The sequence below is a fragment of the Anoplopoma fimbria genome, chromosome 16, assembly GCF_027596085.1.
Source record: "Anoplopoma fimbria isolate UVic2021 breed Golden Eagle Sablefish chromosome 16, Afim_UVic_2022, whole genome shotgun sequence".
Classification (NCBI taxonomy): Eukaryota; Metazoa; Chordata; class Actinopteri; order Perciformes; family Anoplopomatidae; genus Anoplopoma; species Anoplopoma fimbria.
Genome location: NC_072464.1, coordinates 16070651 through 16133807, shown reverse-complemented (window position 1 = coordinate 16133807; position 63157 = coordinate 16070651). Strand labels below are relative to the sequence as shown.

Sequence of the window (63157 nt, the reverse complement as noted above, 5' to 3'; positions counted from 1 at the left end):
TTAACTGGTCCTGGATCAGTGTTTTGAAGAAGCTACAGCCTTTTTTTTCTACATGAAATAAGAAGTAATGTGGCCAGCACACCATGCAGCACGCGTTGTTCTTGCTCAGTAAATGTGCATGGACGCCAAAACCCCCTAACCAACCAAGCATCCTTACTGCAAGTCATTCTTGTCATCCAATATATAATATATTTAACAAATATATAAAAAAAACATGTATAAAATCAAAGTTCTTTGCCATCTACATGTCCTAAAAACATTTTAAAAGGAAGTGACACTATGGCTATAAGATTACATGTAAAATTGCATTACTGCAAGAACTAGGTCATGTTATGACAAGCATGTATCGATTCTAATATCAAAAGAGGCTATTTTGTAATCGAAAAAAAATGATTTTAGTAAGTTATTTCCTCAATTATTGAATAAGGAATAAACACGTTCATGTTTTGTAGTTATTAGTTGTTTACAGTGTAATGCTTGGTGACAATGTCAGACAGCTGATTTGGTGTTGCTAAGGAATGCATCTCAGTCCTGTTGAAGAGCATCCTACACGTATACCTGCTCAGTAGTTCAATATAGACGCCTGTTTAAACATCAGAACAATATTAAACACCGGAGCTCATTCCACAAACCTACAGCTTAAAGTATCTTGTCTTTACAGCTGCAGATATTGAACTTGCGTCAATGAACAGTACAGATGCTCCTCTGCTAACACAGGCTGATGTTTCACCACAGTGGATGACGCTACCAATGCGACCTGACATTTAGCAGAAGATGCAGCTACTCTTAAATCTGTCTGTGTGTGCGTTTGGTGCAGATCCCATGCCGTTTTGCAACATATGCTACTGTACCTGGATGTTTTGTTGCAAATTGTGGGAGATGAGGGTGGAAAAAAAAGATACTTTGAAAAATCCATTAAAAAGACAATTCAAGAAGTAAAACAAAACGGACCGAGGGGAACTCGGATCCTGTTACATCTGTTAGGAAAAAAAGTGTTTGGGTGATCTAGTTTCTTTTTTCAGACACCATTTGTTGTATATCCTGCCTCCTGCCCAATAACTGCCCTCACCTGCGATTGTTTGTTTGCTTCTGTGTTTTTTCTGCAAACCCCATCTCCGTGTGCCCCCTTCCCACCTCCTGCTCCACCCCCAGCAACTGTAAATGTATTTAAAAGGTCAAGTAGATGTACGCAGTTTTTCTCTTGTTGATATGACACCAATTACAATACTTAATGACAATAAAAAGGACAAAAAGTGATACTGTCGTACTGTTTTCTATTGAGATAACAACACATTAATGATCAGATTTTTTTTATTTTTGTAAATAGCTTTATTTGCTTTCTTGTTGAGAGTCAGATGAGAAGATCGATACCACTCTCATGCCTGTACGGTAAATATGAAGCTACATGCAGCAGACAATTAGCTTAGCTTAGCATAAAGGCCGGAAATGGTGGTGCACATGCTAACCTGGCTCTGTCCTATAACAAAATCAGCCTACCAGCACCTATAAAGCTCTCTAATCAATACAGTTTAACATGCATATGCCTGAATAAATTATGAAAAGCATTTGCATAAAATGAATAGAGTCAGGAATTTGGAAATATAATGGGAGTTTGTGAAAAGTTTATTGTGGCAGAGGATACAATAAGTTAAGACCTAGGGATGGATTGGGGGAGGAGTAGATTCATATTGATGGCCAGTCCTGGGCCAGACTTGTCACTTCACTGGCAGCTAGAGAGCCAGACAGACTCCTAATGGCAGGAGGGGGTGGCCATCATTATCCCACCTTCCCCTCCATCACCGCTCAACTTTGAAAACCAGTGATGATAGAAATCCCCATTGAGACACGGTGACTTGTGTGAAGATGAGGAAAAAAACATCTCGCGGGAAATCAGGGCGGCTTGCCGAACAGCAGGAGGAGAAGGAGGAGGAGGAGGAGGAGGAGGAGGAGAGAAAAAAAGCACCAGTTGGACAAAAGGAAAAAAAAGGAGAAGGAAATGACATCTCATAGTTCTTTGTTCCCCTGCTTCCTCAGGTGGCACAGGGAACAGCGAGTGGATGTCTCGACACCATGGGGTCTGCACATACACAATGCCACAGTGGCAGGGTCCTTACACAGACATGATGTGCTTGACAAAGGCTGCAGGTGAAGACCAGGGAGGAACAGCACACAGAGAGGAAAGAAGAGAGGGAAAATGAATGAGTGAGGAGAAGTACATCATCCAATAAATTATAGGATTTGTTAGACTTGAAATGACCCGAGCTATAAATAACATAAAACAGACCACAGTCAGTTAAATGTGTTTTTTTTCTGGTTTATGCACCATTCAAAATACTGTATATTAACTTTATTAGAATATATGTGGAAAGTCAAAGTTTACACCTCAATTTCAGGTTGTGCATTTAAAGGGACACTCAAGGAACTTAGTAATGCAGTTCCATTAATACTGTGGACTCATAACTGAGAGATTAAGTTAAAGAGTGGAACATTTCCCATGTTACGGCATCTTTCCTTATCTTATGCTTCATTTTTTCTAACATTGTAAAGCTCTCTCGAGAGCCAAAGAAGATATTTTACAATTAACTGAATTTTAAGGTGTAAATGGTGGTCATAAAGTTGTACGTTGTGACTCACCCTCATAGTTGATACAGCCGTTCTCGTCCTCCTGTCCTGCCATGAGAGCGTCAATCTCAGTCTCATTCATCTTCTCTCCTGTAGGGGGAGGCAGAGCACATCCAATATTAATAACACACACAGTGACTCACACACACACACACACACGTATGTATACAGGGAGATGCAGCAGTGGCCTTGGCCTGACTCACCCAGTGTTGACAGAACAATACGCAGCTCAGCACCCATCACTGTGCCATTGCCCTCCTTGTCAAAGACGCGCAGACCCTCAACATAGTCCTCAAATCCGGCCTTGTTCGGGCTGTTCATGATGGTCTGGAACATGGGCAGGAAACCCTCAAAATCTACTCTCTTGCCAGCCATGTCTGCATGATGGGAGACATAAATTACAGTCAGTTACATCCAGAGGTGAACAAGACAGGCAGGTTAGAGACAACAAGCGTCACATAGATAAAATCGTTTGACAACATATTTTCAGCATCAATTATATATATATCTCCCCCTTTCTATTACAGGTGATAATTATTTACAGGTGTTTAGACATTTTGCACAGATTTTTCTTTATTTCTCATTTATAATCCTAATGCATATTTATGACTGTGCCACATTGCAGAGTAAGGTACAGCACTGGTTCTGTCAGCAATGATTGAACATCATGGTGCTATTTTGGTTTAGAGGTTACAGAGATTTACACCCATCTGTCTGCACAGATCATATCAAAGGCACACACATAAAGAACAATTCTCTACTACATGTGTGATTAAAAACTATATACAGTACAACACCAGACCAATTCCTCAATGGAAGAGAGGCTTTGTTGTACTGACCTTTTAGTGTTGAAAGATCAAATTTGTTGTATGTCTGACCTTACTAAATATACCGGTATAGGATATGGACAGGTGTGGACTTTTGCACATTTGACTACACCCAACTGCAATGTTGCATTGCATAGTGTATATCATAGTGTTATATGTTATATATAATATTATAGTTATTTCTTCTACTTCTGGTGTAAATCTGTCCCGGCACTATGGGTCTAGATGCACTTTACATATAAAATGTATTATTTTTATTAGTAGTAGTATTATAACTTCATATGGTGATACAGCGCATTCAGCAAGGTGACAATTTTAACCACTGGATAACAGCAAAAGGAGGATTTTCAGCCTGTGAGTATTTACTCTAAATAAATAAACTGTTTTTGGAAAGGTGAAGGTTTTGCACCTTCTGTATTTGCTTCATTTCTGAAGATTTTTTGTGGAAGATCTGGTCCATTTGTTTAATAAAAGCAGCTACTGATAATTTCTTACTCTTACTACATACCCACTTTAAAATTTCATGCTGTGGCACCACCATGAACACCAGAGAGGAATTAAAAAAACACAAACTGGTTAGTGCACAGACTCTAAACATCCCCTCAGACAAATCTACCTTTTGAGCTACTATACTATATACTACATACTATATACTGGTATAATGTTTATTTGAAAGTGCTGCCAGTAATGACTAATAAGCACACTGATGTCCATACAAAAAACGTTTTTATTTTCATGTCTAGTAGTCTGCAGTAGCCTTTAAGTCCCACAAAGAATTTATTATTTGGGATATTCATTTTTTTTTTATAAATTATTTTGCATGATATTATCAAATCACACCTTCCAAATATGACAATACATCCCAAGAGTATCTAAAAAACTTTTAATCCATAAAACCTTAACATAATGACAAAAATCTTCGACTAATTCAGTGATAAAACAAATGCTGTAAACATCTCTTACCTTCAGCGTTGGGCATTCCCAGCAGTTTGTTGACCTCCTTGTTGGTGGGGTTCTGTCCCAGAGCACGCATGATGTCAGCGATCTGGTTGTAAGCCACCTTGCTGTCACCGACCCTGTCGAACAGACCAAAGGCCTCCCTGTAGTCTGCAGAGTGGAGGAGAACAGGATATCAACACCTTAATGAATCCAGTATTCATTCACTGATTTCTGTTTGTAAGGTGTTCATCCTGCTGCACCGTGTGATGTCATCATTCTGTACAATATTATATTTTCATAATATTGCTTGTGGGACTTTTTTTTTTTAAAATGTTCTGTTTGTTTGTTTTGTTTGCTCCTTTGTGTTCTTTTTTGTTTTGTTTGTCTTCGCCCTATGTAAAGCGTCTTTGGGTATCTAGAAAAGCGCTATATAAAATTAAAGTATTATTATTATTATTATTATTATTATTATTATTATTATTATTATATTTAAGGCAGTGTTGGTAATCTGGAGAAACTAGCAAAGCGCGCTAGATTTAAAAAAGGTTAAGCAAACTGAAAAACCCAGCCCAGTGTTGCTAACTCCTTTTTTAATGATAGTAGCAGATGCTCCAAAAGTCTCTAAATCTAGCAAGAAAGTCACCAAGGTGGCAACATCGTTTCATCACTCCTCCCTCAAAAGCCATTCCCCCAAAATGATCATAATAATCATAATAATAATGGACAGAATACGTAGATAGGTAAACAGGCAGGTAGGTAGACAGCCCTTAATTCTATTCCGTAAACTTGACTTACACCTATTTTTTTGTTTTTATTTATATATATATACACACATTTTCCTGCAATGTCCTATCACGATGAAGTTTAGAGGGCCAGTGGTTAGGATTTGGCTGCATCTAGCAGTGAGGATGAAGTATTGCAACTGAGTGAAATGTCTCTCATGTACAAAGTGTGTAGTAGAACTACAGAGGCTGAGCTGAAAATTAAAATTCCCCAATCAGGAGCCAGTGTTTGGTCTGTCCATTCTGTGCTACTGCGGTGGTGCAACGCTGCAGACTCCGTGAAGAGGACCCGCTCCTTATGTAGATATTACCGACTCACTCTAAAGTAACGAAAACACAACTCTTATATTCAGGTGATTATACACTACAGAAAACATGCTTAATAATATCATATTCCATTTTGTCAATATATCCTCCTAAATGCTACACACTGGACCTTTCAATATAAACATAATTTAAGGTATAATACTCTTTGCAGCTCGAACTACAAAATGTAATTTGAATAAATGCATGTGTTCTGTTTTACATTAAATATAAATCTTAGCATGTTCTGTTGTCTGTGTTAAATGTGTTTTTTTCCCCCCACAATTGGAGACAGTGGTTGCATTGCAATTAGAATAGCTGTGGCAGTTGCACGACTGCCAGCAGGTGGAGGCAGCTCCTCTATAAACTGACAAAGGAAATATACAACAAGGGCAACGTATAACAAGGGCAAGATGTCTCTATAGATTGTGATATTATGGACCGACTCCTGCCCAACTCTGTCACCACTTACTATTTCTATCGCAGCTGTCTCCTCTCTCTCTCTCTCTCTCTCTCTCTCCCTCAGCAGTGCTATGGGCTCTTTTAAAAGACCACCTTGGAATTGATAAACTTAGCTGAGAATATGAGCCCCCTCCTTTTAAAGGCACGACCCTCTGTCGGTGAATGCTGACTGCAGTGTAACAAGCAGCCAGTCAGACGACAGGTCTGATCAGGTGGTTTCCTGTCCAGAGTCAGATGGGACCACTGGCACGTAGGTTTTTTTTTTTTTTTTTTTTTTTTTATCAAACATTAAATGTTACATAAGTGGTGTCCAGCAAGTGTGAATGTTTTTTTTTTTTTTTTTTTTACCTTGAAACCAGCTTATTTACTGTATTTGTTTTTTCCTCTCTTGATGGTGACAATAAGCACAATCAGCTTGTGTTTGTTTGGAATGAAAGCCTCCAGATGTTTAGCTCGAGATGCACAGTACATTACTTTTTATGCGCTATTTCTTTCAAAATGTTGCTTTGACAACAGCTGACAATCACTTGATTTTCACTTTGTTTTATGTAACTAGGCATTCAGCCAAGAAACTATGATTTTGCTTAAAGGACCACCATGTATGGGATGCTTTCTTTGTGATTCATCATTTGAGTTTTACTATGAAATGTAACTTGATTTAATTGTCCAAACTTGTCTAATTGTCCAAACAGCTGGCCAACAGATTTATAAGGGAAGGAAGTGTTGAGTATTATGGCCTGTATGTTGTGTCACATGGTAGTAGGGGTGAAATGAGGTGTACTTACCATCGATCTGGTCTGGGCTGAAATCGATCTAGAATCCAATACAAAGCAGCCATATTAGTACAACAAATACAAATGCAAGAGTTTTGACATGCCATCTAATCAAACAACACAACCACTGGTATTCAAAGCGGGCCAGCCTAACCGGGCATTCACACTTAATGTCGACTAATGAATGAGATCAACAGAGGGATTAAACTTGTCTCTTTGCCAAAATTAACTTCTCATGGTGGCATCCGATCTGTGGAGGTCCATCTTTAGCTACATTAACATGTCCACATTTGGTGTCACCCTGCATAGCCATCACACATTAGTCCCTATCCTGTTAGTCCAATCCAAAGAGCCAGGGGGGGCGTGGTCTAAACCCTGGAGCGCTATCCAAGGTTCCAGTCATCTCTACTCTTTCAAACCTGCTGCTACTCTCACTGACTAAATCGTGCATCTTCTCAAAGATATATAAATGCGATTTATTTTATGTAAAAAAAAAAATAATTTAGAGTTTAAACACAACCACCAATCCTTTATGAGGATATGATGATCAATTAGACTGCATTTTCATTTGTAAATACATTGACACCTTTGTTCAAAGTAGACATCTGTCATGTCCCTCTTTTCAAATGTAGGAAATATAAATCAAAAATATTATTTCCCTGTCTGGGCACCCCTGAAGAACCCAAACTGGGAACCACTGAAGTTGGTCTACTTTTGTCATGCAACTCTTGGAAAAGTTCGAATCCCAGCTCTTCCTGAGCAGCCGTCATTCTATCCCCATTAAAACCTTTGCAGAAAGAAGCAGCCTACATGCTGTGTGTGCATGTATGTGTGTTATCGTTGTCGTGATTACATTTTTGGTTTTCCTTCAGCCACCTAAATGACTTGCGGACAGGTCGACTGCGGACAGGTCGGCGCAGCAGCGGGTGCGGGTGCTGGCTCTGGTGCAGGTGCAGGTGCTGCAGGTTCGGCCTTCTTGACGGGTTCGGCCTTCTTGACGGGAGCCTTAACGTCCTTCTTGGGTGCCATTTCAGTTGATATTAGAGGCGATCCTGGTGCAGAGACAATTCCCGGTTTCGGATGACAACACAAAAGGAGTGCAGCGCAGAGTGGAGTGGACTCGGAGCAAGAGATCACCTCTGGGGCGTATATATATGAGGCTAGTTTTCCTCTTGACCCCCGCCGACGCTGGCCCTGTCTGAGGATTGGATGGCTGGATGGAAGGGGTGTGTGCCCTCTCTAAATATGGAATATGGCTGCGGATCATAAAGTGTTTATTCACGCCTCATACAGTACCAGTCAAAAGATTGGACACATCTTCTCATTCAATGTTTTTATTTTGTTTTTTTCTACATTGTAGATTAATATTGAAGACATCCAAACTATGAAGGAACATTACAGTCATTTAGCAGACGCTTTTATCCTAAGTGACTTACAATCAGTAGTATATTACATATCATTCACACACTGATGACAGGCTACCATGCAAGGTGCCACCATCAAACTCTAACTAACATTCATGCAACATCCAGTCTTGTCTTGCCCAAGGACACATCGACTGCCGAAGCCGGGTATCGAACCACCGACCCTCTGATTGGAGAACTACCTTGCTCTCCACTACGCCACAGCCGCCCCTAAACGCACGAACACATATGGAATTATGTGGTAAACAAACAAATGCTCAACAAACCAGAATATGTTTTATATTTTAGATTCTTCAAAGTAGTTGAATGAGAAGGTGTGTCCAAACTTTTGACTGGTACTGTATCTATAATCGAAAACACTGGGAAGGGGCGTGAAAGGTTACCTGGAGACATGCGATAAGTCAACGGATCCACTTTTACGACGTTAAAAGACGAATACAGTTGGGTTCATCTCAACTTCTATAATCCCATGAGATAAATAACACTAATCGGTAATAGCCCCCAACGAATCATTAAAGCCTAAATTGAGCACTGAGAGAGGGAGAGAGGGTCCAGATCAAATATGGAGTTGCACATCTTACTCATTCCGGTATACACCAGTCTCTGTCGTGTAGAGATTTATGTTTTTAATGAATGGACAGGACTGACATACTGGAAATAAGTCGAGGAGGGTTTCCAAAAAAAAGAGAAATGAGTTCCTTTTTCATAATTATTACCTTGGCTCTTAAGCCTATTAATCTATCAATGTATCAGTGTAGCTCTAACATGTATTGTAGTTTGGGGCAACTTCCCCTCAACTCTGTTTACTCACCTTATTTGATGATTTTATTCACTTTTATCCTTTAATCTGCAGGAGTCATGTCTCACTTTCACAGCTTTAACAGTTTCAAAACGTCAAAATGCCAATATATGATTTTTATGTTTTTTTCCCAATCTTGATTAGACTATTTTTTTTTTCCCGCATAATATTATTGATGTTATGGCATATAACTTATATCTGACTGTTACTCTGCTGAACTCATCATTGGCTCCATCTTTACCAACTGCTGTGTAGCCAAGCATTGCCCTGTACTTTATTTGAAACATAGCATAGATCCCAGGCTTTCCAAAAATGATGATATATATTGGCCTACATCAGGTTGAATTGGAGGTCAATTTGAATAAAATGTGTATACAATGATGCTCAACATATGTGCATTTGAAGTAATGGTGTAGCCATATAGAACATGACGTATGTGTTTGAAGATTTTACTCAGTATGAGCATCTTATATCTGGCTTCAGTGATGTGATGAAACACACACATTCAGATATACAAGTATTGCTGCCAAACAGTGTGCAAAACATAAGAAGAAATAAATGCAAGGGGAAGTTTGTGAAAAGAAAAACTATGAAAGAGCAACTGATAAAACTAGTTCAAATTTGTACTTGAGAAACTGTCCAAGGACCAGGCTTTAGGTGGACAGGTGTTGGAAGAGGTGTCTGTGGAATCTAATAATAAGCCATTGTTTATTTCTGTCGCTGACAATGTGAGTTGGGTAGAACAACACCTGTGTTCAATTTAGTTGCTTCTTTGGTGGGGTGAGCGGCCACCACCACTCCCAAGACGGATGTGACGTAGAAGCACAGGACGATGGAGATGTTGTGGAGCTTTCAGCTGCTGATGTCAGTAACCCAGACAAGGCTAAGGGTGCAAATTCTGTCTCCTTAATTCTTGTCTATATTTATCTCCCAGTGCCAGCGGTGAAGCCCTGCCCCCACCACCATGACGGGGCCTGGTGACGAAGGAACTGCATAAATTCCTCCACCCTACGGCGACCACCCCCCTGCTTTCAGCGACCCCATCTCCACGGGGGCAAGCCAGAGAAAGCCTCAGAACCTCAGCTGTCATCAGGGCTCACCCGAGGCACCCCACAGCACCTTCTCCGAAGTCTGACTTCCCCTTACCCCCTCCCCCTATAGAAACTCTGCCCCAGTCCTTGCACCTGTGCTGCAGTCCAATCTGAGCTCCACTATAGAGTCTCAATGGAGTTTGCTCCAGCAACCTTAAAAAATGGGCTTCTAAATATGTTTAAGTGTACTGCTACTGAGTCATTCTAAGTATCATATCAGCGAAGATAAACAATCTTCTTCTTCTGAATGTAATCTTTTACTTATTCATTTATCATCGCCTCTGGGAAAGTCAAGCTGGAGATGTGAGGTCAGATCTTTTAAAAGGAGGAAGGGGGCTTCAACTGCACAATTAAGGCCTCAACAGAGCCACATGCCATGACCAGATCACTTTCAACAACCATCCTTGGTGACCACCACTGCAACCCATGATGGCAGAATAATTTGGTAAAGCCTTTGCTAGTCTAGAAAACAACATTAAAGTCAGTCGAAAACGTGCAAATCAACATTGCTAATACGCTTTTAATACGTTTTTCAGACAAATTATTATTAAAAAGGGAGGTTTGTGCGATGCTTTGCGCAGATCAGTGTGAAGATCAGTGTGAGGATCAGTGTGAAGCCACTCTAACTGGGTTGGTGGCATTATATTATATAAAATCCTACATCTCTGGCCAAACAACTAAGATAGAGGCATGGGTAACAACACTCCATTTGTTGTGATTTTGTGAGAAACCAAAGCAGCATTTGAAAGCTGTCGTTCAGCAGTGGTCTGCTAAATGTTCATTTAAATACAGCAACACAAGCTCCAGATTTGGCTACTCTCATTACATGTGCAATTGAAGTTGAATGAATGGCACCTATGTGCAATACAATCACCAGTAAATGAGAGAAAAGTCTGATGTTTAGTTAGTAGGCTATAGTGTTTTCAAGGTAATTGTCATTAGTTTAGTGTGTCATGCTAACATTTTTATTATTAGCAAAAGTACGCTATGCTGCTAGCATGGTTAAAAAAAAGAAAGTACTGTACCTCCAATGTATGAACCTTATCATATGAGAGGGATTCATTGTTTGATTTTAAGGTATACTTGAGCAGACCCAAAAGACCCAGTTTTATCAAATTAGTGATATTAAAACTGAAGTTTGTTTATAAAAAGGGCCAAAGCGGTATAAAGCAAGAATTTGGCTTGCATCTTTATGAATATGTGTTATTACTAATCACAGAGTACAATGCACAAGTTAAGCAAATGTCTATCTTTTTCCAAGCTCAAACAATACTGGTCGATAAATATAATAGTTAAGGTCCAAGTCAATAAATGACAGCTATCAGACCTATTGATATTTATTTGACCTGTTTCCTTTTTCGGCAGTCTGGTCAAACAGTTGGCCAGCATGAGCTCTAAAAGTGTTGTTCTTCTGCCCTTTTTCTACAAACACTCATATTTTTTAATTTAGAGCTGAGACAGAAGTTTTTGTGCTGCAAGTCCACACTGCCTTTTAAAGGATTATGATATTAAAATTGAAATAATTTGTTCTGCACTCGCTAAGTAATGGCACCCAAATTGCCTTCCATACACAAAAGTTTAAAGTTAGTCAGCTTGTAGCTCCCCCTATGACTGTGTTTCAACCATTATCATGGATATATTTTTAGACCTGATGGGAATAAGATCAGATGAAACATCAGTGATCACTTTGGGGAAATTGGGATGTTAAAGCTTCAATAAACAGTAATGGGAAAAAACAAACAAAGTGTAGTATAGAAGGGAGCAAAACAAATGGGGTGCATTTAAAGAAAAAGCGATTATTAGCCAGCTACTGCCTTTTTTTTGGTTTTTAAATAATTCCACCTTATTTGCATGAGAGTTCTGGAGAGATTTTGCAGCTATAAAGAAAGGGATGCTGCAGTCTTAGATCTCACACGCTGGGATAAAAAATATGTTATTCAAATGAAGCAGAGAATGAGGTTAACAAGCTTGATTTTTTTATCAGCGAAGACAACAAATTCTTTTTTTGGATTGTGTCAGTCAAGATTAAAGAGTAGATACCTGTGAGAGGAAGGGCTTTTGGGGGATATTCTTTTGCAAACTACAATGCTTGGATCTAGCTTTTCTATCACCTGTCACCTCCTCACCCTCTAGCTTTGTCCTTTGGCAGGGGGTGGGTGGGGTTTTGCTTCAGGACAGGCCCTATATCTGTCTACTCTCAGGAATGACAGTGTGATCTGAAGCACTAATGCCCGCTTGCTGCAATGCGTTCATAGTGATCTCTCAAATTCACCCTCAGGTCACAGAATTGTCAGAACTATATGTAATTTATGTTACCAGTACCAGGACCAAAACATCAACCAATAATCTGTGAGCTGTACAATTAAATTCTGTGAAAGAGAAACGACAGAGGCACTGATTTTAAGACGCAGGGCCTGTCTTAACCTTTAGGACCTCCTATGTTAAGCCTGATTAATGACATGTGAAGAGAAAATATCATGCGATCAGTGCAGTGTGGTGTTAGATTCCAAAGGTGCTGCATGCTCCCAGGTTGCTGGCATTTTGCCCCCATGGGGAATTGGATCGTCGAGAGGGTTGCTTTAGAGAAGGAAACAGCAGGGAGCGCCGACGGGCTTCCTTTGCCACTAGAAAGGCAGCAGAGTTCAGCCATGTGTGATGACTAGAGAGTCGACTTTGGTCTCTGGTGCTGTCCACTCCCCAGCTTTTCAACCCTTTCAGAGTGCTTCCTTCCCTGCCCTCCAACCATACCAAAAGGAATGAGGCTGTAACTGAGCCCCGGGGCACAGATGGAGCCTATTTATAGTCTCCACAGAGAGGTGTGAAGTTTCTTGGGATTTCTAAGAGCGGGGGCCATGACTCCTTAAGGGGCCCGATGCATGCTCTCTTCCCCCCCCCTCTCTCTCTCATAAGCCCTCCGCTGGCCACACGGGAATTAAGTGAGGCCAGGCTAAACAAAGCTACTTAGTGCCCTTTTTACTGGGGACACTACCTCACTACAGAGGAAGGCCGACCTAAAGATCCAGTCTCCTCCTTCTGTCTCTCCAGCTGATCACCATGTCTTAACTTTTACAACCCTGGAGGCTGAAGTTGCCATCACCCAAAACAAGAATGGTGACGATATGTGGGGTCTTCTTCTTACTTGACAGCGCATACATGTGTTGACAGGATGAGCACAAAGTACAATCATAAAGATGGTGATAATAGTATACATGTTATTCCCATTACAATTACGAGGGCTTGAGTAAATCACTGTAGACCCTTTTGATGGTCAATTCATGCAAACCTTAATTGAATGGAATAACAAAATGTTACATTTAAAAGTATTTGAGAATGATTTTACATATGTATTTTAAAATGTATCAGTTGTTCACCATCTAGAACCGGACTTACTTCTGGTCCAGGAAAATGGCTGATGATACTACTACTACTACCAACTAGTACTGCTAACAATCATCTAAAGTCAAACTAAAGTGTGCTATAAGAGAATAAAATCAGGTTCAAACAACTATAAAGGTGTAGCATAAAAAAATCTAATATTATTTTTTTTATATCAAGCACTGAATGGTTAAGGGCCAAAATGCATTTCTCATCTGCTGATACGTTATGAACCACTGAGTCAAAAATAAGCATGAAGAAGCGTTGTGTCCAGTTTTTTGCATTTGTGACAGAAAACTTGAAGTCTTCCCAAACTGTACATTTCATTCTCTTGTTTAATCTGTTAATGTCTAATGTAAAGATAAGATAAAATAAGATAAGATAATCCTTTATTAGTCCCGCAGTGGGGAAATTTGCAGGCTTACAGCAGCATAGGGTAAAGTGCACACAAGAGACATAGTAAAAGAAAGACAAGATAAAAATAAAAATGAAATAAAAAAACAAGTATTATAAATAAGCAATAAAAAACAGCAGAAAATCAACAATAACTGAAATATTATATTTACAGACAGAAAAAACTATTAAAGCTATAATTGCACAGTGTATTGAATTGCACATGTGTCATGTGGTCTGCTGGGAGCAGAGCTGGTTGTGCAGCCTGACAGTAAAGCCCTTTGAATTACCTTGATGTCTAAAGATGATACACAAATACATTTTGGTTTGAATGATATATATAAGTGTCAATATCTTCGAACTGGTTTGTCAGTCTAATCCTGTACTGAACAAACACCATCATAGATCCTTGACAACCATTCATTCCTTCTGTCATCTCGGGGCCGAGACTGTACTTGGAAACCTGGCACAGAGAAAGGTGAGTGAGCCTGCCTTTCTATTCACGTCCTCTACTAAGCTTGGCCAACATCTGAAACTCACTCTTGAAACCGCAGACAATGTGAGGTCTCTCCGCTGAGGACAGACACTGGAGCTCATTATTCCTCCTCTCGCCAATAAGGGGAGGAATTTTAGAGGGCAACTAATCACAGCCCTCCCCATAATAAAGGGCCATAAAATACGTTGCACAGACTTCTCAGGTTCTCCCAATCACCCCCGAGCAATTTTCCACTGTATATGATTCATTTGTGACTGTAAGAAAGCCAATGCTGAGGGGGCATAACTTTTTGAGTCATAATCAACGTCAATAATGAGCTTCTAGATAGACAAATAATGATTCATCACAATTATTTGACCTTCTGTTTATTTCTTTGTTTAACATAAAATAGCCCACTGCTACAAATGTTGTAGTCTGTTGGACGCTGTGGACCAGCACTGATCAGGTCTTTCTTAAAGATAAGAGTAATTGTACTTTGTGGAGAATAAATACTTTGTAGTGTAAATAAAGATATAGAATTTACTTTAAAGCAGCACTTTCTGTGTGACATAAATATACACATGGGGGTTTTCAATGTATGTCAACTGTAAAGCAGTTGTAGCTTCTGCTATACATGCTGGCAGCTAAATGAAATAAAAAGCCCCTCAGTTCCTTACTGTAACTGTATATGTAGAGCTGCACTGTCACCTATGCATCAAGCCTGCCACTACAACCCTGTTAACTGACTAAAAATCCCTTTGGACATTGTTAGGATGCATTACCACTGGATGTCACCAGAGCTCCACAGATCTACTGAACTAGAGCGGACACTGAATTTAGAAAAGAGGAACGTGATCTGAAGTTAACAAAGGGGGGTTTAGAAAGTTGCAGAGGACCTACACAAAATAAAGTATACCAAAATGTGAAATTAAGTATACTAGTAGATAATTAACTCATATGTAAGTTAATTCAGTGACATACTGTAGGCCTACAGTCTATTTTTCCAAGTCCAGTTTCTGGAGTGTGGATGTATATCCTGATCCACACAAGTCCTATTACTCACACCCACTTTGTTCAGACTGCTGAACCCAGCATAGTGGCAGTCAGGCAGCCTTCTCCACAGAGGACCAGTCTTGCAGTGATCAGCAAATACACACACAACTCTAATCCCACCACCATGCAGCCTGTCCATGGTCAGTTTGCCTTTTCTTTTGCAGGCAACTGGCCTCAAATGAAAAAAAAAAAAAAAAAAAAAAAAACCCTGTAAAGAGTTTGTTGCACTGAAAGCACTCCACACAAGTGTACTGCAAGCAGGCGCATTCATACTCATTCGGCATGCACTTCCTTTTAGTTTCTTTTCAATGTCCTTCAATGTGAGTTGTAATCAATATTCCCTTTAGCATTTTTTTCCTATAGCATCAGTGTAAAAACAGAATGAAAGACAGCAGTTTAAAATCAAGAATGATGTGAACATTTTATTTAATAAAATCTACTTGAAGTTTCAAGTAAGCCTTAATGATGCTCCAACTAAATACAAAATATATATGGTGAACTTATACAACAAAACAATAACAATGACTATGGATAAACTATTTAAATTCAACACTATGGTCAACTCATTTGTCCAGATGAACACTTCATTGTTCTCACCTACCATCATGTGTGTTTTACAATGTAAACAGATGTGGATCCCGTTCATCCCTGTTTGACAGAGTAGGCAAAAAATTTTTTTTCCTGGACACCAATCTGGCCGCTGTGCGCTGGATGCGTTGAGGAAAACAACGCCACGGCGGCCAATGCAGATCCCTTTATTTACATCGCTCAGTTGAACGGGGACAACGCGAGGGGCAGCCCCCCCAAAACAAACTCTCTCAACTGTCCTCTACATTTACACGTAGCATTATTGTACCGTTTCTGAGACAGTGTAAATACTTCATTCTTTATATATCCGGAAACTTCTCATTCAAGTCTGTGCAACTTTACCCAAAGAGTCACTCAGGCGAACATGTCAAAAATCCTGTTCGCTTGCAGCGTTGTTAAATCTCTGAGACAAGGATGTGTGGTTGGCAGAAGAGTAGGAGACACTTCTGCATGGCTGAGACTTCAAACTGCAAAACTGTTCAGTGGGAAGGTAAGCAGGCGATGTGTGAATGAAATGTGTAGTTGTCGTTTGTAAAAGCACAAAACTTCCTAAAACTGTTAAAGCCACAGCAGTCTGTCTGCTGAGCTGCTCAGAAACAAATACAAATGCATGAATTGCCATTACACAAATACACAGTACCAGTCAAAAGTTTGGACACACCTTCTCATTCAATGGTTTTTCTTTATTTTTATTTTTATTTTTTTTTACATTATTTTTTACATATTTTTCTACATTGTAGATTAATATTGAAGACATCCAAACTATGAAGGAACACATATGGAATGATGTGGTAAACAAACAAATGCTCAACAAACCAGAATATGTTTTAGATTTTAGATTTAGAAGGTGTGTCCAAACTTTTGACTGGTACTGTACAAAGTGTCAAACAGCAAAAGCTACTTCGATATTTGGCATAGATCCAGAATAACATAAAGTTCTTATTTTAACGTAATTCAAAGTAGTGCGTTAGTTTATCGGTTAACGCTCATTCATTAGAAACAGCATGGTTACCTGCAGGTAGAGGCGCAAAGTAGTTAAAAAAAGTTGGAAAAAGTTATGTTTGGTGGGCTGTTATTACGCCGAATTGACAATGGGCTACATAAGATTTAATACAATTTAGTAAGTTACTTGTCTAGATTGTAAGCGTGCGTCATTAAGAAAGAATGCAGTAAATTGCCTAATTTTGAATGCAGTTTTGGTCGGTGAAAGACTTTATGCATATGAACCCACAAAAATAGTTTAACAAAAAAGAGGAGACAGTTTCACAATGTTAGGATATGAGATTTCTAGACTGCTGTCTCAGATAATGTTTACCATGCAGCGGATGTCATTCTGTGCATCATGTGTGGTAATTGCATGGAGAATTGTATTGTGTTTGAGGGGAAACATCTGACTTTCTATTCACCAACTGCAACACTTCAAAATGTACTTATTCATTTGTAAGCACTTGTTATATCTGCGATGTATTTGAGGATATGAGTCTTTATTACTAATTGGTAATGGCTCTTGTGATGGCCACTGGCTGGAGGTCAAACAGAAAGAGAGAGAGAGAGAAGAACAGATTAGTCTGTCTCAGCATTTACAGCACAATTCACATTGTGTCCCGTAGTTTTAGCATGAAGTCCTAGAGTCTCACTGGTCACTCCTAAACCCATCAATTTCAAACTTTTGCCTTTGGTCTGTCCAAACTTGCTTCATATAAAGGGAATACGTTATTCTTGGGGGAAATTGATCTTGTCATCTGCCTGATCTCTTTTAACTCCCAGGCCCAGACGGCCCACCTGGTCTTGGAGGATGGCACCAGGATGAAAGGGATTTCCTTTGGGCATGATGCCTCTGTAGCCGGGGAACTCGTCTTCAATACTGGCCTGGTGGGGTAAGAAGGAGATATACTTTATAAGTCGAACTACATTAGATTCAAGACAAAAATGTGCACTTGAACAAGTCAGAAACCAAGTACTAAAATAACATCCTTGCTTTTAGTTTGACAAGTCTATTCATTTAGTTTCAAATTTCAAAGACAAAGTTAAACTGGATTTTCTCACTTTATAGATGGCCATAAGTCAATGACATGACCATGTGCTTCTTCATCACTACATTACAAAATCCTGCTGATTCCCTGCTTTAGGTATCCTGAGGCCCTGACTGACCCCAGCTACAGAGGTCAGATTCTGACCCTGACCTACCCTATTGTGGGAAATTACGGGGTACCCAACAGCGAGGAGCTGGACGAGCTGGGCCTACGAAAACATTTGGAGTCAGAGCGCATCCAGGTAAGAAAATCAGCGGTGGTAAAGGGGTGTCAGGCTTTGTGGAGGCCTCGGTGCTGCAATGTATTTCTTTCAAATTCCTGCTTTGATCCTGTCTGTCTGTCAGTTAGTCAGTGTGCCACCTTGGTCCAGACTGAAATATTTAAGGATTTAGATGAATTGACACGACATTTTTACAAACATTCATGACCCCTGAGGATGAATTATATTCTCTTTGGTGCCTCCTGTCTCTTTTCATCAACAGTATCGGCATCATCAAGTCAAAAATTGTGTTTGCATAATACACTGGATTATTACTAAATACTAACTAGCTGTAATCTATTTTTTGTGTTGATTTGAAAATGTAACAGTAGCTGGCTAACACGTTAAACTGTCATAGGTTTACATTGTAAATAGCATTGTCAGTGTTAGCGTGTTATCATGCTGATGTTAAGATCAAAGCACTGCTAAGTACAGCCTCACAGAGCTGCCAGCATGGCTGTAGACTCTCGGTCTTGTTATGATGGACTCCTTTTTAAAATGGCAAAAATGCCGAAACTTTTTGGTTTTACCATTTTTTAAGGTTGTTGTTGTGCTTTGGTGTTGCTAGGTATCTGGTCTTCTTGTTCAAGACTACAGCCACGAGTACAGCCACTGGAACTCTGTCAAGTCTTTGGGACAATGGCTACAAGAAGAGAAGGTTTGGATTCAGATTAAAAAAGTATCTGTTGTTATTTTAGAGAGGCGTGTAGGACTGCTACATTTACAAAATTTACTTTCCTTTTTTAAAGGTTCCTGCACTGTTTGGAATAGACACCAGAATGCTGACCAAGATAATCAGAGATAAGGTACTGTGAACACAAAAGTGTACACTGCACCAATCTTTCACAACTGGATTGGTTGATCACTCACTTTCCTTTTGCTCGTGATTACTCCTCAGGGCACAGCTTTGGGGAAGATTGAATTTGATGGGCAGCCTGTTGAAATTTCTGACCCCAACCAGAAAAACCTGATTGAAGAGGTCTCAACCAAGGTAAAATCTGTTAATTATTATATTTAACATCACAAAACTGCTGTTGTTACCAAATGGTGTCTCTTTTCTGTATCTCTCGAACCCCTAGGAAATCAAGGTTTTTGGAAAAGGAAACCCAATAAAAGTGGTGGCTGTTGATTGCGGTATCAAGCACAACATTATTCGCCTGCTGGTTAAGGTGAGAAAAAATAAGAAACACATCCTTGTTATTGATTGTGCATCCTCATTAGTTTACACACACATTATGTTTCAGTGATGTAGCCCAAAATGACAGCTGCCCAAATATAGAAAAAAAACAAATTTACATGTGTGCAACTTGACCTAGAAAGTATGTGATGGTAATGGAAGATCTAAGAAACTACAAAAAAAAAAACAACATCCTTTAGTTTTTGTTTGTGTCATCTAGCTGTAAGAGATAGTGGGCTTATCTTAATTTTATGCTCCATTTAATGGTTTGTTGTTATTTATGGTGTTGATATTAGCTTGTAATTGCTTGTAATGGTAAGCCAGGAAAAGCAGCCTGCAGACTTCTAATGCAGTAGTCTGTTTTGTCTGTTTGTATTAAAGAAATCCTTCTCCTTATTTGCCTTTTATTAGTCTGTTGATGAGTATCTGGTTGCCTGGACATTCTCATAATAATACGTTAGGGTTATATTGCTTTTCTGCAGAGGTTGAAGATAGTTTGTTGGACAAAATGAGACAATTTGCTTGCTCTAATTGTATAATATTTATAGATACCAATATTAGAATTGTTGGAGAACTTTGGAATCTTGAGACCTTGGTAAACATTTGTTATTTTTTGTGAATGTATGGTGCTTTTAGCTAAACAGAGCATGGGTCACTTCTGTAACAATCAGCATTCATCATGACACGGGTTTATTTGGTGGCATTCATTACAACACATGTAACAGTTATGTTTACAACTAGAGAGATGGATTCTGAACTGATGTTAAATACGTTTAAAACTGTGTTATTTTAGCTTACTTCACATTAACATGACCATTATGCAATATCATAAGATTACAGAGTGTCTTTCCATGTTCTTTATGTGTCTATGTGCAGCGGGGTGCAGAGGTCCACCTCGTTCCATGGGATCAGGATTTGCAGAGTCTAGAATACGATGGCCTATTCATCTCCAACGGACCGGGAGATCCGTCTCTGGCCAAGACACTCATCCACAATGTCCGCAAGGTAGAAAATAATGCTGTTTAGAAATTTAGATTGTTTAGATTTAATCAGCGCATTTCTTTCATGAAAGGCTATATTTATATCATGATCTGCAGTGTAACCTTCATGAATATGATTTGTACGTTTTGTCCTGGGAAGGTGCTGGAGAGTGATCGTCCCCAGCCGGTGTTTGGGATCTGTATGGGCAACCAGATCACTGCTCTGGCTGCAGGAGCTAAGTCATATAAGCTACCTATGGGCAACAGGTGAACTCTTTTATAGCTAAGCATAATTAAGGCACAATATGCAAGCCCTTTAAGAATCCTCATGAAGATTTAAATGTGCCCTGGGGACTTTTCTTGTAAAACAAACAAAACATATGTTTACATTCATTGTTACTCACCAAAACACATTGTGTGTGTCCTTGCAGTCTAACAAATGTGTGAGTGCATTTCGTTTCTCACAAAACATCTGCAAATCTGGATTATTCTAAATCCAGCATTGTTTACAACATGTTTTCTAGCTTGCAGTCTTCTTAGCTTCTTTTTTTAATGAATTGCAGCTTTTTTTTGTGTTACTGCGACCTGTTGATCAGTGGAGTAGTTTGACACCAATCACATGTGTGTGCATCATACTAAAAATAGTGCTTTCTGCATGTTTGTGGTTCCCCAGAGGTCAGAACCAGCCGGTGCTGAATGTGATGACGGGCCAGGCCTTCATTACGGCGCAGAACCACGGCTACGGCATAGACAGCGAGTCCCTGCCCCCAGGGTGGAGCCCTCTTTTCACCAACGCCAATGATGGCACCAATGAGGTTAATTTCGCTCTATGTCAAAGTCTGCTTCTAAGACATTTGATATTTTTGTTCTATGGGGTTTGGGATAGAAAGCACATGTGTCTCACACAGTAGACAAGCAAATAAGATATGCCTTTGGTAGACTACACTGTCTACACATGTTAGTTTACAAAATAACAACATTTTTAAAATTAGACTCAGCTGTTTATGAAATGCAAACACATTAAATGCAGAATAGTGTTTGCTTGATTTTTGTTTTCTTATATCGAGTCTGCATTTTTTTCCCAGGGCATCATGCACAACACTAAGCCGGTTTTCACGGCCCAGTTCCACCCAGAGGCTAAAGGCGGTCCCACTGACACAGAGGTAATTAAAGACTTTTATAGTGCTGCATAAAGTATCTGAATGGTATACTAAAATGAAGTAAAGGTGTCTTTATAGGAAGCTTCTCAAGTAAAAGTTGAATTATTTAATTGAAACTGGACTTGTGTAAAAAAGTTCAAAATTACTTTCAAATTACTTTCCCCAGCACTGAGGTTGCTGGGGAAAGTAATTTGCTTATATGTGCTTTGTATGTTATGTAAACCAGACATAGTGGTAAAAAATAACAGAATGTTTAATCAGTTACTACATCACTTGCAATGAAAGGAGTTATCGTCTGTGGAGCCTGATGTTTGACTGCACCAGAGCCACAGGTGCCTATCCCTTTCCCTGCAATAAAGCGTTGATGATTCTGTGCTACAGTTCTTTTCTCCCACATGACAGGCGAGGACTGTAGTTCAAGTCACTGGTCAAAGTGTGTTGTAACCTCTGTCATATTAAGGCAGAATAATAAGACCTGTCCTCTCTACCATAACATGCAGTTGACAGCTCTGCTGGAGAGTTCTTGCATTCCTCCTGGATTTTTCTTTTGGGGGTATCACAAAAAAAGCACTGTGGCCATGACCAATATTATATACCCTTGACTGTCAGGAAAGAGAAATATTTTTTACACAAAAGGATTGACAATTTGCCTGTCTATCAACAAATAGTCACAGTTAGTGCATTACTACATTAGCACAGCTGACTGATTCCATCTTTTTCTGTAACTGTGTTGTAACAGATTTACCATTTAACTACTTACATTGTCAATTGGTGTCATATCTTTTGAGTCTGAAACAAAGCATTGACGAATCCATAATTGTTTGGCTGAGTAAATAAAGTAATAATAAACTGCTACATGTATGGCTATATATATTGTATTAAATAATAATAATAATTAAAAAAATATATATGTATAAATATTGGCTATATGAAGTAGTGGAAAACTTAATTTCGATACCAGTATGAAGGTAGTATGCTATTAGTATACTATTCAAATAATGGTTTTATTGTTTTTTTCTTTGTCTACAGTTCCTCTTTGATGTCTTCATGTCTCTGATCCAGAAAGGAAAAGGCGCCAATATAGTTTCAGTCATGCCTAAGAAACCACACATTCCTCCTAGAGCTAAGGTAAAGTACTGTATGTCACGCATGTTCTGCATGTTTACCTTTATGAACAGCATGTGATTTTAGGTGTGTAGGTGTAAAAGGTTAATGAAGGTTAAAAGGTTAATTTATCAAATAGGTCACTTTACAAGAAAATACCAGGATGTGGTATTGTTCAGTGCATTTTTAGTTAGTGCATAACATAATGATTTATAGTGAAAAATAATAAGAAATTGACATCAGGGTCAGGTTCTTAAGTTTCATTGCAAATGGAGTTTCATGAATTACAGTATGTATTGCTGTTCATTTGTGTAAATTCAGGTGTCAAAGGTGCTCATACTGGGTTCTGGTGGTCTGTCTATTGGTCAGGCTGGAGAGTTTGACTACTCTGGATCTCAGGCCATCAAGGCCATGAAGGTGAGAAATAACAAGTGTTGTGTAGTCTGCACGGCTGAAATCTTCCAAAAAAGTACTTTAATATTTACTCCTCTTTTGAGTAAGACGAAGAATCTTTGTGCTATGTGACAATGACGGATAAGTTTGTTTTGATGTGTCTGCCAAGCCAAGACCGAACTGATGGTTGGTTTTGTTTTTTTCATAGAATTTGTGGAGGGTTACAAAAATAAATTCTGCAACATACAGAGCTGTTTTTTTTTTTTAAAACCTTCAGAAGACATTTATTACATAAAAGTATTTGAAGTATATAGTGTGCATACTGTTTGCTACCCATTCTAGTTCACGTGTAATTAACTTTTGACATGTCGCAGTAAGAAAAGCACAGGGTAGACTGAATTCCATTTAGCTGCTTTGGTTTCAATTTCCCGAATGTTGGCTCACTGTCATAGCTTACTGGGACACTTGAATAGAACAAAGCCATCATAAAAGTTATTAATACCACCAACAAACAAAAAAAAATCTGGGCTAAAAAAGATGAACTTATCATCGAACTCTGTTTTTCTTTTAAACAAATAATAATTAACCTTGTGGACATGTTGTAGGAAGAAAACCTGAAGACAGTGCTCATGAACCCAAACATAGCCTCCGTTCAGACCAATGAAGTGGGCACCAAGCAGGCCGACTCAGTCTACTTCTTGCCTGTGACGCCACAATTTGTAACTGAAGTCATCAAGACTGAGCGTCCAGATGGCATCCTGCTCTCCATGGGTGGACAGACAGCACTCAACTGCGGTGAGATGTGTGCAACTGTTGAAAGGGTAGGAAATAACTTACACCAAAGATAGGTGAAACTCATGTTACTGTAGGGCTCTTAGGCTGGGAGGCACCGACAAGGCCGATTAAATCTAGCTTGAAATTGTGGAACAAAATAAAAGAGAAAGTTTTGAGAAAACTCCAATTTTCACTACATTGTGATCCAGTGATACCTTCAAACTTACGCTTGAGGAGTTTCAACTTTTGAAATTGCTGCCTTTTTGAGATGGATTGAGCAGAATAACCAAGTTCCGTAAAGAAAGTTAAGAGACAGTCTCCACTCAATTGAGTTTTATGACGCTGCTGCTGAATTTCTCTCAATATTACCTGTTCAGCAAGGGAACTGTCTTGGAGCTGAACAGGAAGATTGGACCAACAGACAGTCTCTGAACTCCATTTCATTTTGGTTTGAACTTGGATTTACATGACAGAGATTTGTTTTTAATTCTGCAGGAGAGCTCTGCTTAATTTAAAATCCTGGTTTACTCATTTTAAACCTAGTTTAGCTAAACTCTGATTTTAACTTATCTTTGAATGAATAAATCCTTGTTGGTGCAACCAAGCCTAAGGATAAAAACATTCAGTCAATGGCATAGGCAATGCTCAGTGAGACTGTTCCACTTTTCAACTAACTTGAGATTCTTGTTGAGTTTAAATTTATTAGATTTGGATTGGTGTCTTGTGCTGTGTTCAGGGGTTGAGTTGTTCCAGAGTGGTGTCCTGGAGCAGTACGGGGTGAAGGTCCTAGGAACCCCAGTGGAGTCCATCATGGCCACAGAGGACAGACAGCTTTTTGGTGACAAACTGAAGGAGATTAATGAGAAGATTGCACCCAGTTTTGCTGTGGAGTCAGTAAGGATCCATTAACAAATAAGTACATTTTGAAGGACAAATGTTGTATACATGTTGCATATACGGGGAGATGTAGTCTGTATTTATTTGTTTGTTAAAGCAACTGTTTTTTAAACTTAAGTAGCTATGACGTCCTTGGAGGAAAATTATGTCTGTGTCAAAAACTTTACTTCCCAATTGAGTTAAATATTTTAACCAACTTCAGTCCTAGAACCCATAACTACCCAATATTGATTAATTTTTTGAATTTTAACTTTTTAAATGCCAGTTTGTTTACATAATGCCATTGTTGTTATTATTATTATAAAAACATATATGTTTTTTAAATTAAAAATCCCCATATGGCTTTCGGGATGCACAAGGGTTAAGTGTTTATCAGGGGAAAAACTGTTTAATATTTGTGCGCATCTTTCAGGTATCCGATGCCTTGGAAGCGGCAGAGCAGATTGGCTACCCAGTGATGTTACGGTCGGCCTATGCCCTTGGAGGTCTAGGATCTGGTCTGTGTGCTAACAAAGAAAAGCTGGAGGAAACTGCCAACAAGGTCAGAACACATGGTGAAATGTAGAGAGTGGAGATATCAGGGTAAAATTATAATTCTTATTCTTTGTTATTTATTTTCTTGTCAGCAATTGTAGAATTTTACTAAGACTGTATTAGTTTTATACCCTTTTATACCCATGTTTACAGCATTAACCTGTACAAAGAGAAAAGCTTTGAAATTGTTTAGATATGTTTCTGCTCTGCCAAGAATTGAATAGTTTGCTGTTGCTTAGCAACAGTCTTTTGTGCTTGTCTCTTATCCAGCACTATTAAATACACTATAGTCTGAAAGATGAATTGCTTATAATCTGTGATTGCAGGCTGCAAAATGAACAGTCTGTACCAGACTGATTGATGCAGACTTTTTTATGTCATGCTGTATGTCCTGCTGCTTTCCTTATCTTGCATTTAAAAGTATTCTTTGTTTCATTTGTTCCACTGTTTTGTGTCAAGTACAGAGCAAAGATATAGTTCACAAGGTCCTTGTCTAATCTTTGAAAAACAAACAAATTGAAAACCCAAGATAAACACTTATTCCTTTAACCCCATGTCCTCACCATGATCAAAACGAGTATTTCTATCCATTCCATGTTTACTTGTTTAAACTCTTAGTACATGTCCTTGAAGAACCTTACCACATTCATAGTCTCAACAAATATGATTTCTGCAATCCGCCGTCCCTCCACAACGTGTTCGCCTCCAGGACACTGTAGGGCAAGAAAGATTGTAGACGCCCCCTTTCACCCTGGACACAAACAGTTCGAGGCCCTGCCCTCTGGCAGGAGGCTGCGGTCCATCAGGACCAAGACCTCATGCCTCAAAAACAGTTTCTTCCCGTTTACAGTTGGGCTCATTAACAAAGCCTGGGACCCCCACTGACTCAGACAATTACATCCTCAGGACAGTTACTTACAGTTACACTCCCTTTCACAACTCCTCTATTTAAATACACACTTTAATAACATACTTGTCTTAACATACTCTTTATTTGTTTGTTTATCATATGTTATTGTATATATTTACATTTTCTCTTTTTAAATGATGTCTTTTACTATTGTAGGCGTATTATTGTGTATGTTTATTGTTACGCACCAATCACCAGGCCAAATTCCTTATTTGTGTAAAATACTTGGCAATAAACCGTTTCTCATCTGATTCTGATTGTGTCTACCAGCTGTGTAATAATATTACTATTTTGTGCATATTGTGCTGAAGGCTCTGGCTATGAGCAGACAGATCCTGGTGGAGAAGTCTTTGATGGGCTGGAAGGAGGTGGAATATGAGGTGGTGAGAGATGTGGCTGATAACTGCGTCACCGTCTGCAACATGGAGAACTTCGACCCACTGGGCATTCACACAGGTACTAAAGCTAAAACACAGTGCTTCATGCTGATGTGATTGTCTTCAGGCTGTCATGCACTGTTTTATTACATTTTGCAATATTGTGTTCTCACTTTTGTTCTGCTGTGTTTGATTGCTTTTTGTATTATATCGTCCCCAAAAACACATACATACACAGGCTGCTTCAGGGTGAGAGTGTTTTTTTTTTTGTTGCTATTCTCAGTGCGAGCTGGATGTTCTTGTTGACCAAATTCACTGTGTACCTGGCAAGATGATATAGATGTTTTACATCTGATGTCCTCGTGTTATTTCTTTGACTGGTTTCTGTAGATCAAGAAAAGCATTGAGAGTCGAACTTGAGAGGAACACTTTAGCCTGTGGGTTCAATCCAGTCCTCACAGCCAACATACAGAGCTTGTACAGACTGAGACATTTGAAGTGTAACTAAGTTGAAAGATGGTCTTTACAAATTCCAAAGGATAAACAGACAAATGTGCTGTTCATCAAAAATGCAATCATCTCTGGCCCCAGTGCTTCTCCTGCTTAACAATAGATGATAACTTTACATAACAAATTTTACAGGTTGTAATGACAGTTGTAAAACAATTTTGTTAGGGAGATATGTCTCGATTATCAGAAGAACTGTACAGTTAATATACAGAAAAAAAATCAGGCACAAACAAGCATTTAGAGCAAAATGTGGAGATGAAAAAGGGTAATGCTTTCCCTGGGATAATAGCTGTTTCCAGTTTTTAATCCTAATCCATGTGAGAAAGCGGCTTTTGTTGCTTTATGTCATGTTTAAGCTCATTAACCAAACACCAGGTTCAGAGACTGTAAGTACCATTTAAAACATTTAAATCCTTCTTCCTCTTCTTTCTCAGGTGACTCTATAGTAGTGGCACCTAGCCAGACATTGTCCAACGAGGAGTATCACATGCTCCGAGAGACGGCCATCAAAGTGGTTCGTCACCTTGGCATTGTTGGCGAATGCAACATCCAGTATGCCCTACACCCGTCGTCCCTGGAGTACTGCATCATTGAGGTTAACGCCCGGCTCTCCAGAAGCTCCGCTCTGGCTTCCAAAGCCACTGGGTGAGAGAATACATTTATTTAAAAGAAGGTTCACACACATGTCAGACAATATCAAAAGATATATATATATATCTTGGAGCTTTTCAGTAGGACGACCTATAGGAGTCAACAAAACATCACAGTTCTGATGAAAATCATTACTCTGTGATCATGCTAATTATGCTTATTTGGTGCAGAAACTTTAACCACTAGTTGATATGTTCTCCCTGTCCCTTGGTCCATGTCTCACAGGTATCCCTTGGCTTTTGTTGCAGCTAAGCTGGCTTTGGGTATCCCTCTACCGGAAATCAAGAACGCTGTATCAGAGAAGACCACAGCCTGCTTTGAACCCAGTCTAGACTACATCGTCACCAAGATCCCTCGCTGGGACCTGGACCGCTTTCAGGGCATGTCCCATGAAATAGGCAGTGCCATGAAGAGTGTCGGAGAGGTGGGGGAGGATCCACGGATAAACACTCATTCGCTTATTGCCGCACTCACTCGTTCACTTGCTTATTCACTTTGCTCACACACCCACATTATTCAGTCATGTATTTCCCCTCTTCTGAATTCAGGTGATGGCAGTTGGCCGAACCTTTGAAGAGAGTGTGCAGAAGGCCCTGAGGATGTGTCATCCATCAGTGGATGGCTTCGTGCCCCGGCTGCCACTCAAGAAAGCCTGGGCTGACACCCAGGACCTGCAACAGGAGCTGGCTGTGCCCTCCATCACCCGGATCTTTTCCCTTGCCAAGGTACACTAGTCTTTCATAACGTTAATAATCAATGACACTGACTACAGCTTTCTCATTAAAACACATTTTGAACTGAAAAATTATCCAGAAAAAGAACATGAAATGGAAAGTAAAATGTGTCCTTGGCCTACCTGTGTGCCTAAATTTGAATGCCTAATTGTGTGGAAAATTTGTCTTTTTTTATTTAGTTAAATACTTGCAATGGAGTTATAATATTTGGAAAAAACATACTGCACAGTATAGATAATGTTTAATTATCTAACTTAAATAGCAAGCTTTTTCAGACGATAGATGTGGGGGATGATGATTCCAAATCAAGTAATTTGAAAGATCTTTTTGCTAAATTAGGTTTTGTGCTTGCCTAATACAGTGCTGTTAGTCTTTCTTTTTGCTCATAGAATCAGAGATGAAACAGCACTTTCATAAGCGCATCTAGACACAGGGTCAAGTTCTGTCATTGAAACACAGACATTGCATGAACTACTGCAAGGTCAAAAAATATTTGCAGGTCTAGCATTTCAACAGGCTTTTATCACCAGCTGAAAGAAGAGAAGAATGAGATCGTCTCAGTGTCTGAGCTTGGCGTCCTGACCGTTGAGATATATTTGTTCCCTTCAATATGGAGTGAGATCATTGAAGATGGTGACAGCATAAGATATATCAATCTTATCTCTAAGGAATCAAACACCAGCTGTAATGCCTTAATGTGGTCAGCACACTCACTGTTACTCGCAGCTAATCTTTCTCTTGCCCACCAGTTTGATTTCGAAACCTAGATGTCTAAGATCCAGACCAGTAGGGAAACCATAAAAAATGGAAACAGTCAAGGCTTTAAGACACACCTACCCCCCTAAACAGTTATTCAGCCATAAGCTAAGTAGAAAGTATTTAAAAAAAAAAAAATATATATATATATATATATATATAATTCTCTGATATGTTGCTTAGCATTTTTGGTCAGGAATCTGTAACACTCAAAAACACCAAAACATTAGCATGTTTCTTTGACATTTGTTACATTATGTATTTAGAAAGAATAACTTACATTTTACATTATATCAGTTTGCATCTGAATTTCTTCTTTAATCTCATGAGACACTTAAACTCTTCCCTGAGTAACAGTAGTAATCATTTGCAGCTTGATTAGAAGCTCCTTCTTTACAGGGCCTTGCAAGTTTTACTGCCGAGTTAAATCCTCCCCCACTAGCCTGGAATGATTCCTCTGGTCAGCCTTCGAATGTCAAAATGATAAAACATATTTACAAGCTGTTGTCAGGGCAGAACCTCTGTCATTATACAGGTTAATGACACAGACTTGCGTGATATCAGATTTTCATAAATGCCAGTATTGGCAAAGTAAAACTTTTTTTCCTACTAAATATTACACATGAGTTTTAATCATGAGAAATTTATTAAAGAATATGTTGAAATTTTGTGAAACCTTTTGGGTGTCTTTGCTCTCAGAATGATCCCATAAAGGGCATTAATGATGAACTTGGTGTTGAATGATAAATGTAATGCTGAGTCTGTTTCATGTCTCGTCCTTTAAGGCCCTTCACAGTGGTATGAGTGTTGATCAGATCCACCAGCTGACAGCCATAGACAAGTGGTTCCTCCACAAACTCAACAGGATAACACAGCTGGAGCAGCACCTGGCAAACTACAACAGGTAACTTTTTATTATGTTCGTTTTTTCTTTATGTGCTAGTCGATTCATGCATCCTTGAAATAAGAAATCAAGTGAAACAAATTATTTGAAGCCTTTGTTTGATAATAATAATAATAATAATAAATAATAATAATAATAATAATAATAATAATAATAATAATAATAATAATAATAATGATAGTAATAAATAACAGCTTTTTTTTTAAAGTAGTCACTGATCACTGATACAGACATTTGGCCGGGGAGTTTGAGAGCCGAAGGGTGTTGACCACAAAAGCCCAGTTACAGTTGGTCTTGAGACGGTTCAAGGAGTTACAATAATCTAAACAAGGAGAGATGAAACCATGAGCACTTTCTTCGAGATCAGGCTGGGAGGGAAAGGACCTGATTTTCGAGATGCTAGTGTCTGTAATTTGTTTTTCAAAAGAAATCGCAAATATCACAGGTTTCTGACTGAAAAGTCCCAAATGGTTCTGCTTAAAAGGTCTTGACTTTAGGGGACCTAAGATAATTATTTCCAATTTGTTTTCATTTAAGTTTGAAGGCTTTGGGACATCCATCACTTTATATCTGACAGACAGGATAAAAGATGATTCAAATTGCCTTCTTCCCTGGCTTTTAATGGTACAGAGATTATGGTGTCATTTATCATCTACAGAATGACAAAGAGTCAAGGATGGAGCCTTCGGGAACCCCTAATGTCAGAGGGGCCACTGAAGAGTAGGCATTAGCCACGGCTACTGTGAAAGACCCGTTTTATGAATAAGATTTAAACCATTTTAGGTCAGTGTCACTGGAAGTCCAGTAGGATTGAGTGATCCACAGTGTCAAAAACAGAGCTCAAATTCGAAATAACTACTTTGATAGAGCTTCAGTGCTAAGACTTGCACTAAAACATGAATGGAATTTGTCCAAAATACTAAGTTTTCCTAAAAGAAATCAACTCCCAATTACGTAGTCTTCTTTGAAACTTTTGATGAAATTTGTTATTTCAGAAATGGGTCTAAATTTCAATGATTTTGAAAATAATTAATGATAATTAATTGATAATGATATGATATTAGAGAAATAGCAGGGCCTGTCTTCTTTAAAGATTTGTAATAGGTAGACATTAGTTCTTTCATAGTTTGGTATACAACCATTAGCTAGTCCTTTTCTATTTTCCTTATACTTGTCTGCGTTTGCTCTTTATTTCTCTTGTGTAGTTATTAACAAAGCTGCTGTGACTTGATTTGACTTTCTAGCTTTTTAAAGGTGCTATGGAGTCAAGTACTGCTTTAAAAGTATTGTCAAACTTTGTTATTAATTCTTATGTAGACATATTTGGTCAGAGGTTATTGCCATGTGTAGATGCAATGGTAAAGGCCTTAGAAAATGTGTCAGCGGAGTTTACATCGAAGACAAGAGAAGAAAAATAAGTAGCCACTGTGGGAGTAGGAGATGGAAGGAGGGACTTAAAAAGAATGGCTTTTGTGGACGGACACACATAAGATTTAATGATAATAATATACTGTGTGTGTGTGTGTGTGTGTGTGTGTGTGTGTGTGTGTGTGTGTGTGTGTGTGTGTGTGTGTGTGTGTGTGTGTGTGTGTGTGTGTGTGTGTGTGTGTGTGTGTTTAAGCGTCTCTCTGTGACCTTATGTGAATACATGCATAACAGTGTGGAAATAATGCTGTGACATTCTCAAGAACTAGAGTATCTCTCTGACTCTCTCCTTTTCTTAGATTGTTGAAAATATCTAGTCAGGTGGAACTGTCCGCTCCAAAATACAGTACATACATCCATCCAGCCATAAAGTTGCAGTCTATTGCACCACAGGTAGACTCATGGATTATCATTTTATGGAATACATTGTTATTCCTTTCCTAGTTCCCAAGCTGTCTCCGTCACTGTGCCATATACATTTGTCACCTGGTTATCTGTCCCATTATTTCTGCCCTAGACTTTGTCGGTTTGCAGGTTAGTAATGGACTTTTGCTACAGATGATTAATTGAGTATTTCCTGACCACAACACAATAAAACCTGCAGGGAAATTCTATTAATATTTTTTGTTTCAAATTAATAAATTCAGTTTAATAATTTGAATACTTTGCCCTTCAGAAGAAAGTCTGCATAAAAAGACAAAACACAAATATTTAATCACAGGATGATAAGTCGCAGCAGACTAACTAACACAGCACACAACAATCAACTTAATATTTGTACAACTGGCAAAGTTATCCCCATCGTCATTTCTAGTTCTCTATAGAAAATTAATGAATATTCTTCAATAGGAAAATTTTGGTCCTCAGACTGAGATGGAACCATGTCTCTTCACAGCTCTCCTTCTCTCTGGTGGTTTTCAACTGCTTCTCTCTCACTTCCTGCCCTCGGGCTCTTACCTGGATAGCCGCTGTGAATTTTCCTGGCTCAGCCACAGGTTACCTGCTGCTTGCTTCTGACTCTGCTGTTTAATAATGAATGGCTGGATGTCTGGTGGGCGCCCAGCGCAACACGCTGACACATGGAAGTCTGTTGTAGTCTCCACTGCCTCTGAAGCAGGGGACACCGGGATGGACACACAACAATAGGCTGCTGCCAGACTGATGGAGCGTGGAGCTGAGCACTCTTATGCACACACACAGCATGGTCAGCAGACTCATGGTGTGTGTGCATAAGAGCGTTGGATCTTCTGTTGCTTGAGTTAGGATTGAAGGATATTTTTTGAAAAGATGAGAAAAATCCTTAAATATGAGGACATTTTATTTTTCTCTTTGTGCAAGAGTCACACTTACTGTTGTAATGTAATTGTAGTTAGAATTAATAAGATTTCCACAATGATTAAGATGAATATCTTAATTTCATACGCCAACCAATAATTTGTCCTGACATATATGTGATGAATATTGATATTTATAACGTTATTAATGTAAAAAAATGATCAGGTTTAAAACAAAGCATTAGGTAAGATGGTTGTGTAGTATCAATAATACTGTTGTTGTCAAACAATGTCTGTATGGGTTAAAGTCTCAAAGAGTACATTTTTGTATCAGCACTGCAACAATTATTGTCATTATTGATTAATTAATTAATGTTCAATTTATATAACAAGGAAAAGCTGCAAATCCTCTCATTGCTGGAAAGATATGATGTTTTTCCCTTAAAAATGATTGAAACCATATTGGTTATCAAAATAGATACTAGACTACCAACATTTAACTTGCACCATCATATTCCATATTATGCATCAACATTTTGCTTTAAAATGCAGTTTAATCAAACTTTTATAGATCAACATAAATACACAAATCAGATTATTATTATGTCTGCATATGATAACAGTGATAATTAGATATATAGCCCTGTGCATGACATGAAGTACAATTAAACTGACTTACTCAGTGTATAAGGACAGCAAATATACAACACACAAAACTCATTATAGTACTTTGAAGGTTCATACTTGATTAAGTGGAAAAATCAACTAAAAGAAAAGTGTGAAAATATAGAAATTGGTTCTTAACATTTTTAAGTTAGTTTTAATATGTGTGTGTGTGTTTTTGCATTAATGTCTGAGAATATCTGGCATTCCCTTTCTTCACTCTTTGAATACACGCACACACCCACACAAAGACACTACACATTGTCTAAGTGTGTTTTCATGTTTAGTTTGTGTGTGAGGGGAAAATGTACGTAAGTTTATGGCATGCAAAGGATTTCCCTCTTTCTTTAGACTGCTCTTTCAGAGAGGATAATTGCACACAAGGCCACCCGGCTCACTTATCAAATGTCTTTCCTCCCTTTGGTTCTAGCTCGGCTGCTCTCTTCTTTCATTGTTTCCTGGGTTTGCTATTTCCCAGCCCGGCCATGTGCAGTGGGAGTTAAAACACTTTTGACATTTCCAATAATGTTATGCTACAAGGTCATAAATAATTCAGATAAAGAGGAGGAAGAGCGAATTGTGGTTTACCAGAAATAAGAATCCCCTTTTTTTCTATAAAGGAATACTGTGACATTATAGGAAATTTGCTTGTTCCTTTCTTAGTGGGAGTTACATGAGGAGATCAATATCAATTTCATCAAGCATTCATGTGTTTAGTTTCACTTGGCACTCAAACAGAAAGCAAACGAGACAGTTTCCACTTTCCAATAATTCCATAACTGTTGTATTTAAACACTCTGTCTTTTTTTATTTTACATGTTCAGAAATAGAACAATATATTTAAGTGTGGGTTTTAATAAGCAGCGTAGATACTGGAACTATTTCATGGCCAAATCAGCTGAGCCCAGTAACTGCACCACCATCTCGCATGTCCTCTCCTCACAGTGAAGTTGCTTACTTTATACACTTTTCTGACTCAGAGAAAAACCTAGCTGACTTTTGGATGTTTTGTGGGCTAGCTTTCAAGAAAATATGTGACCCATCGGTATGCTAAGCCAAGAATAACATTTTCTGGACACTATAATAATCAATGCACAACAATTTACTTTGATGTTACTATTTTTAAAACTGCAAACTAAAATATTTCCAAAAATATAAGTTTCATCTTCGTTTAATAATCATTCTAATTTGTCATGTTTGAATAAAGAAGAAAATCTAAAACTATTTTTATTTTCAGCAGATTTACTCTGCCAGTACAGTTAATTGTTGCAAATTACAAGGTATGATGTTAATTAATGAGGGGAAAGGTTAAATAGTGAAATACATTAAAGTGTTTTCTGACTTCTCAGATATAAAAGAGATAAAAGAGCAGCTCTTATTAAAAAGTAGAATACATGTTTCTCTTGTTTTATCTGAAGAATTCATGAGAGGCCACTACAGGTTGCACTTTCCTGATAGTTCTCTCTCTGTCGGAACTTTATTTCTTCAACCATTTATCTGTTTATCCCCACAACTGGTCTTAAAGTTGTATTGATTAAAGTGTGTTTTAAATGGCTGTCTTTGCCAACCTGATGCTTCGGCACCTCGGTACCTTGCTTAAAAATGTGTTATTGATCATTCTAAGGTGGGCTGTTCCCTGCTGTCCACATTGCTGGGTAGGCGATCAAGTCATGATCCACTTGTTTGTGACTCTCCTAGTTCAGTGAACAACCATATGATATGGGCCACAGACAGGAAATATTCAATAATAAACTCACCTGTCTGTCTTTTCATCTACCTCTGCTTCCTTTTTCCTCAATACCACATTCACATCAGGTATATCGTGCATTAAACTTTTATGCTTAACAGATGATTGACAGACTCTGGAAACCTGTATTTTGCAGGTGACTTAGTGAGGTACCAGAATTAATCAAACAGTAAATCTTGCACTTTTCTTATGGCGTAAAGGGAGATTGGTTATGGCACAAAATGTCTGATTGAACCCAACTGAAATACCAGAATATTCACTTAATATATCTATATCTATTTCATCATTTTTTAAACTATGGGCAACGTGTAGGGTTCTGAAGGATTTAGCAAAACAGCTATATGATTACCATTATGTATTGTCTTTTCCTACAGTTGCACAGTAACCAAGGGGCTTCTGCTGAAGGCCAAGCAGGACGGCTTCTCAGACCAGCAGGTTGGTCAGATACTGGGCACCAGTGAGAGAGCAGCCAGAGAGCTGAGGCTCACTCATGGAATCAGACCGTGGGTCAAACAGGTGAGCATCACTGGGCTGCTTCTTGGCGCCTCCAGCGTAGGTCAGACAATAATAATAATAATAATAATAATAATAATAATAATAATAATAATAATGATAGTAATAATATACTTTTTATGTGTATAGAACATTGATACAAGAAATGCAGCAGAAAGTGCTTTTAAATAAAGTAAAATTGACAGAATGAATCCAAAAAAAAAAAGGACTGAATGTCATAGTTAATGTCAATAAGATGGATAATAAAAGAAACAGTAAAATAAGATGAAAAATACGATAAAAAATAAGATGGAATAGAACACATAGAATGCATAACACAAGATGAAAAATGAAATAATAATATTCAAATCAGTTCCCATATTTGCAGCATTCACATATAAAGCAATAAACACTGCAGCAGGTCCATCACTTCTACCCTGTTACTTTGTTGTGGAGGTAATTTGAGATTGAGACTTATTAAATGTGAACTAGGAAACTCTGATGTCTTGTGCCGAATTTATTTATTTATTATTTCGGTACCTAGGAGTCTGAGTCCAGAAGCGAACAAAGACCCTTCCAATTTCCCGACTGACACAAAGTCACTACAGCTCTTGATTAAACCGAAATTTGCATTTTCAAGCCCTCAGATAGAGTGAGATAATGGACCCTGCCTGATCAATACATAGACACGTACACGGACCGGTTTCCCTTGGCCACAAATGTAAATGAGGGGAATATGAAAATATGTAGGGGGCATAGAGGTTAAAGATATCATCGACTGTCTTTCCACTTAATACAGTATTGAAGTGTTTAGTCCAGAGTTTAACTCCTGATTCAGGGGGCAAAACATGCAAAACTGAGCGGAAATAATATGAACACAATCTATCAGTACTGACATCATTTATTGAAATGATAACATTTGCCTTATTTCATGTCTTTATTCTATCCAAAATCCATTGATTGAACATAACTATGGCTTTAAATATTAGGTCTTTTGAATATTTTTTGAGTTCTTGGTGAGAAGGAATACAGCTATATCTATATCACAAGTAATGGACCTACATTTCAACATTTATCAAACTGAATATACAGAGGAATTTGTGTCGACATGTACCAAACATATTGAAAATGAATTAACCTAATAGGTAAAATTCTTCCTTTTTAAAGCGTTAAACATCAGAGTTTAACTACAGAGTGTTATAAATCAGCCTTGTGGCCCAACAGCAAGAAGGTCCTGGGTCTTGGTAGATTGGGGTCTTTCTATGCGATTGATAGATAGTTTGTATGAGATAGTAATATTTAATGTAAACATGATCATCACTGTTGAATTGTAGGTGATTTTAACTTTTATTTTCTCTCCTCAGATTGACACCTTGGCAGCAGAGTATCCTACCATGACCAACTACCTGTATTGTACCTATCACGGTCAGGTATGGGCCCGCTAACAGAGAATAAATATTAAAGTACCATTATGGTGTACAGTATTTAGCCAATCTAAATGTGTCTTATTGAAATTACAATTAGTATAACAACAATTTCAACATTCAAATTTGTGATGAAAATGTTTTTGTCGATTTATCTCATCCAACAGGAGAATGATCTGGACTTTAAAGACCAGGGCATTATGGTTCTTGGTTGTGGGCCCTATCATATTGGTAAGCTCAACAACAAGCTTCCATACCATTTTAATGCCGTTCAAATACTTTTTTTTTGTTATTTGATATGCTGACTTGAAAACTGCTGTTTATGGCTAACATTCTCAAATGAGTCAACTGTTTGATCCGCCAGGGAGCAGTGTTGAGTTCGACTGGTGTGCCGTGTCAAGCATCAGAGCTTTGAGACAGATGGGTAAGAAGACGGTGGTAGTGAACCACAACCCTGAGACGGTCAGCACCGACTTTGACGAATGTGACCGGCTTTACTTTGAGGAGTTAACCCTGGAACGCATCCTTGACATCTCCCAACAGGAGGTTAGTCAAAACATGCCTTTTCTAACTTGACGGAAATGTATCAAAAATATACATATATATGACCTCGGGCTGCATGGTGGTTAAAGATAATGGATGGATGGATACAAATTACCTATATGCCTTTTCATTTTTATCATGGAATATAATGTTGTATTGGTAGGTGATAGATTTCTTCAACTCTCCACTGAAAACCCCAAACACTACAACAACAATTGATGTATCACTGATATTATCAATGTTCAATGATCTACAACCCCTTACAGTATCTTGTTCTGGGTTGTTGGACCTATCCCAGTATGCATTGAGAGAGATTCAGGGCACTTTGGACAGGTCTCCAATCTATCAAGAGGTTATATCAATGCTAATAACTACTTATATATTCATGTGTATTGAGTTGAATCTGGTTGTAATATTGCATTGCAATCAATGTAAGACCTCCCTTAGGCAGAATAGTGATGATCAATAACAGAATACATATATAATGAACAAAATCAATCATGTCAACATATATGGAATTTAAATAAAATTCAATATTTGCGTCAAATAAATTGTGGATCTAAGATTGGCACACAGCATGCACATCAGCTTTCTGACTTGTTTTAAAGTGATTGTACAGCTCAAGAGTAACTTTTTACTGGAAAAAGTAGAAATAAAACATTAGCAGCATGACTGTGACTTATTATCATAAAGATACCCCAGAGCAAACGTCCAAAGTGCTCAGGAAAGAAATTAAAAATAAAAAAACCTTTATGTTGATTCATATTTATATAAAAACGTGTATGTAAAATCTGAATCTGGTCTAAGCATGCAGCTTTTTCTGCCTCATCCTCCAGGATGTTCTTGGCCATTAAAAGCAGCCAAATAAAACCCGTCTCACTCTCTGTCTAACATGAACTGGGAAAACTCTGAATGACTTCTAATGGGGCCACTTATTATGCAGCTTATATCTGCTCACCTAAGATGAAAGAGCTAAGGTGTATGTAGTTACAGGTGTGTGGTTTGTTATGGGTTTTTCAAGGCTTGCTGACCTCTCTGTAACTACATGGTTGTGCTTTCTGAATAGCTTTATGGATAAATATATTCTTAGGTGGTCATTTCAAATCACTGTGAGGCTGTTGGGTTGTTTTATGAGGTTTATTTTAACAAAAACTACAATATAGCACCACAATACACATTTCTAACAAAATTACGGTTTGTAGTGATTATCGTTTGAGTTATATAAAACTTGACATTAGCCTACCATGGTGTATATTGAAAATAATTCTAATTAAGAGGAGATGTCACATACATGGCAGTGCTTTATATAGTATCATGTATATAATGATATGTACAGTAATTCCTGTCTTTTTGCCCAAAGCTACTCTTTAGTATGCAGTGAACAAAGCTGCACAAGGGCATGAATAGCTGTTATTTCCCTTGACATTTTTTATGCATATGTTTGTTGATATCTGTGTGTTTATGTAGTGTTGTGTGTTTGCATACTTTTATCCATTTACTTCCCATGGCAGAGGAGTTGTAATCCACTTAAAGTCACGATGGGGTCAGAGTGTGATTAAGTGTTTGTTTGTTTAGGGTGATAGCATTACCATCAATCCATCTCTCACAGCTACGGTCCTTTCTTGCTTACCGTGTGTATGTGTGTGATAAATACAGCATTAGAGCGTGGAGATAAACCCTGGACAGGAGCAGGAGAGCAGGCTCATGAATAATGAAGAGATACAACCTGGCATTGCCATGGAAACAGCATCCCCCCTGGATCAGCAAGACAGGAAAAGGGGCTGCGTGCTGTTATTAAAGGAGCACACATACTTCTTCTCTCTCTCTCACACACACACACACACACACACACACACACACACACACACACACACACACACACACACACACACACACACACACACACACACACACACACACACACACACACACACACTGTCCCTAGTGATAACTAAACTCACGGAACGACCACGATCAACAGTATTTGTTTGTCTCATATTTTCTCTATGTGATCAGTGGCCAGAATAATTGGATGCGGCCGCAGGTTTCAGACAGTTAATCTTGGCTGATAGGCCTGTGGAGATCCAAGACTTGACAGAGTATCTTTGCTTCTCCTGTCCTTTTTCTCCTCCTCCACTTCTTATTCTTTCATTCTACCTTCTGTTATATCTTGTTTTTATCTCACACACTCTATTTTTTTACCATCCTCTTCAGGGTTGCTCTGGCAGCATTGTGTCAGTCGGAGGCCAGATCCCCAACAACCTTGCTGTCCCGTTGCATCTCAGTGGGGTGAAGATTCTGGGGACGAGCCCTCTGCAGATTGACCGGGCGGAGGAGCGCTCCGTCTTCTCCAGTATACTAGATGACCTCGGGGTGGCCCAAGCCCCATGGAGGGCCCTCAGCTCCCTGGTGAGAACTAGATAAATAATGGATAGTAGGGGCGTTAACGATGTATTATAGCATAACATATTGTGATATACGTTGTGACCATATGCTGTGAAAGAAGAAATTGTTCCTGTACAGGTGACGTTAGTATCGTGGAGCGGGACCTGAGCACCCAGGAACAGTTTTTGTGGCCTTTAAATAATATAGTATTATTCTTGCTCTAAGATAATACTCCTGTAAGCTCAGTTCAGTTACTTTGACTGCTCATGTGTTTTTGCAGACTGTCTTTTGGCAAAGAAATGTAAAAGTATGACTTCCCTGTGTCAGGGTTTCCACCAGAACACGAGTTAGTAGAGAAGCTAAGCTTCTGTTTGGAGAAAGTTTGTTCAGGCAAATTAGGTTTGCCAATAAAGACATTCCCATGTAGGTCATTTTTCTATATCTAATATTGATTTTGTGAACTTTCAAAGACTTTAAGTCTAATATTTGAATTTTGCAGAGAAACGGATAAAAAACTGTTTTTGGCACATTTTATGCCAAATATTTGTCCAGTCAAACTTAAGTATCAACAGTATATTGAAGTATATAGTCATGCTAAACCGTCTCCTGAAGCTATCATCATGATATGATAACAATTTAAAGTTGGGTTTTATCAAATCTATCTGGTGTTTCCAGTCGAGACTGTTTCCTGATGCATGTTTTGGGGTCGGAAACTTTGTGTTCTTCTGGTTTATTATGTTGTTTTTATTCATATATACAACTTCACACCTTTCCCTACAAACAAACTTGTTTGACTATTGGTAGAACTTTCTTCCTCATAAGGGCATTGTGCCCCCAACTTACTGTCTTGTTTAGCATTTTTCTTGTGTTTGGCGCTCTCAACCAGCTGGCGGCTACATCAGAATGAAGCACTGGCAGGCCCCTCTGTGGAACACGTGGAGCACTGAATTGTGTCAGCAGTCAGAGCTGAAATATGTCTCTTCCATTACCGTTGTATTCGGTTACCACTGAGGAGCGATTATCCGTTACACACAGATAAAGTTCTGTGTCTCTCCAGAGTCTACCTACATATTCTATTTCCCTGCCGAGCTTGAAGAAACAGTTTGTTTTTATTGGGCTGGAATAACTCCAGTAGAGCCGCGGGGGGAATGTTTCTCTGGGCGGCTATTTTGTGTTTGTTAATGGTATCCCACCTGGCGAGTGAACAGTGGATAATGATAGCGAGAAAGAGGCTAGACCTGCGAGATGGATAAGAGAGAAAGAGCGATGATGATAATGATGATGAGAAGGAGAAGGTCTCACTGCTAGACTCCTTCCACGACTCATATTCTATCTTCTCTCATTCCTTATGTGAACAGAATGGAAGAAAAGAAAATCAAAATGGAATGACTTGAAGCCCCACTTTCTGGCTGTTATTGGAGCACTTATACTCTCTCTTTTACTCTTTTGATTAGTCCTGTGCTTGGCAGACATGAGAACACACCTTTCACTCTTGAAGCCTTTAAAATGTGTGTTGTTTAATCTAAATGGGCCTTGCTGATTGATTCTGCATTTATTGTGTCTCAAGTGGCTCTAATCATACAGTGCGCTAACATTATATGAATTCCCTGATGATAAATACACAGAGTTACATAAAGATTGAAAAACAAAACAAAGCTTAGGTTAAAGACTGGGGATGGTTGATGGAGCTTTCCAGGCCATGGATCAACCATATTGGTGTCTTTATTTGTCTGTAGTCTATTATTTTACTGTGTGCTTTTCGTTTTTTCAAGAATTCCTTTCTTTTGTCAAACTACAGGTGTTAACTATTACCCTTTTGTTTGTTAGAGTTTCCTGTTTTTCCTTTGTTTGCCTGAAAATTATTTGTACCTTCATAAATCAATTGTGTTTACATTTCAAACCTCCTCCGTTTCTTTCAACAGTTCTAACTTTTTCTATATTTGTCCTGTTTTTCCTTAAATCTTAACTGTATTTTAATACTTGTATATTTAAATTGATAACTGTAGAATTTTTGTCTAGAACTTACTCTTAAACTTCAGCTTAATGCCATACTATCAGAACTGACCAGGTGTTATTAAGTGGCAGACCATTATGTATATATATCATGACATGATATTCTTCTATCTTAGTAAATCCAAATGACAGATAAAGCTTACAACATCTGCTATGCTTTTCTCTCCCTTCACAGGAAGATGCCATTACCTTCGCCAACCAAGTGGGCTACCCCTGTCTGCTGCGGCCCTCCTATGTTCTCAGGTATTTTTAAAGACGGCCAACATATTTTTAAATTTGCAGTAGATTTGATAATCATACATGTATATGTGAATTAATCAGGAATGTAGTTGCTGACTCACACCTAAATCAATAACAAGTACATTTTAGCTTTAGATTAAAATTTGGTATGACCTGCTAGGTCAAATAATTTGAATTAGTTTTCTTGTGTTCAATTTTTAGCCAGTACAGTGTATTAAGAAATGCAGGTTATGTAAGAAAAAAAAATCAATTGACTCTCTTAATAACTTATTCACAGACTTATTGCTAACTGAGAAAAATACAATTTTAGTTATGATGATTAATGAACTTTAGTACAATTGCAGCCCATTCAATCTTGTAGTGACACTTTTGTCCAGCAGATGTCGTGATGAGACCCTGTATTCAGAAGGGCTTTGGCACTGAGCAGAAACTTGTGTTTAAAGGAGTTTTGGACTTTATTTTGTTTTACATGCAAGCCATAATGTTGTTTTCAAAGTGAGTCTGTCTGTGCTTGATAAGCACTGAATGTCATGCACTAGGTCCCATTAAAGCTAATTTAATTCAGCAAAATGATAGCCACCAGTATTTAAGTCTCCCACTTGATCGCAGTTTCACAATAATAATACCATTCATAATATAGAGTTTATTAATAGCACATATTTTTTTATCATTTTCAATTTTCAATTTTCAATTTCTTCAATGTACTGTATGTCGACCACTGTTGGATACTGTTAATTAGAAAGATGAGCCTCTCCTGTCCTCTCCTCTCCTCTCCTCTCCTCTCCTCTCCTCTCTCCTCCTCCCCTCTCCCCTGTCCCTCCTCCTCTCCCTCCTCCCCTGTCCTCTCCTCTCCTCTCCCTCCTCCTCCTCTCCTCTCCCTCTCTCCCTCCTCTCCTCTCCTCCTCCTCTCCTCTCCTCTCCTCTCCTCCCCCCCTGTCCTCTCCTCCTCCTCTCCTCTCTCCTCCCCTCTCCTCTCCTCTCCTCTCCCTCTCCCCTGTCCTGTCCCTCCTCCTCTCCTCTCCTCTCCTCTCCTCTCCTCCCCTGTCCTCTCCTCTCAGCATAGCGTAGGGTGAACTCACTCCGATCCTCTCCCATCCCTGAAGCATTTCCACTCTTCCCCGTTGACATACTTGTTAATGGTTTTTGAATGTTCTTCTCGGCCTCGCTACATATGCACAAACTCCCACATTTCCACACCAAACACTCCTTGTCAGATTCATGTGTCATATTTTTATACCAGTAAAATGCACACACACCAAAACTCACAAAGTTTGAAGTATTTAGCCCTAAAATATATTCACGTCATACCTTATGATCTATATCCTATATGCATAGTTAAATCCATCATGCCTTTTGGTTATGGAAATATATTTGTATATCTTATAAAGTATATTTGCTGTGAAGTGGCAACACTGCTGGATATGACTCTAGAATGATATGCACCAGCAATCTGACAGTTTTCAAACTAGTTTCTAGTTTTGACATTTTATCAAAGCGTCTTCTTTAAAAAGTAAAAGGGTTTTCAAAATGTCTATCCACAGCTTAAACATTTTGAAAGTATCTAATTTCTTGTGCGCTGAGGGAAATGCAAATGCAAAGTATTTTTGAGGAATTTCTATCTGTGTGAAAGCAAGCCTTTCGGAGTGAAAAATGTTCCAATCTGACCTCAGTAGTAAACCCAAGCATGAAACTGCCTCGCTCACTTTTATAAAAATCCATCAAGTGGATGCATTGTTAACTCATTGCTTTAGAATTTCCGTAACTGTTGACTTTTCCTTCACACTGGGTGTTGGGTATGTGTGGGGTTGAATTGGAAACAGAATTAGTTGGTGAACAAATGTGTTTGACCATTGGGCCCGTGAATATTAATTGGTGAGACAGAGTAAAAAATGACTCTCTAAAACATGTATTGCATTGCTCTTCCTTTTAAAATGTTTTTGACCATTGACCGTACCATTAGTGATAACAATTAACCAAAAATGACTCCCATTCCTACTTATTTTTGATCCAGTATTTGATTTGCAGCTCCTTTAACTTTTGCCCACTTTTTGCAGACCAAAGAGATGAGCTAGTCCGAGTCTTAGTCGACATAAGAATGCAATTCTTGTTATTCACTCAAGTGATTTCCAAAAGCCATCCCTTGTCATTGTCCATTCGCCTAAAAATATAAATGTGACCATTTTGAATCAAGTACGATTAACACAGTACTACACAGCACACAGTACTGCTACTACTAATACCATCACTACAATCATCATCACCACGAATACTTCCGCTACAACAGAGAAGGTAAAAAAGTAAAAACATGTTTCTGTATACTAATTTTATTCTATCCAAAGCTTTTCATAGAGTGCTGACTCATTTGTTTTTTTTTACTCTTTATAATAGCACATCCAAAATTGCATATCTCCTAATTGATCAAACTGATTTGAAAATGCAGTCATACAGAAACAAGGTGACATCAAGGATAGGCATGAATGTAATTGCACATGAATTTTTCAATGACTGGTTCCCAAATGATGGGTCAATATTCATTTTGGCGTTGGACATATGTCTGCACCGAGCAGCAGACACCTAAGTAATAAATATCTGACCCAAGCCTGTGGCCTTTCTCTGTCCTGCTTCTATCACCCCTCCTTTTTCAAATGAGGAGGATAGCCCAGCTACCAGTCTAAAATCAAAAACAACAACAACCACAACAAAACTAGCCTGAATCTATTGTTTTTTAATGACTAAGTTCTGAACTCGTTTTCAAGAGCCTGGAGTGCTTTCCGACCTAAATAGCTGTTCTTCTTTCGCTCTCTCTCTCTGTCTCTCTCATTCCTTAATTTGACTGTTTCTAGACCTTGTTCCCGATGGTAATAGTGATGCAACGGAGAAATAATGAGTGTTTTGAACGATCATTCGAAGCTTGTATGTTCTCCTGTTTGCTTCCTTCTCTTCCTCTCCTGTGGCCTATTGTTTTCTCTCCCTTGCTCTTCTTTTTCACTCTCTCTCTCTCTCTCTCTCATTACATTTCACCAGTGGCTCTGCAATGAATGTTGCGTATGGAGAAGAGGAGATGAAACGCTTCTTGGAGGAGGCCACTCAGGTGTCCCAGGTGAGAGCGGTGTTTACTCTGCGTGTGCATGCCTGCACGCGAGAGAGAGACATTTTGACATCTTGAATTGTATTGCATTAGCTTTTAGGACAAACGATCACTCTCTCTATCACACACACACACACACACACACACACACACACACACACACACACACACACACACACACACACACACACACACACACACACACACACACACACACACACACACACACACACACTCTCAGACTCTCTTTTTCGTGTTGGATTCTCCCTCAGCTTTCTATTAACTGATGCTACCAGCTGTCGTGGCTGTTGGCTAGCATAGTGTGTGCATTTCTTCTTCACTGAACCCCAAGGTGGCTTTAGGCACCTGGCCCCTCCAAGCCCCCTACCTGGGACTAGAGGCATGCACACACATGCCTGTATCACACCTTCGAAGCACCAAAACAAGCCTGTTAAAGGGACAGTTTGCCCCAAAAAGAAGAATACAGATTTATACATCTCTACGGTTAATATTTTCAAAACTCGGCAACTCCCACCAAACAATCTAGATTCATAAATAGCACGACAGGTAAAATGAAAAATATGTATTTTGGATTTTGTGGTGAACTGTATCTTTTGATAGTGCTTTCACAGGTTTTAACAGAGTAATAATGACATATTAATATGTCACACTCAACTATTACAACATATACAGACAGTGAAGTCTTAAATGTATTTGAATAGTGATTAATTACTGTCGGGTTAAAATGTTGACCTTCCAGGTTTTTATTTTAGGGTGCTAATGTCCAAGTCAGATGAGCAGTGTAGGAATTGTAGAAGTTTTAATACAAAGTCCTAATTTTAGGGCTTTAAATGTAATTTGACAAAATAAAAAAGATATTATCATTAATATTTGGTGTCAAATCCTTAGCAGTAAATGAAGTTTGTAGTTGAAAGTCTATGATCCATTAACATAAGCAGGCACTGCCCTGGAGATAATCTGCCAGGCAATCTTCACTTTTCTTTTTTTAATTGCTTACAGTCCATGCAAGTAAATCACAGGCGGAGTTCGATTGCGGTCAGATAATAAACTTTACTAGCCAATAACGTTAAACAATTCAATCCTAAAAATAAAAAAATAAAAAATAATTGGTTGCTTGAGCTGAGCAGAAACGATTTTTCTTTATATTATTTTTCTTTATAGCACACGCTCAAATTAAAAGTGTTCTTGATGTCTCAGCTTCATTGAAAATTAAGTCGAAGGAAGATCTTACTAACTGCAATATATACTCTTGTTAAGAGTGGGTTATTTCCCTTTTATTCTCTGATAAAATAACCATCCTGCTGTCTTTCCTCCAGGAGCATCCAGTGGTCATCACCAAGTTCATCGGTGGTGCCAGGGAGGTAGAGGTGGATGCTGTTGCCAAAGGTGGCAAGGTGAGACATTACTGAGATGTTCTGTCTAGTTATATGAGCTTTTGGGTTACTCTCCTTAATGTCAGTGTTTCCATCCTGTAAGTGTGAAGAATCCTTGCCAATGCAGGTTAAATCAACCACAGGTGCCAGTTATATTAATTGCTGCCTGCAATATTTATTCAAAGCACCAGAAGATAATTTCATAAGGGAGTTTAGTTTTATTTAGAATATGACTTGTTAGGAGAGTATATATCTTCCACATAATGTAACATAATGTGGTACTGTCTAACAGCCTGGAAAAAAACAATCTGTAGTCTGCTTTTATTCATATTGACACCCTGTTTTATTTTCATTTAAAACAGTATCATGTTATTTATCTCTGTAGCCTGGCAGTTTTCAGTCCTCCATTATTTTTCCGTTTAAATGGAAAGGCAGGACAGATATTGAGCTCAGTAGATGAATAAAGTGGAAATAATCTCATACATCTTCGGTGAAAAGACATTACAGCTCAGACAGATCGGATTGGGAGAATGGAATACATTAAATCAAAAATGCAGGAAAGTGGTGATACAAATTTATTTTCTTTCCAGATTAAATCATTTTAGGATTTATTCAAATGATTCTTGTTCAACAAACTGTTTTCATATCTGATTGACATGCAACAGAGATTTGTGAATTTAGTTTTTTTGTTTTTTTAAATATATGCTTTTGCTCTGTGTTGCTCTATTACACATGTACAGTACATACTATAATATTGTCAACTTGAGTTATTCCACAGAATTATTGGAAAATGTCGAAATACAACACTAGACACCAGTGTGCATCTTACACCAGTGTGATGTTGAGACGTGGAACCTCCAGGTCAAAAACACTGAGTATGGCCTTTTAGTGAAGTTGGAGACATCTTGTCGCCAGCAGTTAAACTTTTAAAATGAATAATATTTGCATTCTAATAGAGTTTGGTTTTTCCAATGAGGAGTAGGAGTCTGTGTATTTTTAAGAATTTTTAACAAGGTAGAAGTTAGTTTCTTTTTTGAAGCAAAGTATTTTCAACCGTCTGATGTCTGGAGGGGATCTTCAAAATCTATCTGCATATACTTCCTTCACACATACTATTATGAGTGATAAATGTAAAATACACTAGTTATTCAGTATAAAGAGGCACACATGTGTATCTGTATGTACACATTCTGTTTCTCTTTTTCTGGGGATAATCCATGTATAGACATGTAGGGAGGATACAGAAAAATAAACTGCAAAATTTGATTTTAACGTGACTCCTGAGATGCATGGAACCTCAAAGACTGATGATTCCTGTACGTTAAAGTTTTACACCATCAATCCCTTAACAGTAAGATATTTTTTAAAACAAATGAAACGGTATAATGTAAGGATTGTAAGTTGCTTTCCGAGACAGAGCCAGCTATAGGTACTTGTCCTGAGAGGCCCGTTTGTTTTTCTATTGTTTAGGCGGTGGGAGTCATTTCAAGGGTGTAATTTGGAACGTGGGCAATCCAGTTGTATGGTAGATTTTCTCTCTCTACTTTCCCTGAATGCAGCCCCTTCTTTATCTTCAGTATCACATTAACAAGCTGTCCATTCATTGAATACCAAAAAGGCCTCATTATTCCTGGCCAGCCTGTGTGTGTGTGTGTGTGTGTGTGAGTCTATGTGTGGGAGAGTGGAAGAGTCAGAGATAATACGTATTAATTACAGGCTCTATCTGAAGAGTGCTAATGAATGCTGTGGTTAGCAGCAGTTTAAATGAGCTAATGACACGGCAGCTCATTAACGCACAGAGTTGCTTGGCGATACAAATCTCCTTTCCTGTGGGTGAAATGTTGGAAGTTATTCTTTTGACACCGCGTATCCATGTACATTGTTTCTTACATAGTACAGGGTCCAAAAATACAGACCCTTTGTCCTTGGCAAATTTTTTAATCTGCCATGACTGAATTCATTTCATTTCCTCCAAGTGCACCAACAGTTTTTTGAACTGGCTCGCTATCTGTTGACAGTGACACTGCATTTTAGTGTACTATTTTGCACCATTACAAACTGTAGGTATAAACACATTAAGTCTGGAGGCCATCTGCCTCTTAGCCTGAAAAATTCTCATCAAAGAACCGATCGAGGCTGTAAAAGTTAGGTTGCCTTGAGTAGGGATTTCTGGCGCTTATTAGAGCTATGATCTGCATGCAAATGCTTTAGATGTTGCATAATCACTGCGTGTCTGTGTCCAGGTTCTGGTCCATGCCATAACAGAGCATGTTGAAGATGCTGGGGTACACTCTGGAGATGCCACTCTAATTTTACCAACCCAGTCTATTAGCCAGGGGGCTCTAGAAAAGGTCAGTTAAAGCATTCACACTCAATCATACCAATAATAGTATCACTTTTTTAATGACCCAATTGATATTGCATGGAAAACCAGCAGTTTAACTCCTATGCTGTTTGTATTTAAACCACAATGTACATTATGCAAAAAAATACTCTTATGGGATGAAACTGTTCCAGCCTTATAAATATTGTATGTGTGTGTTCATTTTTCAACACTCCCAGGTCAAGATTGCCACACGGAAAATTGCGCAGGCATTTGAAATTTCGGGGCCCTTTAACACTCAATTTCTGGTTAAAGGCAATGATGTCATGGTAGGTCATATTTCTCAGGCTATGACTAAGTGATAGATCAGCATTTTCACACCTGGTTGCAGCAAATGCAATTCAGTCACAAATTGAAATCACCATGTGTTCAGAATTATTTGCAAAGTTGGATGGATTTTATGATCAATGCTATTGCCACTGATGTGTGTTTGTTATTGATTAGCCTTAACAGCTTTATTATTCTGCAACAATAGGTATCTTTTTTGCATTTTTGAAATGACTGTGTTGTGTACCCATTCAGGTGATAGAGTGTAATCTGCGAGCATCGCGCTCTTTCCCTTTTGTATCAAAAACGATCGGTGTGGACTTTATCAATGTGGCAACCAAAGTGATGGTGGGAGAGCCTTTGGACGAGGCCAGCCTGCCGTCTCTGGAGAAACCGATCATACCTGTAGACTACGTTGGCATAAAGGTAAAGGAAACTGAAATAACTGTTGTGAGCTAGAAACTACGTGACTGGCTTCCTTCAATCTTTATTTATTTTATTTTAGTGTTGAGTTTTTATAGAGCACAGAGCGTGAATGGATGGATGTGTGTATAATAATCAAGAAAAAGAAGTTGACAGCATTATACAGTAAGTAAGGGAGGACTTAAAAACAAGCATGCTGTACAATGGGCTGCTCTTTGAATTGCTTTTGTACCAGCACAAGCAGGGCTTAAATACAGTCATAACTACTAGGCATAATAATCATGGTGGGCCTTTGTCACAGTAGTCCAAATGTTCAAAAAGGGTTCGCACACACAAATCAATTATATTCTTCCTTTTATTCAGTCTTGACCGTCTAAAGCACAGGTGTAAATAATAAAATGAACTGTTGCTTCAGTTAGAGGGTCTTGTTATTGGCACATTTAAATAGAATGGAGCCATCATTAGTAGTGTTATTAATTGTGGTATTACTGACACCTGTGTTTCTCCCACTACTAAGTCTGCTGTGAAAAGAGCCTGGTCTCAAGTGAAACTACTTTCTCTGCCACATTTCTCGACTAGAAGGTAGAGTGAATTTGCACCATGTCAGACGAGGCTGTCAAACGTGACGTTTTCTTTTTAGCCTTCTTGTCTATACAATGCCTTGATTGGTAACATGCCTGTATATTGTGTCGCAGCCACAAAGTGTACAAGAAATGTCCAAGTTAATGAATGGGGAAATCCTTTCAAACGTTTCACTGTGCTGTCCATCCTGATGCCTGTTACTGGACCAAAGAGAGTTAACAAGATGTAAAAAGTAACACCAAATGGTGCCAGAGCACGGTTTAGTGTTACTTTTTAACAACAGGTCGCCCGTACTTTTTTTTTGTTACTATAATTGCTTCACCGGCTTCCCGTTAGTGTGCTATAGGGAAAGAGCAATGCTGGTTAGTGGAGCAGGTTACAGTTTGTGGCACAGGTATGCCAGTAAGAATTGCTAGAGTATATTCAGTTTGAAAGTGGAGGGGAACTACAAGACTAAATTATAGCAGCAGAGTAGATGGCTTAATGTGGGCGGATGTATTAAGCAGACAGGACAGACTGCAGCAGTTACCACTTCAGTTTTAACTAGCATTAGAAAGCTAATGATTCAGTCTCTGTGTGCAGCTGTCAACAAGTGGGTTGACGTGGTTGATTCACGGCATCCTTGTCAGCCTAAGGCAAAATAAAAAGTTGGTTCCAGTAATAGCAGCCGGCATTGTTATTGTAGTGAAAGAAAAGTACTGGTATACTATTCATTTATTACAAAAGTCGTAAAGAGAGCAAGAAAAGTACATAATAAAGCCTTGGAGGGCTGTATTTTGTACTTGTATGCGACCATATTGGATGGAGATTTTTTTTTTTAAGTGTTATTGCAAAACAAAAATCCAAAAGAAGAGGAGAAATCCGAGCACAGAGTAAAAATCAGAGAGTAGAGTGCAAGCATACAGTTTGAGCAAAATTCCAAATGCAAGCAGGGCCTATTTGAGCATGAAGACTGGGTTTTGAAGGAAAGCATTACAATGTCTGAAGTGAAATCACTGGGTCATGCTTTCAGATTGAGATCGGAAAAAGCTACATATCATGGCCACAAACACAATAAAAAAGTTTTGTAGTAATAACTACCTGTTGTATAAAAGTGACTTCAAAATGTCTTTAACAAGTCTTTATACACATGACTCTGAACTTCTGACAGCGTGTATGAATAATAGTCGGACAATTATTTCCTTTATAAAGAGCCCTCTATGTATGATATCTTAATAGATACTGCAGGTGTCACGAGTACAGCTTCTATTGGATCACATAACAAAGACAGCAATTACTGCTCCATCCCTCTACCTAGGCGTGATTGGGGGGGGGGGGGTAGTAGGTGCCTTCTCATAGCGGCTGGGAGGCTTACTTCTTAGATTGGGTACGAGAGAGTTTACGTGTCGCCAGCTGTTCCAAAGCTATTTTTTCCAAAGTAATTTCTCCCTCTAATTACAACAGAGCTGCTGTAACAATGGCTGTAGTTTGGAGCCAATCACGCAGGTATAATCCCCCACTCTTCCCCACCACCTAAAGTTTTCAATTTCTAGTCTGCACAGTGGTGAGGAATATTAATCAGAGCTCTGAATACTCCGGGCGCCAGGCTTAAAAGACTCCCAGAGTTTACTTGGAGTCTATGATACAGACTTCATACCCCCTGACTAATATGGGCCTTGCTTGAAATACATGACTATTGTTTATTGAAGTAGTGCTAGCTTTTTTCTACCAGTTTAACACATTATTCCTGCCTCAACATTAAGCCCCCACTTGAAACACACTGTAATGTCTGAAACTATATCCAGCCTTAGTAGCCTGAAGTGTGTGCCATCAAAACATACTCTCTCTTTCAGCCTTCATCCACACAGTCCGTGCTGTATCATCACACAGTTGCTATTAGTCATTGCTATCCAGAGAGACCGTCTTCATTTATATGTCTCATTTCCTTTCATCCTTACTCTGTTGCTCTTGTTGTCTCTCTTTTTTCTCTCTGACAGTCCCTCATTTAAGGCCATGTTGTTTTCTTTTCACTAACAAGTCCCCATTGTGTAATTTTGTCTCTACCATATACAAAAACTCATAGGAACAATAACACAGTGGTATTTATTATAGTGAGAAGAAGAGCAGCATGAAAACAACATTTGAGGAGGAGGAAGTGGATTTGGTGGTTGGGTGTCATTCCCTGGTGAACACTTATTGGCTGAAAAAGATATTACTTCCCGCTGTTGCATGTTTTGTCCCTCTGACAATGGCATGTAGCCCAATTACAAGAAAAAGACATGCTAGAAACATCATCTTGACTAACATTTCTGCAAAAGTGAATAGTTTTCTGAAAAACGCTAGCATCAGTTTTACTTCTTTGACAGTTGCATTCACATATTACATCCTAGCAACCACCCAGAAACACCACAGCAACAAGATTTCTTTACTTAAAGTTAGGTATTTTTGTTTTGTTTTGATTTTGTCGGTCCCTGTGGACAAGTGGATAGTGTTTCTGAGCATGTTCTTGCATGCCTCCCTTTCCTCCAGCAGGCCTAGCAATATAGCCGGGACTTCCAGCAGCGTGACGTCGGTGTTGGCTCCCAGCAGCGACTGGCGGAGCTGCGAGGCAAAGCCCTGCTCGTGCTCTGGAAGCACCTTAGCTTGTAACCAAGCTATTTATCCCTCCGCGGAATCCACCCCAGAAACTTTAGCAACCACCTATCTTTGGCCATCTATATACTTAACAGTAATGTCCTAGTAATGTCCTATGAAAGACATAACAACCCCTGGTAATACAATCAGAACATCCATCATCAGTAAAAAATATGTTGTAATTCTCATAAAAAATCTGTAATGACAAATGTAGCTGTTAATTTCCACTCAGCTGCGAAGATAAAGACATTTACACAAGTGCCACTTCCGCCTCTAACGAGGCCCATAGTGTGCAACAATGTTATGTGGAAATGTCTTACTTTATTCATTTCCTTCTCCGCTGGAGCTCAGCTGGTACGCCAAGATAATATTGTTCATGTTGTGGAGCTTCACAATTCTACTGTCTCTCAGGAGTGGGCGGTCGGTGTGGGATAGAGAGATGGGGAACTAGTGTGTGTGTGTGTGTGTGTGTGTGTGTGTGTGTGTGTGTGTGTGTGTTGGTAGGATGTTGTGGTTACAGAGTCTTGGTTATTGTGTGACAGTCACATCCATTCTTTCCCCGAGACGAGTCATTGCAATTGGAGAACAACCATTATAACTGAGACCCTGGAGGTTTTCATAATTCTGTTCATGAAGGCTTGTGCAAGGTTTCTCATTTTTAAGACCATTGCAATTGCCACCGGTGTTAGTGATGCCATTTTTCTAACAGTTCTTGTTTACATTTCCACTTCCTGCTTCATAGTTTTAAGTATTTGTTGCAGATTTGGTTCTACATGTCGGTTTAGTGGGTAAAATAGGCAACCCCTTTTTATTCGAGTTCTGTACAAAATTCACTATCCTTGATTTACACAAAGAACCAAATGTTTGTGTGACTCATGTCCCGTGTATTTCACAATTTCTCCTCCTCCTTATTGTAGTTTCTTGTCTCTTTTATTGCACAATTAAAAGTTCCCTCTCACTTTTATACCCTCTCTGTGTGTGTGTTTCTCTCCCTCTATTCCAATTTCTTCCTCGGTTACATTCTGCTGTTTTATCTATGCATATGTCTCCGTCTTTCTCTGACTCTTTGAACAAAGCCACGATAAGCGATGCTGGTTCCCTGTCTGCATTCACTTCTCTTCCTCCCTTCTTACATTAGTATGCTAACATTACATTCAGCTGATTAGATAGCCCGCTTCAAGGATGAATCCCCCCCTAGTGGCCCTTGCCTCTACGTGTGTGTGTGTATGTGTGTGTGTGCATATACATGAGTCACGCAACGCCACATCACCTCTCACTCTCTCTTCAAGGTAATGGGGGTTGTCTACTTTTAAATGGGGTAGTAAGACTGTCTTTCCACATGGCGTCCCACTATTCTTAATTTGTCTGTAATACAAATATGAGTCTTCTCATCTTAAGTCATTTTATTCTTTCTCCTTTTTATGTTTTTTCTCTCTCCTCACTGTCTTCTCTTGGTCTCCTGTTGTCTCTATCGTCTTTGCTTTTTTCTCTTCTCCTCCACACTCCCTCTCATCTTCTGGCCCACCCTGCTGTTGCTCTATCACTCAGGCCACCTACCTTCTTCTCAGTGTTGACTGTAGAGGCAGCATGTCAAACTGGCTGCTAAAGCGACCGATGGCCTGCAGTTTGAGAAGCCTCCTTTCTTATCAGATTTTCCTTTTAAGTCTGTCTTCACAAACAGAAATGGTGCATGAGACAAAATGAAAAATAATTACTAGTATTTGGGAAATAAAAAGAAAAACGTATTGTTTGTATGCGCCTTGAAACAGATATTATTTGCCATGAGCTTATTAAGCAACTGCCACTGGCTTGGTTCACCTTCAGCTTCAAGGTGCTAGCAGTGTCATGAAATCCCAATGGACTGATGTCAATTATGTGGGAAATGATTCTTTATTGATTGCCACTTTTGTAGTATTTATTAGTTTTAATACCTCCACTGTTGCACTGTTGTTGGTAAACAGTAGGGTTTTTTTTACGGTTAGTCATCATGATCTTGTATTATTAAAAAAAAAACAGTCATAGCCAACGCTTAACTGTCATGAGAACTGACATTGTGATTGTCATGTATGTTCAATGGTGGTTCATTAGCATCAAACGTGATGATGTCCTATTATTCATAAGCATGTTGAAACACATCGCTCTTCTCTTCCGTTATTTAACCAGGCACCCATGTTCTCCTGGCCACGGCTGAGGGATGCAGACCCTGTGCTTCGCTGTGAGATGGCCTCCACAGGAGAAGTAAGCTCCTTGGATACATACAACCCAATATGTCTGATGTGCAGTGTATTTTTTCCCTCACATCTAGTTTGGAGATTCAGTGTTAACAGATACTCTCTTGTGTGTTTTATTGCAGGTAGCTTGTTTTGGACCAAACATTTATTCTGCCTTCCTGAAGGCTATGCTCTCCACAGGCTTTAAGCTACCACAAAAAGGCATCCTGATTGGGATTCAGGTAGGACTACAGCCATCTGGAGGTCCACTCGCCTCCTGTCTGTGTTTCCTTTTGGTGCCTCCTGCCCACAAGACACCCAATGCAAAGTGCCGTCTGAACAGGTGGCATAAATCTTCAGGCTATCAGCTTCTTACAATGCCAGGCTGGCAGTACTCAGTTTCTTTCACACAGAATCACACCTTGATTCATGCCATGCTTACAGCTCTCATGTGACTTAAAGAAAACTGCACTCAAATGACACTGTGTGAATGACCCAGAGAGGGTGACCTACCTATCACTTAGCAGAACTGGAGATGAGTGGATAAGATGACTAAACCTGATGCTGTTATCCCCAAATTAATAAGAGGAACTACACAAACATAAAAATCAATTCATATCCAATGAAACACTAATCATCATTATAAAATATCCCACAGTGAAAAGAACATGTTTTATTTAATCAACCAACTGCTCCGTCTAAAGTCTTGAATAACCATTGATAAACCTGCAAGAATAATGTCTCTCAATCCTTTTCAAATCCACAGCTGCAGAAAACAAACAAAATATAAGCCTGAGCACTGGTCTTTTTAATGACACCACGATACATGAGTTTTGGTAATTTAGCCTTGCAGCCATTCTGGGTTGCCAAACTGCAGTTTCACTAATGCATCGTTAACAACGCACTCACAATACTAGCTTTATAATTGGTGCTCTTGGGGAACAGGTCCACTTCAAGGCAAGTACCTGAGGTCACATACTGTATGCAACCTAACAGAGCAAACAAGCACAGCAGCAGAGCTTAATGCTAACAGATCCAGATCACACAGCAACAAAGATGTCATTTACCTCCAATAGTTCTGAGTTTTGATACATTTTGCAATTTTGTGATGCAATGTGGTTAAAAAAGGCTGTAGTCTCTAGCTTTAGGTCGATTAATTTCAAAGCTTCACACAGGTGGTACTGAAATGTTGTATTTGTATGGGGACATACTTGTTCTGTTGCCATGGTGCAGTGTTCCTAATGGGTGTCTGTGTTTCATTTTTCTGCTGACGATGTGCAAATTTGACTAATGCGTTAACACCTGTGCAGTATATAAAAGCCGCAAACACAGATACATTTTGTGTGGTGATACTATATTGGTAATGTAATTTATCCTTACACAGTTTGTCTGTTTTTCTCTCAGACTGTGTTAAAGTCTATCTTTGCCATCTCTCTGTGTTCCAGTTATAGCTAAGCATCCGTTTCTAGTCTTGTCTATCAAGCATTGGTTTCTACAACCCTTCAAAGCATGTAAAGGGGGCAGTAGTGAAGCGCTTTGATTCCAAACTTAGGGTCTTTTTATGTTGCCTTTTGTTTTTCCAAAGGAATTTCGAAGGTAATATTACTAACTTTATTTTGTAGGATTGCAGGTTACATAAGAAAACCCTCATTCAGGACATTGATTTTTGGACAAGTCATCCAGAAACACTTTAAAAAGTCTGCTTTCAAAATTAGCTTGACCCAACCTTTACAGTTTTCAAATCTGAAACTAGATGATAGATGCAGTTTATATAGCTGTTGGCACATGACTATTACAGTATAATTTGCTGTAAAGACAAAATGGTAGAGAACATTTAAATCGGCTCAATATTTACATTTTTTTATGCCATCAATGTGTGTGATTTAAAGAGACTAACTCACAGAGTAGTATTGCCTGACTCTGCAGTCCTCTCAGCTGAACAGAGCTTTTTTGAGTCTGTAAGCTAATTGTTTGGTTCAGCCCTCATCAACCTTGTTTCCAGCAGCAACAGGCAGCTGCACAGCACCAAACTGCAGACGGACCAAATTAGCAACTTGCTGGGGAAAATGGTGCTGTGTTCCAGAGCTAAACAGAGTGTGAATAGTGGACTTTCATTTCTTAGGTTACCAGACTCCAAATGAATGCTACTGTTGTAAAATAAACAACTGGATGATACAAGTTATCATAGCTTTAAAAAAGTAAGTAATTCAGTTGTGTTTTGGATGGTTTTAGCTGCCCTGTTACACCCCAGCCCCCAACACACATTGCTTGCTTTCAGTCAGAAAAGTATGACAAATACGAAATGACTTGCAATGTACTAGTAGTGGAGGGAGTGAATGTGATCAAATTGCTGCTTCTCTGTAGAGTTTACAAGCATCAACCTGGGAAAATAGTCCTGTTGAATGAACCTGCGTTGCCTCTGTCTGTCTCTCTCTCTGCAAAACTCTCACCAATTCTCACTGTTTGCCGCCGTCTTTTTAATCAACCGTACCTTCTTTTTTTTTTGTACCAATATAGGATGTGAGTCAAAATTGCAAACCAAAATAGAAACATTAATGTCATGTAAGACTTAGAAGGGTAGGCTGCAGAATTAACAAAAAATGTCAAACCATATCACAATGGTTTTGGTGATGCAGCAGTAATTTTAGCAAGCATATTGTTTACTAAGCTGAAGGGCATCCAGTTTGAGCATTCAGTTGCAAATTAGCAGCTCAAACTCACAAAGGAGTTTTCAGCACTTTTGGAGGAATCCATTAAGTGGGTCATTTGAAGCTGATGACTAACATAAATGCATGACAACATGATTTTCTTTGTATTCTTCCTTTACATCCTGTGTTGTTTGCTTGTGTGACAAATATTATATTTTTTGCAAATGTGTCAAATTAAACATATTGTAATAATCTTATGTTTTTATATACATGGGCGAACGCAACCTCTTGTTGTGTAATTTAGATTACAATCTAGTTACATATATACATGAAGATTCAATTGACTACAGTCATATTTAAACAATTCATAGACGACAAGTTAAAAAAAATCAGAAGAGAAAACATATAAATGAATTATACAAAATAGTTATCAGTTACTCAGAAAATACATATTCTCATCACAAAAGGAAAACTGAGCACAAAATGATATCATAAAAACTAAAACTAATTTGAAAAGCGTACTTAATGTAACCGTCAAACTCCAGCATCACTGTGCCGTGTTGCTGTCATCACATTTTGTATCATAGAATATCAGGCAACAATATTTTGTTCCATCAACTGTAACAGTGTTAAGAGAAAACAAGTGAAGGGGTCTGACCATTGCACACAATGGCTATGAACTGTAGGTGATGAACTTTTTCTTCTATAATAACTGTGAACCAATTTAGAAGACTAGAAAAATCAACATGAAAACACTCATTTTCTCTGTATTGGAATGCTACATTTTTTTTCTTCCTTATTTTTTCCCTCCCATTCAGCATTCATTCCGACCCAATTTCCTGGCTACAGCCCACCAGCTGAAAGAGGAAGGATTCAAGGTGAGTACTGAAAGCTTGTACGGCTCAAAATCATATTTCCCTCCTATATTCTCAACACTGGTTGGTGGAGCTTCCTCCTCTTGTATTATTTATGACATTCAGGATATATTGTTGATTTATTTCTGTCCTCTAGCTCTTTGCCACTGAAGCCACTTCTGCCTGGCTGTGTGCCAACGATGTGCCTGCTACCCCAGTTGCCTGGCCATCTGATAATGGAAGAGAAACCAGTTTGCCCAGTATTAAGAGGTTGGGAAATATTCATTTTGAACAATTAATTGATGTCTTAATTCTATTGACACATTCAAGGAAACATGGAAAACAAAAACAGCTAAAAGGGAAACTCTGAGCCAAAACTCTGAGGCTAAGACTTATGGTTTCCTGAGGCAGTGCTTAAGTGATACATACATTCAGAAAGATTCAAAATCAGGATATCTAATCGCATATCTAATCAGATACTGCCTTAATATCTAAGGGCATAGCCCCCTGATTATCTCTGTAATATGATGACAAAATCCAAGAAGATGTAGCAGACTTAGAAGTGCAACTCTGCACTTTTGCTGGCTAATGCGACGCTGCATTAGCTAGAATAAGGGCTTCGAATAGGAAAGATGAGGAAAGTCCTGTCAGAGCAATGTCAAATCAAGATTGCGGAAATTAAAAAAGCAGCTGAAGCATTTTGGTTTTCATTGCCATCAACAATAATGCGAAAATAAGCATTTCTTCCAGTCATTGTTCGGTTGTTAAAAGTATAATCTTTTTCAAAAGGTATAGATTGATTGCAGCAGGCTGACTAACTGCAATTTTCAGGTAATGATTCCAGAAAAAAGTCCTGATCATGCTACACTGAAGCCATCTGGACTGTTTGTTTGGAAATGAGCTGGTGAAGAAGAGGATTTAAAGGAATTCAATAGGCCTAGACCGAAACAACAAACACACACACAAGGCTGGCTGAAGGGCATCAGCTGTGCTAGGTGGCATAGAGGCCAGCTCTTTATAGAGAAGAACATGCCCTTTGTTGTCACTGTTGTCTGTCCTCCATATTTTCTTTTAGAATTTAGCCCTAATTCAATGCTGTCTGTCAAAGGCCTTCAAATGAAAAAAGGTGTGTGAGTGAAAGAGAGAGTAACATATATAAGAGGTAAACAAAATTAATTCTAACACTTTTACAAAAGTGGGTAATATAAGGTTAATAGTCCTTTTTTTGCACGGTTTTTACATGATTTTGTCAACTCCCTTTGAAACGTTTATAGACAATGACACTTCTAATTAATTAAACTTTGTTTTTCATTCCATCAAAAAGCTTTAATTGTTTAGGTATTGTATTTCTTTAATCATTTAAATGACATTCATGTGTAAGTAACCCACTGGGCAACTAGCTTACACAAGAGACAGATGTTGCTTTATTTGGCACATAAATGTTAATTTTTCACCACTAGGGAGCAGACAAACTCAGAGCAGCAGAGCCCTTATTATACTTCACACGATTCCATGCATAAAAAACATATTAGCAAAGGATTGTCGTTCACATCCAGCCAAAACAAAAAGGGCATCCCAACCATCCAATTGGGTCTACAAAGTCACCCAGTTATTTCTTGCAATATGCTCAGATGAATTTCTAGTTGTCTTTTGCTTGCTGCATTTTGTGCTAGCCTGATAAGCTAGTTTGCTTAGACAAGCTTAGCTTAGTTGTAAGGGCTCAGTGAAAGAGCCATATGAGCACTCCTGTGTGTACTGCAGAACCAAATAAATGGGCTGACATTGGCTAAAGGCTGCAAAGAGCCACAGAAATAGGGGTTTATTCTAAATGGGATCAACAATACAAACAACTGTAATTACAGGAAACAGTTTATTCAATTGTATCGCAACTCTGACACAACTTTGTTTTTATAGACTTGTCAGCCAGGGTGATATTGATCTGGTGGTCAACTTGCCTAATAACAACAGCCGCCACCTGAAAGATAACTTCCTGATCCGTAGGATGGCCGTGGACCACAGTGTTCCTCTCATCACCAATTATCAGGTCAGTAAAAATCACATCACCAGTGACTGGGGAAACTCACTTGATTGGCTTTCAGCTTAATGTTTTTATGCCTCAGCTACAGCCGTCGGCGTAAGCATTTTGTTTTCGGGTTGTCTGTCCGTACGTCAGTCCCATTCTTGTTAACACAATATCTCACGCCTAGAGGGAAATTCTTCAATTTTGGCACAGATGTCCACCTGGTATGAACAAATTCGAATTTGGTGGTTGATGGCCATTGTTACCTTTCAAAACACTTTTTTGCCTTAACTTAAGAATTAATTTGCAAACTATGACAATTTCACACAAATATCCAATGAGATAAAATGATGAACTGAAGAAATGTTTGGATAGACATGGATGTAAACAGATACTTGTTGGCAGAGGTATGCAACTGCGTGGTGGTAATTCTAGTTTCTGTGTGTGCTTAGGTGGTGAAGCTGTTCGCAGAAGCAATCGGCCATGCAAGTAAGCTCGACACCACCAGCCTCTTCCACTACCGGGAGAAAGAAAGACAACAAAGAGGGGCTAGCCAGCAGGGCTAAAGCGTCCTTCCATTCCCTTCGGTTTTCTCTGGAAAACAGCTGAATAAATTACGAGCAAATGTTCGAAATACGGTTTTCATAGAAATTCTGTTTTACTATTCCACGGTGTCAAGAAGCAGTAGAGCTTATTTAAGTGGAAGGAACTGTTGTCTCTCAGGAGTTATCCTAGACCAAAACACAATAATACACAATGTTAATGCATCATAGCAAATTTGGTACCATTGTTTAATAAGATACATTTAAATGTTTACTTAACTGTTTACATTTGTTTACATAACTAATGGTTTTTATTACTTTTCATTACATTTATTTATTGATGCTTTACAAATCAGTTATATATCATTATAAATGAACAACTTTTGAGTTACCAGGTTTTGAATAATCCAGGCGGCGACCTCTCAAAAGTGAAGCCGATGTGAAGGTGCCCTAGATTGCTTTATTGCAACCTTTTTGGTCGTCCAAAAATGTCTATTCAGCACTAGATTGTACTTAGCTCCACGCTTGTGTGTCACTTCTGGTTGTAAGAAGGACACATGCTTTTTTATGTTAAAAATAAGAAAGGGTTCTTTCAAGTAAGTCTGGAATAAATATTAACAAGCTGTTAAAATTGTTTAAAAATGAATTGTGGACCAGATTCTCAACAGATCATTCCCAAAGGGTCAGAGGTCAGACAAACCCTTACAGGAAGTCTCCTGATCAACTTAAAAGACCAAACAGTGTAATGCCATCAGAGGATGAACATGGGCCAAAGAAAAGTTTCACAACCTGACAATCCAAAAGTTATTATTAATAATGTCTTATAACTGAGCCACAAAGTGTTGAAGAACTTATTATTATAAATAAATAATTACAACTTATAACCCCCTTATAAAGGGTGACTTATTGTAAAGTGGTACTAGGGAGGGTGTTTTTTTGTTGCTTTTTTGCTTTAATTTGTGATTAGTACTTTATCAGTTAATGTGATGCAAAGTTTCCCATTACTCCGCTCTCCCTGGGCTCATTTTAATACCAATGGTTTGGGCAGATTCCATTTTGTGATGTTGAAAATGTGTTATGTGTTATATGTATGTTTTTAAAAGAACCTTAAATGTAGCTGTAATGAAGGTTGTTTTGTTGTAGTTTTTTTGTTCATGTTGTATAACAATCTATGATACACAATGAAGTCTTATCTCACATAACATCTGCCTGTATGCCAGTGTATGTGTGTTGTTTGCACTGGACATGCATTCGAGTGCCAATCTCGAAAGTTTTAATTTAAATAAATGTCTGTTCAATCACCATTGCCGAAAAAATGCTGTATAACTGGGTTTTTTTTTCCATTGTATGGACACTATTTAAATGGAACTAGGCACACAATTCTGAAAAATAGCATCTAAGCATGGAATTTCAGACGCAGCCCAAACTCCAGATTGCTAAACTGCAAGCACAATCCCTTTGTTTTAACTCAAAAAAGAATAAATTCAAAATCATCCAGGACTGAAATCTTAAGGATTTTCACTTTAAAATTAGCCTGTTTTCCCTCCCACGGCATCTGCTTTAAACATTACATTCACAAACACACAATACAACTGCATTTAAACAAGAGATAGTGTACTGTTATGCACCAAAGAACAGCTCGGTACAAGAACAACAACATATACCATACTGACCCTGAAACAGGGCATTGTGTGGATAAAAACACTTGTGTTAGGGTTTCTTTCAGTCTGTAATGCCAACAGTGTGCATTTATCTTGTTATCGTGGCCTAGTCTTCAGCTTAGCCTTCTTTTGCTGGGTTCTCTGATATGTAGACAAACAAAAAATTGAAAACTATACTAATGCTAATATTAACCACGAGAAAAAGAC

General features: G+C 38.6%; 2 protein-coding genes across 5 annotated transcripts; one reads left to right on the top strand and one right to left on the bottom strand.

Moving 5' to 3' along the window:
* Positions 1 to 1606: 1606 nt before the first annotated feature.
* myl1 (myosin, light chain 1, alkali; skeletal, fast) lies at positions 1607 to 7824 on the bottom strand. 4 transcript variants are annotated; one of them, XM_054614769.1, is made up of 6 exons: positions 7590 to 7824; positions 6721 to 6750; positions 4413 to 4556; positions 2826 to 2999; positions 2635 to 2712; positions 1607 to 2139 (listed from the first exon to the last, which is right to left on the bottom strand). In XM_054614769.1, exons 1-6 carry the CDS (start codon positions 7735 to 7737, stop codon positions 2111 to 2113), a joined length of 603 nt encoding a protein of 200 aa, XP_054470744.1. In that variant the 5' UTR covers positions 7738 to 7824; the 3' UTR covers positions 1607 to 2110. The 4 variants fall into 4 exon arrangements, with proteins under 4 accessions (XP_054470744.1, XP_054470745.1, XP_054470746.1 ...); XM_054614770.1 differs by having other exon boundaries at positions 2111 to 2139; positions 6721 to 6748; positions 7594 to 7737; XM_054614771.1 differs by having other exon boundaries at positions 2111 to 2139; positions 6721 to 6748; positions 7627 to 7737.
* An 8446-nt stretch (positions 7825 to 16270) lies between these two features.
* On the top strand, positions 16271 to 61313 carry cps1 (carbamoyl-phosphate synthase 1, mitochondrial). The gene is made up of 38 exons (XM_054615193.1): positions 16271 to 16396; positions 17674 to 17783; positions 18036 to 18180; positions 18767 to 18856; positions 18948 to 19004; positions 19097 to 19189; positions 19278 to 19367; positions 20252 to 20380; positions 20516 to 20622; positions 21029 to 21170; positions 21441 to 21518; positions 22545 to 22643; positions 22941 to 23036; positions 23618 to 23807; positions 24523 to 24680; positions 25096 to 25224; positions 26439 to 26583; positions 27449 to 27659; positions 27891 to 28089; positions 28214 to 28390; positions 29941 to 30059; positions 35543 to 35684; positions 37025 to 37090; positions 37252 to 37315; positions 37449 to 37630; positions 39842 to 40036; positions 42201 to 42268; positions 45290 to 45365; positions 46691 to 46768; positions 48991 to 49098; positions 49310 to 49399; positions 49653 to 49823; positions 55179 to 55253; positions 55369 to 55467; positions 58692 to 58751; positions 58885 to 58997; positions 60642 to 60771; positions 61200 to 61313. The coding sequence occupies exons 1-38, from the start codon at positions 16271 to 16273 to the stop codon at positions 61311 to 61313; spliced, it is 4521 nt and encodes a 1506-aa protein (XP_054471168.1).
* The last annotated feature ends 1844 nt before the right edge of the window (positions 61314 to 63157 follow it).

Coding starts and splice junctions, on each gene's coding strand:
- myl1 (XM_054614769.1), bottom strand. CDS start 7,737: ATGGCACCCAAGAAGGACGTTAAGGCTCCCGTCAAGAAGGCCGAACCC. Junction 4,557..6,720: donor CAGCCCAGACCAGATCGATG/GTAAGTACACCT, acceptor TCCACTCTGCAG/ACTACAGGGAGGCCTTTGGT. Junction 2,140..2,634: donor CGGCTGTATCAACTATGAGG/GTGAGTCACAAC, acceptor CTTCACCTGCAG/CCTTTGTCAAGCACATCATG.
- cps1 (XM_054615193.1), top strand. CDS start 16,271: ATGTCAAAAATCCTGTTCGCTTGCAGCGTTGTTAAATCTCTGAGACAA. Junction 40,037..42,200: donor GGAGGGCCCTCAGCTCCCTG/GTGAGAACTAGA, acceptor CTCCCTTCACAG/GAAGATGCCATTACCTTCGC. Junction 58,752..58,884: donor TGAAAGAGGAAGGATTCAAG/GTGAGTACTGAA, acceptor TCTGTCCTCTAG/CTCTTTGCCACTGAAGCCAC.